Source organism: Schistocerca serialis, chromosome 7 (genome assembly GCF_023864345.2).
Source record: "Schistocerca serialis cubense isolate TAMUIC-IGC-003099 chromosome 7, iqSchSeri2.2, whole genome shotgun sequence".
NCBI classification, from domain to species: domain Eukaryota; kingdom Metazoa; phylum Arthropoda; class Insecta; order Orthoptera; family Acrididae; genus Schistocerca; species Schistocerca serialis.
In genome coordinates, this window is record NC_064644.1 from 19,581,765 (window position 1) to 19,653,853 (window position 72,089).

A 72,089-nucleotide genomic window follows, 5' to 3' on the forward strand; every position below is an offset into this window, starting at 1 on the left:
GCCGCGCTTGGCATCTTCTCGTCGGTCTTGTGACTCACTCTGAGGATGCCCGGACGATACGCGGCCGATTTATCAGTGGAGGAAATTTTATTTGCGCGGCTGCATGCCCGAAATTTAAAGGATTATTCATTACGCCGCGAGAAGTTGAAAATGCACATAATTGACTAGTATTTTTTACCGCCCTCCTGTATTGTGATTTGACAAAGAATTCTACATTTCTTTGCCGGCCGCGGTGGTCTCGCGGTTAAGGCACTCAGTCCGGAACCGTGCGACTGCTACGGTCGCAGGTTCGAATCCTGCCTCGGGCATGGATGTGTGTGATGTCCTTAGGTTAGTTAGGTTTAAGTCCCATAGTGCTCAGAGCCATTTGAACCATTTTCTACATTTCTTTAACTGCCTGGCACTATTTGACACTGGTGAACACTTGTCCAAGATGCGTAAGACAGAAGTGCTCTTCCTGAATAAATACAGCAGAGAAAAGACGCAGATTTTCTTTCTGCTATTCCAGGTAATCGGGTGGTCTTTCAGCAGGACGATCTTTCTGGAGTTTCTTGATACTCAGGATTTCAGTCCCCGTATTTGTCCTCCGTCTGCTAACTGTAGCATTTTAACGTTTACATATTGTGCCTGCTGTCTAATTTCTGCTTGATGTTTCTTCGACCTAGTACACGGAGGTCTCATATTTACTGTGTAACATGCGTCGCCTTCCTTGCAAGAGATTTTTAACAAACGACTGCTAATCATCAGGAGCTTCTGATATCTACAGTCCAGTACGTAGCCATTGCCTACTGTTTCAGTTCTGCAGTGACGATGTCTTGCGGCCAGTATGTAGCGTGTCCCCGTGGGCAGTCAGCCAACATCTGCCGTCAGGCGTCTTGCCTTGGTCGGCGTTGCGGATGCGATTTTAGCGTACTGGCTGACAAACCCGGCATTGCTCCGGTATCCATTTCGCATGTTTTCTATTATAAACGAAACTCCAGCAGTAAATGATGATGATGATGATGATGATGACTGGATTGTGCGGCGCTCAACTGCGCGGTTATCAACGGCCGTACAAATTGCCAACCTTTGCTCATCCAATCTCGCCACTTGCATGAATGATGATGAAATAATGAGTACAACACAAACTCCCAGTAATCTCGAGGCAGGTGAAAAATCCCTGAATCCGCCGGGAATCGAACCCGGGACCCCGTGCTCGTGAAGCGAGAACGCGACCACGAGCCGCGGACTCCAGCAGTGTAGGCTCGGTGTGAGGTGACCCCGGACAGATTTTTTTTTCTCTGGGCGCAGCTGCCTCGCGTGTCTACAACGCGGTTTTGTAAACGTCTTTATGGCAACGCCTCTTCGTAGCTCTACGGACTGCTATTGTTCCCGCTTACAGCTGATTCCGCTTCACTGCTGAAAGCTGCCAAAAGCACTGTCACTTGTCAGGGATTTTCTGAAGCTGACACGACTCAAGGAGTGTCTTACGTGGATAACACGGCAAGTGTCGTCACCTGATTTTTCAAAAATTACGCTCGGTTAAAGTGGGGTCTAAATAAACGCTTATTCCTAGACACTCGACCTTTTCTGAGTAAACGACGGTCAAAGTTTTCGCGTCAGTCTCCGTATCTAATTTGAACGAGTCACAGCATTTCACTGATAGCTGCTGATGTGCATCACAGTTTGCCATCTAATGTGGTATTCGTCTCGTAGCAAGATATATGAAACGTAAAAGTCGCGTTGCTTTTTGCTTTTCCGAGGATGATGGTCGACAATCGAAACCGGTCGGAATAAATGTGTAAAATTCAATACAGCAGTGTTACGATGCGTTTCCTACAACATATTTTATACTCTCAAACTCACTCTAAAACCTGTAGTGTACTTCCCATGGATGTAGAATCATGAAATTTGGCAGAAAGCAGACAGAACACTAGTTGCCTAATGAGCATCATCAGGTTCCAAAAAGGGTCACATGCAGTACGTTCAAACTGGATTACTGAGCACACTCGATGGCTAAAGTACGTTTTAGTAGTGTAGTAATACGGTGTTGTTTTTTTTTTTTTTTTTTTTTGCCGGAAAATTTACTTTCTGGGGCGTGATGCCTTTCCCAACTCAACGATTCAGTTGAAAATTACACTACTTCAGAGCTTCTTTTTAATACATTTTGCCCTCTTGGTTTTCATAATCGTTTTTGTGTTGTTGCAATTATTCTTATGGAAATTTTATGCGCTTATGCTACTCTTTCAACGCATCATTCTGTTTTATATAACAGATGAAATCTCTTGTGAATTTTCGCAATAATAGCAACTGAAAACAAACGGTTATCGCTACGCTTCGGAGATCTGAGAATTTTTATCGTTCTATTCTCAAGTACCGTCAGTACAAGCCGATGTGCAACGTGAAACGGGTATCCGAATGCTCGACGGCATTTCTTTAGAACACGATCGAATCGAGATTTGACATCAGTTTCTGAATTTGTCAGCACTAGTTGGTATTGCCATGGCATGTTTTCGTATCTTCTTCGAGAATACGATTATTAACTGTTATTCAGAGGTACTGCTTTAGCATTTTACAGTTTATAGACAAAATCAATTGTGAACACAGGGTGTGGTAGCAAACGTTCTATCACGAAGTAAAGCAACACGTGACGGCACTAATGCTTTTAATGGAAGCTGTCACACAGTTTGTTCTCTTGGTAGGCACTTTGCGCTGCTTTAGCTACACAGTGACCTGCTAGTTAGAAGAGACGTTGTGTACACTGTTTCGTCTTGGGCAGCGCAACGAGCGGCCAGCGGCCCGTAGCGGTGGCGGAATATGACATTCTGTGCGCGGCCCGCGGCGAAATTGATGCCATTTCCAGAGCCGAATGTACACATTATTACTCTCCCAGGGCGGCTCGGCTCGCCGCTGACCGCCGGCCGTAATAGCTGCGTTAATTTAAAGCTGGCTCCCTGTGTGCGTGCGTGCGTGCGTGCGTGTGTGTGTGGACGGAGGCGGTATCTGTGAATCAGAGCAGTCCCTCCCTCTGGCTTTCGCCCGTATCCCCTCTCTGTTCCCCTCCCGCTAATTTCGTTAGCTGGCGCTCGACGTCTATAGGGGAAACACAAAAAAATCTGCAACAGTTGATTCAGTTTTACAACCGATCTGGAAATGCGAGGTAATTTTTCTTCTTTATGATTTCGAATTTAATTTTTGTAAGTTGTCGTGTCGACGCACAGTTGTGTAGCACTTTTCGTGGTAGTGTCTAGTGATTTTCATTGTAGAGGTATGCAACTCATCCGCCGTGTGTCAGATTCTCTCCTTTATTCAAAAGATGCGATGCCCATGTTATTTTTATGACGCAGAGTGATGTACAAAAATGCGAATTAATTTACTGAATTAGCAAAATCGAAATGATGGGCAACAAGTCTATATCATGTGTAGCTAGCTGATTTGTAAACTGCTGCACCCATTCTCGCACTTAGTGACAAAAGCTCCAATTCATAACAGCTCCTCGTGGCAGAACATTTACAAATTCTTTGCACAGGATTAGGAATGTGTGTTCAGTTACTAGAAAATTTAATACTCATTCCAAGTCTCCAAAATGTGCAATAATATCCCACCAGACTTTTTTCGATAACACACGTGTTCTATATTAATGTAATACAGCAGTTGGGCGAGCAATAATTGGCTTGAATGAATTTTTAAATACAGACTAGGTGTGCTGCCTTACGAGAAACTCCGCGATCTTCATGTAATTTTTTTTAAAAATTACTTACTACAGTCCCTTGTCAGTCAGATGGTATAATTACCGGTTTTCACTTACAACCGAGTCACCGTCACGTGACCTGTTGAAAGAAAAGAATAGAGGGGTAGTGAAATAGTAGGAAAAAGAAACTACAAATGAAACTATCCACAACCGCACGTACTACGATACGTCACATACTAACTCATGAACTGAAGAGGGTTGGAGGAGTAACGTAATTCTTTTTGCCAATTTCAGTTTGAGAAGGCTTTCCTCTCAATCAATTCTACATTTTGAACATTTCCCGTGCAAGAGTTCCCAATTTTTTTGTATTACGTTGTTAAGTGTAGGCTCCAGTTTCAGCAGCCAGAGCAGTGGTGTATACCTTATTGGCATTGTGTGCACATCAGGCGTCTTCAATTGGTGAGTTGCATTGTAACCTATAGCATTTATAATTCGGTTTCCTATTATTTTGGTACCCTGTTTTTCTTTCTTTTTGTTTCTTTTTCAACAGATCACCTATTGATGAGTTGATAATAAGTCGAAATCGGTAATGACAGCACGTGTGCAGCATGAGACGGAAATACATAAAAAAATGAAATATACAATAAAAAAATCAAAAATATTATGTTGAGCAAATCTGCTCTTCCTCCCTTAAGAATTCATTGAGATGGATAAGTAAATTGTACTTGCCGTTTATTAAAAATATTATGAAGACTAATTTCAGATCGCAAGAGCTAATTTACACGCACCATTCGTGTGAAACAACCAACAGTCTGGAAACCGATGTTTGATCGGGCTAGCAAAATTGGTTGAGACCGGGCGTGAAACGAGACAAGAAAAAATCGGTTTCCGAAATTCGACACTCGTACTTTACGTGGTGAGTGTAAATTTGCATCATTATGAAGGCAAGACTGTTTGATATTAGTTTCATCCACAATGAGCAAAGTCGTGAGGACTGCGACTCCATTAAAGTGAATAAAATGAACAGTGTATAACGCTGCCTCAGTCACAAAGTTATTACGTCTTCCACTGCGTGTATCGACGGGCAAACGATCATCGTAAAGTGAAAGGTACGGTTTACATATTTGTCTTTAGTGGCAAGCATCGGCCATTTCTTGCGACACCTTGTGAGTATTATAAGAGGCGTTCAAAAATAAACGAGCCGGAGGCATAATTACAGAAAACAGTACCTGTATGTTAGAAGTATTAACCCTGGCTGTTGAGACACTCGTCCCACTGTGACACAACGCGGTTAATGGCTGTCCCATAAAATTCCCGGCGTTGCGATATGTTAACCAGTCCCGTTCGTACAGCTGGGCGTCGTCGTCCGAGGTCAATAGTTTGCCCCTCACAGCCTTTTTAAGGGAACCGAAAACGGCGTAATCACGGGGAGAGAGGTCCGAACTGTATGGAGGGTGGCCGAGAACCTCCCATTTGAGTTTCCGCAGGACTGCCGCGCGACTGTGTTGGGTCGTATGCGGCTTTGCATTGTCGTGGAGCAGAATAAACCCACGGGTGAGGTTGCCTGGTCGTTTTGATCTGATCGCTTGGTGAAGGGTGGTCAAGGTTTGCGAGTAACGCTGAGCATTCACTGTTGTCCGTGCTGCAGGAAGTGAATCGGAAGGGGGCCATCTTGGTCAAAGAAGAACGTCAGCATAACATTTCCTGCACTCGTGTGGACGGCGGCGTGCAGCTGTACGTGCGGAACTGGTTCAAATGGCTCTGAGCACTATGCGACTTACCTTCTGAGGTCATCAGTCCCCTAGAACTTAGAACTACTTAAACCTAACTAACCTAAGCACATCACACACATCCGTGCCCGAGGCAGGATTCGAACCTGCGACCGTAGCAGTCGCGCGGTTCCAGACTGTAGCGCCTAGAACCTCGGCCGGCGTGCGGAACAGGTTAACATCGCAGCCATTCACCGCCTTGTGTCAGAGTGGGACGTGTGTCTCAACAGCAATGGTCAGTACTTCTAACATACAGGTACTGGTTTCTGTGATTACGCCTCCGGCACGTTTCTTTTTGAACGCCCGTTATACATGAGGTTAGGTTGCGTCTTAGGCTGGTAAATATGTCCATTCTGTAGCGGGAATGTAATTCCTGTGCTATCCAGGCACAACATTTTGTGACTAATGTACGTAGAGAAGCATAAGCGATTTTCGACTTCAGTGTACAGTTCTTGCGCTGTAAATGCAACTATTTGTGTGCCGCATCCATAGATGCTATGGCTAAATGAGGGAATTTTTACAAACAAGTTGCAAGCTAGCGTCAGGTCCACCTGGCATGTTGCAGCAAGAAATCGCCGGTGTTCGCTACTAAAGACACGTGTGTAAAATTTGCCTTTTCTAGAGATTGATGTTGCTGATAAGGATAATGGTGGTGGTGATCGTTTAGCTGTTAAATGCGAAGTAGAGGAGGTATAAGTTTAGTCTGTCTCCGAGTTCGAAGGCATCCGCATCAAATTGAGATACCAGTGATTAGTAACTTTATTACAACAAGAAGCAGCACCATCCGAATCCTGTTTCTTCATTTGCATACAGAGAGATACTAAATTTAGGGCATCTTTAAATAGGCAATAATTTATTTGAATATTTGGAATGATTTGTGGAGGACATAAGTGGTTGCATGATTGGAGGCGTATGCAGTGGTGTACTGCAACTGTAGGCAAATGTAGCTGCTTGCTAACTGAATGCGAGTGATAGCTAAGACTGGTTGTCTTCCTTCGCATGACTTACATTTTGCTATTGCTCCTTTTCTGAACTTTGTCTTCTGCACAGTATTTTAATAAATTTGGGCAGTAAGTCAGGAAAGAACTGTGCGTTTCGTAGTTCACCTTCCTCTGAGAAATTCGAGTGTTTACAGGTGGTGGGAAACAAATCGCCTTTTATGACATTATTTTCTGGCAAATGAGAATAGTAGAGAAATAGCTGTCTCGTCAAAGAAATCTTTTTACTCGTTTTAAAAATTATGCTTCCATTTTAGGACGTCTGAAGAAACTCTGTAGCCAGATATGCACATTGCAACGAAATGGGTAGCCGCCGGTCGGTGTCCCTTGTAAGCTATCATGACCAGTGCAGTATTCCCGCATGCCACCAAAAGCAAAAGTCAGAGGATGCCCCAAGTCGCCGCCAGACGAAAGTAGCAGGACAAAGTTCGTACCAGAGTGTTTTGTTGGTGTGGGATACATACATCAGGGGCAGACCTATTGTTCTCCTTTGATTGACAGGTCCTTAGCCTATTGTTCTGCTAAAAGGATCCTTCCTTCTGATTAACAGGTCCTTAACCTGTTCTTTCCTCACTCCCTCCCACTCCCCTCCCCCTTCAGGAAACCTCCAAGTGACCCCCTCCCCCTCACTGCTACAGGGACACTTTCAGGTCTGTGTTATTGGAATAGCCCCTCTCACTCATATCAGTTTAATTGACTACTTAATTAAATTGATCAATTAATTAACCTCTCCCCCTCTGCCAAACTCCCTCCCCCCCCCACCCTCCCTCGCAGAAATTGGCGGGAAAAAGACTCAGTTGAGCAGATATTTGGAGGGAATTCGATAGCAGTGTATGGAATATTGTCTAAACAATTTAGGCTATGTATAGAATATTGTTTAATTATTTATGGCAATGTAGGGAATATAGATTTTTTTTATTTAGTTACAGAATTTGCCCACAAGTCGATTGCAATGTATGGAATTTGTTTAAACAATTTAGACAACATGTGGAACATTGTTTGTTTAAACAATTTAGGGACTAAAGGCAGTGTATGGAATATAGTTCATTTGTTTATGTAAAGAATTTTTCAGGATACTGTCCGCTGGACCGCACAGGACGCCACTGTGCACGCTTCCAGGAGTCGGGATGCAGTGGCGGCCCCCGCGAATGAGCACGACGCAACTGTCAGTTTGGGTCCCGCAAGGATGAGGCGGCGGCATCTCTTTCATACATGACACCTGAGAAATACCTGTTGGAATATGTGTCCACCTATATACCATTGCTGGTGCGATGACGCATAGCTGCAGGTCCAGTGCTGAGAGAGATGTTTCCATATCGGATCACCCTCAGTGAGATGTTTGCATAGTGGCTCACCCTCACAGGCGCAGATAAAAAAAATTGTGTGACACTGATGCCAGATGTCTGTGTAGATAAGAGCCAGGTTATCCTCTCGGAGATCTTCAAGTGTCACAAAAATAGTTAACGGTCGCTTTTGTTGTTGGTGTAGGAGCTTTCGTGATGTCTCAGATTGTCTGCATGGAAATTTTTGCCCTAACAGGACCTGTTTATGAAAATAGCTCAGAATAACACTGTTGGCATTCTTCCTCATGGTCCTAATGAGGCATCACGTGTTCCTTTGCTAGAAAAAGTGACATCCTGTGTTCAACATACGTCTCAGAAACGGTAAACGTTCTCACCAGTAAAAGCCTTCATCATGTCTGCGCACGCTTTTGAAATCACTGTTCATCATAAAAGCATTCTTGTTGTTTGGAAAGAGAGCGCTGTCTAAGCACAGACAGGGTGGGGGAATCAGAACAATTACACAAACAGAATTCGAAGCACTGTCCTACAGAAGAGAAAAATGGCAGGAATTTTCGGTGTCCTACAGCTACTGGTCTGGAGATGTCCTAATGCCACAGTGGCAGATGAGGGACGGCGTCACTGCCAGAGATGGATGGCCTGTTTCAGCTAGTCTTTGAAGACTTGCTTCCTCACAACTTTCCATAGATACCTTGCCCCATCTTGTTCAAACCAGTTTGTAGAGGCTCCTGTGCCCCAGCACGAAGGACGTCTTGTGAACGAATGAAGTATTGTGATTGGCTCTTACTGAATGTACCCACCAAATTATTGATGCTGCCGGTGTGGGAGCACTGTCCACCACTTCTGCAGACGAGACTTTCAGCAACAAGATCGCCATATTGCACTGACAGTTAAACCCTGCAAAAGTGGCCTACAGATCGTCAGATACAGATAGACTCTTAGTCAATTACAGTGCTCTGCCGCTGTGGAGAGAAGCTTGAATATTTTTGCGTGAAACTGATCTCCTGTACCAAATCGATAAAGTAAACATACAGTTGGTATCCTGCACCATACAAAATGATCGCTTTTGCACCATGCACATAATTATCGACTGCCAGACGCACGTACATATACCGCAAAGGTAGGCAGCATAAGCACATGTGCCGTATATACTCCTCGCAGCATTAGATATTTCCCGCAAGGTCGAGTGGTCATCCACTGCAGCTGACTCTCGCAAGTCATCCACTCCCAATGCGTGACTAGAGCGCCCTGAGTTGACCGAGGTCACTTTCCAGACCGTTGTACAAAGTCGGGTTCGTTTCCCCGCGGCACAAAGGCGTTACTGTTTCTGGCCTCGGCCTGCTTGCTTGTTTTCTACACACATCTCCAGGCTCTGTGATTACAAGAACATATGTAATTTCACATAGTTTGCCAGACTACTACACCAGTTTTGCGATACTTTTCGATATCAAGCAGATAGCAGTATTGCTTGAACAGTATAATTCCGAAGATATAGATTAGAAATTATTTCTCTAGAAACTCGAAACTTTAGCGAGGTGGAGCGTGTTGTAAACCAGTGAGTAACTAGAAACTGATCTCGTCTGTGAAGACATCTATGTGAAACCTCGAAAAAAAATAGAGGAAACTGATATTTCCACTCGCGAATACCGAGTTGGTGAGAGATTGCAAATCATCCCTATAATTTACAAAGTCAACTAAGGTCATTCTCATGTCTAGCGAACTTGGAAACGTGTCCTCCACCCGTCTTTTACCAGTTAGATGTACGCATCACTATATGTTAAGGACCTGTCAATCAAAAGTAAGGATCCTTTTAGCAGAACAGAAGGTTAAGAACCTGTCAATCAAAGGAAAGCAATAGGTTAATGACCTGTTAATCAAAGGAGAACAATAGGTTTGCCCTGAGTGCATACCTGCCTCTGATGTGGCCATCCCACACTAACAAAACGCGCCGGTATGAACTTTGTCCTACTACTGACGAATCAGAATCGCACACGGTCCTGCCAGTAGTTTGCGAATACAACATCCACTCTATGCTTTCCCTGTTATGGCATGTGTCTGGCGCACTGACTGACTACGCAGTACGACAAGCAGCGTGGTTGACGCTCAAGACGCTGAGTGGTAGTTAAATAGAATGACTTCTGCGAGACTGGGGAGCACACTACTGTTTCTAAGGTGTTAACTGTCGTATTGGGAAAAAAAGAGTACACTGCGGTAAAAAACCGAAGGATTAAGTGTATAGAGATGATTGTGTGTAATGGGGACAAGTTTGCAACGACCCAAGTCGCGTTAGCCGCGCGCTCGTTAACTAAGAGCCTATTATTACCGGCGAAGAGGACAGGGTGTCGGCTTACACCGCGACACAGCCATTAGCTGCCGCTCTATTACGCAGTCGGAGTATCATTAGCGGTCGCGTGCGGTGGCTCATAAATAAGCCCTGCCATCCGGTTCTCCAGCGAACGAGCGCCCTCTGCTGGAGCCGTCTTACTTGGTGCGCCGGCGGCGACGGCATTCACCGAAGACGTCATCAGCGTTTAGGAATAATGAGCAGAAAAATTCGTGGAAGTTAGAGTGCCGTTCACAGTGTATGTATTCTCTCTACAACGGGGGCGTCCTACCTTTTAGTTTACCTGGGCCACATTGGAGGAAGACGAGTATTTTTGGGCTGCACGTAACATGCTTACACTAACACAAAAAAAGGAAGTGGCGGTTTGGGGGAGCGGCGGTCGGTCGGAGGTATATTGTTAACCCGCGGAACATATGAGTGTCGCTCAGTAAGTAATGCCCCACTTTTTTTAAAAAAGCCATTAATATACATAGACAGGAGTCCTTGTTGTGATTCACATTTGGTGTTTGTTCTGTGTGCCTGTGAAGTTTCGGACCTTCTGGTTGGTCGCAGAGCTGTAGAACAGCGTCAGAATGGAGTCTACATAAGACCCACGTTACAAGCAGTGTACTATTACTGAATTCTTGTGTGCGAAAAAGACACCGTGCTGAACATCCGTAAACGTTTGTGTGGAGTGTATGGCGATGCTGTGGTTGATAGGAGTATAGAAAGAGATGGGTAAAGAAAGTTACTGCTATAGGAAGTGCAGAAACAGAGTCCATGATCAGCCATGCTAGGGACGTCCTGTCACAGCCACTGCTCCAGACATGCTGAATCGTACAGATGCTATTATTCTTGCCGACCGGCGCATCAGAACTCGACAATCGACTCTACCGTTGTCGGTCAGCATTGGAAGAGCGTCTGCAATGATCGAGACTCCCGGATATTCAAAGAGGTGCTCACGATGGGTTCCGCGAATGCTCACAGCGGTCCACAAGATTCAAAGAAAGGTCATTTCATCTGAATTGTTGCAGTGTTTGAGACCGACAGAGAGGCCTTTCTGTCACGGGTCGTTGTGGGGGACGAAAGCTGGGTACACCACTCTGCGCCGGAAACAAAAAGCCAGTCCATGAAATGGCATCATCCTCATTCACCTCAAAAGAAGAAATTCAAGACAACCCCCTCTGCCGGAAAAGTAATGATGACAGTCTTCTGGGATTGTGATCTACATCTACATCTACATCTATACTCCGCAAGCCACCCAACGGTGTGTGGCGGAGGGCACTTTACGTGCCACTGTCATTACCTCCCTTTCCTGTTCCAGTCGCGTATGGTTCGCGGTAAGAACGACTGTCTGAAAGCCTCCGTGCGCGCTCTAATCTCTCTCATTTTACCTTCGTGATCTCCTCGGGAGGTATAAGTAGGGGGAAGCAATATATTCGATACCTCATCCAGAAACGCACCCTCTCGAAACCTGGCGAGCAAGCTACTCCGCGATGCAGAGCGCCTCTCTTGCAGAGTCTGCCACTTGAGTTTGTTAAACATCTCCGTAACGCTATCACGGTTACCAAATAACCCTGTGACGAAACGCGCCGCTCTTCTTTGGATCTTCTCTATCTCCTCCGTCAAACCGATCTGGTACGGATCCCACACTGATGACCAATACTCAAGTATAGGTCGAACGAGTGTTTTGTAAGCCACCTCCTTTGTTGATGGACTACATTTTCTAAGCACTCTCCCAATGAATCTCAACCTGGTACCCGCCTTACCAACAACTAATTTTATATGATCATTCCACTTCAAATCGTTCCGCACGCATACTCCCAGATATTTTACAGAAGTAACTGCTACCAGCGTTTGTTCCGGTATCATATACTCATACAATAAAGGATCCTTCTTTCTATGTATTCTCAATACATTACATTTGTCTATGTTAAGGGACAGTTGCCACTCCCTGCACCAAGTGCCTATCCGCTGCAGATCTTCCTGCATTTCGCTACAATTTTCTAATGCTGCAACTTCTCTGTATACTACAGCATATTCCGCGAAAAGCCGCATGGAACTTCCGACTCTATCTACTAGGTCATTTATATATATTGTGAAAAGCAATTGTCCCATAACACTCCCCTGTGGCACGCCAGAGGTTACTTTAACGTCTGTAGACGTCTCTCCATTGAGAACAACATGCTGTGTTCTGTTTGCTAAAAACTCTTCAATCCAGCCACACAGCTGGTCTGATATTCCGTAGGCTCTTAATTTGTTTATCAGTCGACAGTGCGGAACTGTATCGAGCGCCTTCCGGAAGTCAAGAAAAATAGCATCTACCTGGGAGCCTGTATCTAATATTTTCTGGGTCTCATGAACAAATAAAGCGAGTTGGGTCTCACACGATCGCTGTTTCCGGAATCCATGTTGATTCCTACATAGTAGATTCTGGGTTTCCAAAAACGACATGATACTCGAGCAAAAAACATGTTCTAAAATTCTACAAGAGATCGACGTAAGAGATATAGGTCTATAGTTTTGCGCATCTGCTCGACGACCCTTCTTGAAGACTGGGACTACCTGTGCTCTTTTCCAATCATTTGGAAACCTCCGTTCCGCTAGAGACTTGCGGTACACGGCTGTTAGAAGGGGGGCAAGTTCTTTCGCGTACTCTGTGTAGAATCGAATTGGTATCCCGTCAGGTCCAGTGGACTTTCCTCTATTGAGTGATTCCAGTTGCTTTTCTATTCCTTGGACACTTATTTCGATGTCAGCCATTTTTCCGTTTGTGCGAGGATTTAGAGAAGGAACTGCAGTGCGGTCTTCCTCTGTGAAACAGCTTTGGAAAAAGGTGTTTAGTATTTCAGCTTTACGCGTGTCATCCTCTGTTTCTATGCCATCATCATCCCGGAGTGTCTGGATATGCTGTTTCGAGCCACTTACTGATTTAACGTAAGACCAGAACTTCCTAGGATTTTCTGTCAAGTCGGTACATAGAATTTTACTTTCGAATTCACTGAACGCTTCACGCATAGCCCTCCTTACGCTAACTTTGACATCGTTTAGCTTCTGTTTGTCTGAGAGGTTTTGGCTGCGTTTAAACTTGGAGTGAAGCTCTCTTTGCTTTCGCAGTAGTTTCCTAACTTTGTTGTTGTACCACGGTGGGTTTTTCCCGTCCCTCACAGTTTTACTCGGCACGTACCTGTCTAAAACGCATTTTACGATTGCCTTGAACTTTTTCCATAAACACTCAACATTGTCAGTGTCGGAACAGAAATTTTCGCTTTGATCTGTTAGGGAGTCTGAAATCTGCCTTCTATTACTCTTGCTATACAGATAAACCTTCCTCCCTTTTTTTTTATATTCCTATTAACTTCCATATTCAGGGATGCTGCAACGGCCTTATGATCACTGATTCCCTGTTCTGTACATACAGAATCGAAAAGTTCGGGTCTGTTTGTTATCAATAGGTCCAAGATGTTATCTCCACGAGTCGGTTCTCTGTTTAATTGCTCGAGGTAATTTTCGGATAGTGCACTCAGTATAATGTCACTCGATGCTCTGTCCCTACCACCCGTCCTAAACATCTGAGTGTCCCAGTCTATATCTGGTAAATTGAAATCTCCGCCTAAGACTATAACATGCTGAGAAAATTTATGAGAAATGTATTCCAAATTTTCTCTCAGTTGTTCTGCCACTAATGCTGCTGAGTCGGGAGGTCGGTAAAAGGAGCCAATTATTAACCTAGCTCGGTTGTTCAGTGTAACCTCCACCCATAATAATTCACAGGAACTATCCACTCCTACTTCATTACAGGATAAACTACTACCAACAGCGACGAACACTCCACCACCGGTTGCATGCAATCTATCCTTTCTAAACACCGTCTGTACCTTTGTAAAAATTTCGGCAGAATTTATCTCTGGCTTAAGCCAGCTTTCTGCACCTATAACGATTTCAGCTTCGGTGCTTTCTATTAGCGCTTGAAGTTCTGGTACTTTACCAACGCAGCTTCGACAGTTGACAATTACAATACCGATTGCTGCTTGGTCTCCGCATGTCCTGACTTTGCCCCGCACCCGTTGAGGCTGTTGCCCTTTCTGTACTTGCCCGAGGCCATCTAACCTAAAAAACCGCCCAGCCCACGCCACACAACCCCTGCTACCCGTGTAGCCGCTTGTTGCGTGTAGTGGACTCCTGACCTATCCAGCGGAACCCGAAACCCCACCACCCTATGGCGCAAGTCGAGGAATCTGCAGCCCACACGGTCGCAGAACCGTCTCAGCCTCTGATTCAGACCCTCCATTCGGCTCTGTACCAAAGGTCCGCAGTGAATCCTGTCGACGATGCTGCAGATGGTGAGCTCTGCTTTCATCCCGCTAGCGAGACTGGCAGTCTTCACCAAATCAGATAGCCGCCGGAAGCCAGAGAGGATTTCCTCCGATCCATAGCGACACACATCATTGGTGCCGACATGAGCGACCACCTGCAGATGGGTGCACGCTGTACCCTTCATGGCATCCGGAAGGACCCTTTCCACATCTGGAATGACTCCCCCTGGTATGCACACGTAGTGCACATTGGTTTTCTTCCCCTCTCTTGCTGCCATTTCCATAAGGGGCCCCAATACGCGCCTGACGTTGGAGCTCCCAACTACCAGTAAGCCCACCCTCTGCGACCGCCCGGATCTTGCAGACTGAGGGGCAACCTCTGGAACAGGACAAGCAGCCATGTCAGGCCGAAGATCAGTATCAACCTGGACAGAGCCTGAAACCGGTTCGTCAGACAAACTGTAGAGGCCTTCCGTTCAGCCCTCCGGAATGTCTTTCGCCCCCTGCCACACCTTGAGACGACCTCCCACTCTACCACAGGTGAGGGATCAGCCTCAATGCGGGCAGTATCCCGGGCAACCACAGTCGTAGTCCGATCGGGGGATGCGTGGGACGAGCTGGCCGTCCCCGACAAACCCCCATCCGGACCCCCACAGTGATGCCCATTGGCAACAGCCTCAAGCTGTGTGACCGAAGCCAACACTGCCTGAAGCTGGGAGCGAAGGGATGTCAACTCAGCCTGCATCCGAACACAGCAGTTGCAGTCCCTATCCATGCTAAAAACGGTTTTGCAAAGTACGTCTGAACTAATCTACAGAGAGCGCAAACAAATCGACACAAAATTTAAACGGTTATTAAAATACAAGATTGCCTAGTAAATGCAGTAATGTTGCTACTTGCGCACTGCTGACACTGCTCAGCGGCGGAAGGAGACTACGCGATTTTACACTATTCAGGTACTAAAACGCGATGCTACAACTCTCAAATACTATAATACGCCCGAAATTTATGAATTAGACAATGCCAGTACCAAAAACACGCAAAGAAATTAAGAATTAAACTATGTAACAAATGAGTGAGCTAGGAGTATACGACTTGCTGCTGCAGCTGCTTATCCAACGGCGGCAGGGAGCACACATCCGTCATTCTCGTGGATGTGATGCCAAGAGGGTCAACCATCAATTCAGTGGCATACATGGAGACTGAATAAACTCAAGAACCGTTTCCGACGTGTTCGATCGGACAAGAATCTAGCAGAAATCTTGCTCCATAACGATAGTGCACGCCCGGAAACACGTCGCCAAATTGGGTTGGACACCATCGCCTCATCCATCCTACAGTCCATACCAGGCACCCTCGGACTTGGGATGCTTAAAGATTCTCTACGGGGAGCACACTTTGCAGATGACCAGAGTGCCAGTGATGCACTGAAGACGCCTATAGGACAACAGCGTTTACCAGCAGGGAATATACGGTCTTCCCCAACGTCGGCGTACAACCATAGAACGTGATGGAGACTGCGTAGAAAAATAGGACAATGACAAGACATGTTGATGTATATTGTCACCAAATTCTGACATGTTAACAATAAATATGTTCTGAGAAAAAAATTTAGTGCATAAGTTATTGAACGAACCTCGCAGAATTAATGTGCCGTTTAACCTGGAATTTGGGAGACTGATTTATCAATATCGGGTTCGATCGAGTAGGTCGCAATTCTCAGACTATTGTCAAGCTGTTACTCCTCAGATTTTGCTTATGTCTTTACTCCTAGTGTGCGTTCTCCTGAAAATGACTGTTCACAGAGACACTGGCTTCCAAACGAAGATGATATATATATAACGCATGACCGTGCAGCGAGGGATATTTGTCGCCGGACAGGTATAATATGGAACAGTCCATACAAAAAAATGATCACATTTTTCTTTTACTCGCTTGTCAGACTGCAGCTCTATGGACTCCATCTGAAAATATTTTGGCAGTATGGTCTCCCATCTTCAGTTAGAGTATCAAACACGCTGTTAACAATGCAGTGCTCTCTACTGTTCGTTTGCATCGGTTGAAAGTAGTTGCGAGACGTCTACCGATACGTACGGACCAGAGGCGGGTACCCAGACACTGAAGTACTACCACGTTATAATGAACGGGTCTACTGTGGGTGGGTGTGACGGGAAACTGCATGCTGACCGCCTCGGGGGACGAAGGGCTTATTCCAACACGTTTTGATCTGTTCCGATCATCTGCTGCGGTAGAAAATACACGCGTAAATAAAAAGATGTCGTGAGAGCCATTATAGAGATGTTCATGTTCAGATGTGGTTATTATTTGGAGCAATGGGTATGATTTCAAATTTAACTTGCTATAACAGAATTACGGTACTCTTAAGTAGCAAGCACTGTCAGTAATTGCGATCCATATGAACATTTACCGACTTTTAATGATGAGAACTACGTTGAAAAAGGTTCTTTATCACAATTGTACAGAAATAACACAGAATTTCCGTGTATTTCCATAAATTCATTTCATTAATCTAAATCTCTAGCTTCGAGGTTGCAACTGAAGTAGCCGTAAGGTAACAGACAAGCGCGTCTGACGGATTAACCGGCTATAAGTACGAGATTCTGGTTGTTTGTGTATCGCACGGGAGGCAGTGTTAAGAACGGGGTGCACCAGTGAGAGAATGGCATCACGTGGCGGTAGTATCAAATTGAAAATATTCAGTTTATCATAACGTCACGTAAACGGATTTATTTATTTATTTTCCGATCGTGTGGTGGATGGTCACTTCTTGGGCTTCATTGATATTTGCTTTAGGCTGTGGACTGGACGCACTTCTTTGCAAGACAGTGGAAATGGAGTTGAAGAACTGGTATCAGATAACGGGGAATTTTCGAAAGATTATATTTAACACATAAAAAAAATCATCATCATCCAGCACATTAGTGTGCACAACAATAAATCCGTTACAGCACACAAACAGAAAATACACCTATTTCTGCAGTGTCCACTTGTTGATCTGCTCCTTTATTATAAAATTTACTCTCGTTGCAATACACATGGCACTGCATTCTTTTAGCTTAGCTATGTACAAACAAAGGTTCCTCGCACTTTTTTGATGCATGGTATACTGCGTAAAACATTTCTCTCTACGAAGCGGAACCGTACACAATTTTTTAACATACCTCGTTTCATTTTGTTCCGTGGGTACCACAAATTCTACAAGCTCTGGTAGCAAATTCCTTTTTTCCATTCTTTCAAATGGACATAGTTTGATGCTGCTTCATGTTACCCTACAGTCTTCCAGATGGATCTTTGTTGTCTTCTCCCTGTTCCACAAAGGGATGGGCCGGGCATATCTCACTGTGGGTCCGCAGGGCCTTCATTATTATCATCGCTGTTGCGTTATTTCGCCACCGAAAGGAGAAACTGCTTACACTTTACTTTTGCTCTGGATTCGAAAGTCCACAGATTCTTATATAAAGGATGACTTCTTTCGTCCATTTCATTGATTTCCTTAGAATAGTAAGAAAGGTACTGGTCCGCACAGTTACTTTCTCTCATCTGGACACTTTATTGATTTACACACACAGCTTCGATACATGCTCTCTGTTTTGTCTGTTTTTCATTCCTATTTTTTTGAGACAGAAGCGTCATGAATTGTTTATATCATTCAGACATCCCACCCTTATTTCCATGCGACCAGAAAATGTCATCTTTTCTACAGGAAACTGTCACGTTAATTCATTATTTATGCCTTGCCTTTTCTGCGGCAAACCTCTGTTTACCCTAATGCTACCACAGTTTTGTTTTTCGATAGTAACTCTGCAGGAGAGGTTCTGTTGCAATAATTATCTTGGTAGACAAGGTGTGATATACCAAGATAAGCGCCAACAACAGGAACAAAGGTTGCTCCAATTTCTTCACTTTAGCGGTGTAAATTTGCACATTGCAGACACAGTCTGTCTCATTCTCGCACACCATCTCAAGCAGTAACCCATACTTAGTAATCTCGGGAGGGTTGCACACCCAGAGCCTTAGGCGGCTTGGCTTCTCCGTACAACCATAACCTCGTCCAAAGACAACTGTTACTTTGGTTTGTAAAGTGCCCTTAATTTATTGAGGAAATTATCCAGACTATTGTTGAGTTTCGTGTTGTCATTAAAATGCCGGAATGTCCAAATCTCTTGAAATTTGTTGCGACTCATATAGTCCGTGAGAATATTGGGGGGGCTATAAAAGGGTCTGTTCATCAATTATCTTTCCATCCATCTTTCCTTGTTTGTTTCATTAGAAGAATTAGACCAAGAAATTTCTTCACGTGTCTTTGTGTAACAGGAGGCCACCTGAGTGCTTTAGACGATGTTTTACTTTTCACTGCGGTTTGATCATTGTATGTGTACAACTCCTTGAAAAACATTTCAAACAAGCCGTCACCGAACATCAGAGTAATCACAGAGGCTGCGGAGCCATATTGTTGGAAACGTGACGATCGCAGGATGTTCTTCAAACAGTTGCAATTGTGGCTGAATGTCTATTTCTGACCAGTCATTGTTATCATTATGACAACACGAATAATTTGCACGAACAGTAAGAGAAGCATTATTGTCGGAATCACGTAACATCAGTTGCATTACGGTGGCAGTCAGTCAACTTGAATCTGGACAAGGTGAACAGGGCTGTACTACCTGACCACGATATTGCTGCACTTGGCCTTGCGTACCCGTTCCTGGAAACTCGCGGCGACGTTGTAGAAAACAAGTACAGTGTTTACTGACGAAAACGCATCGCACTCCAAATGATTTCAGGATAGATGTGCATATACTAACAACTGTTTCTGCTTATCGTCGTGGAATATCGCGATGAAAACTCATGATAAGTCGACGAAGCGCCCTCCCTTCCAAATGCAATAATACTGTGGTCGACTGATATTCGTAAACTTCTTTTATCAAAACAAAAGCGATAGTGGTGCTGCTCTTCGCGGGGTGTCCACGCATTAAATAAGTACGGACAGATCCTCTTGCCACACCTCAGTTGAAGAACACGATTCGTAGGTGTAGATTAACTGGCAATGCGGGAATTGCTCCTGGGATAGGTCAACGGCCAATTGCTCCACAATTTGTCGAAGGAGTTTACTGTTGACACAGCTGAGTATGCTCGATGCCATGCGCAGTCTTGAAACAGTGCACGAGGTCGTTCAGGATAGCCGAACATTCGGTGAACCATAGTTCGAAAAGTGCTGCGAACAATTGTGAAGTGGCATCTGTACCGCGGTTCCAGGCTGGCGTGGATGCAGGTGGTCGTCCTATTGAACAACATTTGTAACCTGGAACGTAAAAGCGGTACGCAGTTAATAAATGTTACCGTCTATGTGGAAATAAAAATATTTCTTAGATTGGTTTTTCCATTTTTTTCTCTTCCGCACATGCTCAAAAATGTTTCCTCAAAGTTGCATTGTCCTACGATCACTCGCTTTTTCAGGGAGTTTTCCACGGGAGCCCTCTCAAATAGCGAGAGTACAATTATAACCACCCTCTACATCAGCGTAATTGAATCGTCTGGTCTGTTGAATGCAATTTAAGATGAAAAGAAAATACTGAAACAATTGCCCTCAAGCACAGGTAAAATGTATAATGACTCACGTAGAAGAACAATACTTTGTTTTCTTTGTGTGACTTGTTCCATTTGGGATGTGCCGCTACTTCTTAACAGAGATTCTCTCTCAACGCAATGTATTTTCTAAGTCGTCGCCCCACTGAATTCAAACTGTTAAAGATAACATTTTCTAATAACAGCCAGTTGAGTATCTGAAGGAGACGCGCGGCTTAAATTGTAATTTAGTCCTTCATAAATCACTTACAATTGTTGTTATTGTTCTCCTCTTCAGTGTGAAGACGGGAGTGATGCAGCTCTCCATGCTACTCTCTCCTGTGTGAGCCTGTTCATCTCGAAATAACCTACACTTCCTTCCGAATCTGCTTAGTGTATTCATCTCTTGGTCTCCCTCTACGATTTTAACCCCCTACGGTTCCCCAGGGGAATGGTAAAACTCCTAGAAGGCGACCTCGGGAAAGATGAGTTTGGGTACCGGAGAAATGTAGGAACACTCGAGGTAACACTGGCCGTAGGACTTCTCATAGAAGATAGGTTAAGGAAAGGCAAACTTACGTTTATAGCATTTGTAGACTTAGAGAAAGCTTTTGGCAATGTTTACTGGAGTACTCTGTTTCAAATTGTAAAGGTGGCAGGGGTAAAATATAGGGAGCGTAAGGCTATTTACAATTTTTACAGAAACAAGATGGCAGTTATATTAATCGAGGGTAACGAAAGGGAAGGAGTGATTGAGAAGGGAATGAGACAGGGTTGTAGCCTATACCCTATGTTATTCAATCTGTATATTGAGCAGGCATTAATGGAAAAAAATGAAAAAATTGGAGTAGGAATTAAAGATCACGTAACTACCGAGGAGATACTGAATAGAATTGGGAAGAACAGAAATTTGTGGTACAACCTGACCATAAGAAGTGATCGGTCGGTAGGACACATTCTGAGACATCAAGGGAACACCAATTCAGTACTGGAGGGAAGCGTGTGGGGTAAAAATCGCTGCGGGAGACCAAGAGAAGAACACAGGAAGCAGATTCAGAGGGATGTTGGTTGCAGTAGTTACTCGGAGATGAAACAGCTTGCACAGGATAGAGTAGCATGGAGAGTTATATCAAACCAGTCTTCGGACTGAATACGGCGATAACAACACCACTTGCTTCCAATGCTAAATTGGGGTTCTGTATACACGGTCTGCCCAAAAAGGTGCGAGACTAATTTTGTACGTAGCGTACAAAACGATGTCAGCGTGGTAACTAAGGTCGCAGCTTGAATTATAGACGTGTATTCGACCAGTCATTTGTGAGCAGGCGGTGTTAAGTAGGGGATCTGCTGCCGCAGTGTGTCGACGTTGTTGTGCCACAAACCATAATGGAGCTGCATCCCTAAAGCAAGTGTTAGAGAGATTCTCCACAACGATTTGAAGAAGAGAAGAGTGTGAGCCAAGTTTGTCCAGCACACCTTGACTCCCGAACAAACAGGACGTCATGCGGACGCCTGCCACGACGTGATTGAAGTGCAAAAAGCGCACAATTCTTTTCTGGAAACAAAATCATCCCGGGTGAAGACAGTTGGTATCTTGATAACACCAAAAGCTTAAATGCAGAAACTGAGATGAAGGGTCAACGCTTCGATGGCATAACAGACAAGCCATTGTGAAAGCCGAGTTGAACAACGTCCTAAAGAAGAACTTTTCTGGCATTTTCGCGTGCTTATATGAACTTTCCGCGCATTGTACTCACGTCGTGGGAGACTATGTAGAACATCTGAGGTGTTAAATACTGGAGTACTTATCTCTGCTTCTTATTAATGCAGTCTGGAAAGCTTTTTTCATGACGGGGGTCTACTTTGCCTGAAGGAACCGCGGTACGTCGTTAACATAGCGAGCGCGCATATTCGCGACAGATACACGCGTCTGCACTGTGCAGGGCTCCGACGACAGCGAGGAAGACGCGGCGCCGTTCCGTGGTTGTGGCGGCCGTGGCCCGCCTACGCCGCGATGCGAACCGACGCCAGCGAATTCTGGAGGGGGGGGGGGGGGGGGGGGTTCTCAGGTGGCCGGCACAACCGCGGACCGCCTGCCTGGCTACACCGGGGAGACTCAGTTTCAGCCGCGGCGGCGACGGCACAGCGAGTTGAGTCGAGGCCTCTGTTGTCATACTGCGATTCTGCTCCACGAGGTGCTGTAGGTGCAGCCCAAGCTGACGGAGCGTTTCGTCTCTGCTGCAGTGCCCTCCGTACCTCTAGCCGCTGTCACTTAGTAAAACAAAACGCGTGCCCCGTGGACATCACTCCAGGTTCGTCTTGTAGTCCCAACTTTTATCCACAAATCCAGGTACGACGGCATATCGTCAGGAGCGGAACTAGAATGGGACGCGCTTTGCGAAGCGTTGTTGGGCGTTTCTGTTCGCAATACAAAACTCGTGCGATTGCTCCTCCTAAAAGAGATGTGCAATTGGCTTACTTACCGGCGTTAAATGATAACTCCAGTAATGTACTAAAACTCCCTAAGTGTAGGTAACGTGGCAGTTTTGAGCACAAGATTCGATTAATTACCACACTTAGAGACGCATTTAAACAATCATTCTTCCCGCGCTTCGTACGCAAACGGAACAGGCAGAGCCCCTAGTAACTGGAACAATGCGAAGTGAGACACTCTTTCTGCCAGAGCACTTGACATCGGCTTGCAAAGCGTAAATGTGATGTTGGTGTGCTGATTTCACTGAACGCCGGAGCTCACAGAATTGAGTTATGTAGGAATTGCAATCGTGACAGCAAAAATTTAAATAAACTACATATTCAATATAGCTGTAACTGGTCACCGCGACATTTATACTAGATGTAATTTGAATCGCTATATAATTTCATTATAGAAATCGTTTTCCTGCATGAGGGTATTGTTTATTTCTGTTTCTGTTCGAAATAAACATTTCATTCAACTGGCGGTTACGATTTACACATGCCTCGTCACCACTTTGGCATTATAAAACAGTACCGCACACAAATTGTGTTACCTACTGTACTTCGATTTACCACTCTGCCTTATGCGACACAGCAATGTGGAAAAATTAACATGTTACGGCATCCCATATTCCCGTCAAATGGCTTGAATCGTACCATCACAAATGTAAGGTTTCATATCTATAACCAAAGAAAAAAAATTCAATTCGTATTCGGGTTCCATTACAAGACATTGTAAAACCTCGACACTCGATCGGTTAAATTACAGTGACCGCGTGACTGTAAGCCTAAAAGTTTGGAAATAGACTATCGGTTCCGAAGCATAACCGGAACGAGATGGTTAAATAATACGTCTACTGCCAAACGTGACAATGAATGCTGTAATCACTTTTGAAACATTATTATTCTTATTAGTAGTAGTAGTAGTAGTAGTAGTAGCAGTAGTATTACGTACGAATTCTACTCTATCGAATCATGGAAAACTAACAACACGTTTCACTCTTCGCAGTTCTCAACAGTTGTCAAGCACGCCTCGTACTTTCCTTTTTTTAAACGCACTTGGTCGCTGCTCTGGCTGTCATTTCATTTTGCGGCAGTGAGTTACACTGGTCATCCAGGTCGTAGTCCTACTATCGATATAAACGCGTCGAATCGATAACAGCGACTCCGGTTGAGTAGTGACTGCGACAGACACACACGCACACACACACGGTGCACGTAGTATCTGTCAGTGAGCGTGCTGTCCGTGTCTAGAATGCGGAAGGCGCGAGATCTAACCTGAGCTTGACCGAGGGCAGGTTGTGGTGGCCCGGAGGCTCGGCACGAGCATTTCGGGAACTGCACGACTTGTCGGGTGTTACGGAGTGCTGCGGTGTGAGTGTCGTCAACACGAGGCGAAACCGAGGTGACGGCGCGTTTCCAGACGTCGTGGGGTTGGGCGGCCACAGATGTCGGCTGGACGGGCTGGTAACACAGGACAGGCGGCGAACTGACGTCAGACTTCAATGCCGCGCAGAGTACAAGTGTGTCTCAACACACCGCATACGAAACACTCCTAACGATGGCCTGCGCAACCGACGAACCATGCATGCGCCAATGTTAAGACAACGACGTCGGCAACTACGCCTGAAATGGGCTGGTCAATGTCGGCACTGGCCGAGCGTTGCATCTTCTGATGAATCCCGATACCTTCTTCATCGTACCGATGGGAGGGCGCGAATCCTTCGTCTTCCACCGGAACATCTCCTTGTGATCATCTGTACTGCGGGTCGGAGACGAGCTGGGGTACATTCAGGTTGGCGCCCACGGGTCCGGTGGGTCTCGTGCAAGGCGCCGTGATGGCCAAGGACTATCGTATATTGGTTTCAGACCACGTACACCTCTTCATGTTTCCCGATGGAAGTTGCGCTTTTCAACAATATGGAGCGCCATGGCCCAAGGTCAGGAATGTGATGGAGTGGATGGAGGAACACAGTGGCGAGTTCCAGTCGATATGCTGTCCCGCCAGCTCAGCAGATATGAACACGCTCGAACACATCTGGGATGTGACATGTTGGCCGCTTTTTCGGAGTTTGACATGGAGTCTGCAGACGTGATGCCAGCTCCCTCCAGTGACTTACCAAGGCGTCATTGTTTCCATGCCACGACGCGGCGCCGCTGTTACCTGTGCGAAAGCTTATTAGCTATGTGGTCATAATGTTCTGGCTGACCAGTATATTTCCCATTTGCTAATTGTTTTCTCTGTACGAGAAAAGGTCTGATGGGCCTATACAAGGATATTCTAGATCGTTTATCAGCGGCTGGATGCAGGGTATTGTTTTGAGTTGTTCCATGTTCGTCGAATTTTTGTGGCTGTTCCTGTTGTTGGAAGTGTGGGGATGTGTCCGTAACGTTTCAGTCTTCTTTTTCTGATGTCTACTGTGAGGTTCGGTTCTTTTTAGGGGCTGTGATCCATGTCCATTTTCTGTTCTTTCTTAGATTTTTTGCGTGGTTCTTGTAGAATATCATCTTTTTTGTGGCGTGTAAGCGTTTCGCTGACGTATAAGACCTCAGGCGTCGTAACTGTGTGCTAGTGTCCGACTTTGGTGTGTACAGACATACATTATTTGCTGTAGATATTGTAGATTTTATTGTAGTGTCTCCTAAGTTATTGCATTGAATTTTCTGTGTCATTTTCTCTCCCTCTGTAGTGTCAAGTATTTCGCCTGAATTCTAAAAGTATGGAACCCCCTAGATTTATCTGTATGTTGTGATCAGTTTTTGAGATAATGTACTCGGTTATTTGCAAGCCAACTGTTTCATAATTATTATTTGATAACATAATTATTATATTATTATTAATGTACGAAAGAAATGCGCCCACGAAACACTCGTCCTGTCTATCCGAAACAATTACTAACCCAAGTATTAAGAGAGGAGACAGAGAGAGAGAGAGAGAGAGAGAGAGAGAGAGAGAGAGATTTCTTTTGTCGATGCCAGACTGCCTCTGAAATGGTCTGCAAACTCTAGTAAGAGACGCTGCGGAACAGACGTTGTACGTAACGTAATGGGGTTGGTTGCTGTTACGCTTCTGAAAGCCTGCACGAGGAGAAGAATCACATAGAATAGGAGAAAATCGGAGTTGGCAGCAGGCGTACCTACAGTCCCTGCAGATGGAGGGAGGGAGTGGGGGGGGGGGGATGTGACAGTGGCAGACTTTGTTGCCTCCACCCCACTTGGTACAGAGACCTGCGGAGTTGGGGGCGTAGACGGGACGTGGGGCACGGTCGCAGCTCCACAAATCAGAGCTGCCGCCTGCCTGCTCGGGTGACGTTTGCCGATCTCTGCTGTCACCCGCGGCGCGTCACTCACCTACTGCAGCGCGGGGATTCGTTCTGAGTGGCAGTTCTCAGAGAGAGCTGCGCCATTGTGTGATTGTGTGTTCAGCGGCTCCCGCACAGTGCCGCAGTAAACGGGTGGTTCGCGAACAGGGCGACCTACTTTCCTCTGCGATCCACCAGTCGCTGTTAATCTCAGTGGATCTGTCTAACAGTACTGCGTTACTGCCTCGTATTAGCGAAATCTTGTCGCATAGCGTTTGGTGAACCGAAGTAAAGAAATCTATTGCGAGAATATTATTATTATTTTAACGCATCAGCAACTCACAAAGTGTTTGTGATTCACTAAACTCTGCGTTCGACCTCGCCAACACCGTCGTAATAGTACAGAGATATTTACCAATTTCGACAATAAAATTTTTACTGAAGAGCGTCATTGTACTGGTATGAATGAAGACTGGCATCTGCAGTGTGCCGGAAGTACAGTGGAAATTAAGCACACATCGCAAAGTAGTCTCTTCCACTAGTGAAACTTGAGTGTTATTCCAGCTTCAGCAGTTGTATCAGCTGAGAAGAATGCCTCATATGAGTTCAGACTCATTTGTCAGCAGTACATACGAGATGGTAGGTACCATTGGGCCGGCTCCCTCAGTCAGCCTTCTCAGTTATTTTGTAGTTATTGACAGCAGGCGCTACAGGAAGCTTGAATATCGCCATCTTGACTGTGAGTTGCTCCACGCCCAAACACGATGGCCGTACGAAAAGTAGCGTTCATATAATCTAGCAGTGTCAACATAAGAGCGATATCTGTGAGGTGTTAATAATATGTTAGTTGTTACTGACAATACGAGTAGTTAGAACTGTTAAATCAGCTTTATTTAGCCATATTAATGGAGGTTGTTTACGGTGTTATAAGGGACGTATTACATGCCTTCAGTATGAGTTGCTATGAACGGGCTGGTAGCCCAACCGAGGAAACGATATCGAGGCAAGTATTTGTAACTTTTTCGAGTCGTACACCAAAATGTCGTTGTATCCTCGTCAGTAAACAACTATAAGAAGTAATTACATCTGTAATTCGACCATGATCTCATTTCCTTAATTATTAAAACAAGTATATGAATCTAATTTTAATCAACTTTGTCCGTAAAATGAATATTTTATTGAAAGTATGTAATGATTTTCATTATCTAATGTCTAATTCACACCTGCTTTTAGTTTTAGAAGTGGGCTGTATCGTTCCATGTTGAGTTCCACATACCGCTAGCAGTGAAAGACGGTAAATGGGAGGGAGGTAACACACTGAAGCGCGAAAGATACTGGTAAACCTGCCTAATATCGTGCATGGCCCCCGCGAGCACGCAGAAGTGCCGCAACACGACGTGGCATGGATTAGACTAATATCTGAACTAGTGCTGGAGGGAACTGACACCGGGACTGTCCATAAATCCACAAGAGCACGAGGGGGTGGAGATCTCTTCTGAACAGCACGATGCTCGATGCTCGATGTCTGGGAAGTTTGGTGGCCAGCGGAAGTGTTTAAACTCAAACGAGTGTTGCTAGAGCCACTCTGCAGCAATTGTGGACGTTTGAGGTGTCGCATTGTCCTGCTGAAATTGCCCAACTCCGTCGGAATGCACAATGGACGTGAATGGATGCAGGTGATCAGAGAGGATGCTTATGTACATCTTACATGTCAGAGTTCGTGTCTACATGTATCAGGGGCGCACTATCACGCCGCTCGCCCCCACACCATTACAGAGACTCCACCAGCTTGAACAGTCCCCTGCTGACATGCAGGGTTCATCGATTCGTGAGGTTGTCTCCATACCCTTACACGCCCAATCCGCTCGATATAATTTGAAACGAGAATCGTCCGACCAGGCAATATTTTGCAGTCATCAACAGTCGACTGTCGGTGTTGCGGACCCAAGCGAGGTGTGAAGCTTTCTGTGGTGCAGGTATCAGGGGTACACGAATGGGCCATCGGTTCCGAAAGCCAATATCGACGATGTTTCGTTGAATGGCGCAAGCTGACACACACTGATGGCCCACTGTTGAAATCTGCGGTAATTTCCGGAGGCGTTGCACGTGTATCACTTGAACGATTCTCTCCAGTCGTCGTTGGTCCCGTTCTTGCAGGACCTTTTTCCGGCCGCAGCGATGTCGGAGATTTGATATTTTACCGGATTCCTGATATTCACGGTACACTCGTGAAATGGTCGTGTGGGAAAATCTCCATATCATCGATGCCTCGGAGATGCTGTGTCCCATCGCTCGTGCGCTGATTACAACAGCACGTTCAAACTCACTTAAATTTTTATAACCTGCCATTATAGCAGCAGCAAACGATGTAACAGCAGTGCCAGACACTTGCTGTCTTGTATAGGCGTTGCCGACCGCAGCGCCGTATTCTGCCTGTTTACATATCTCCATAATTGAATACGCATTCCTACGCCAGTTTCTTTGGAGCTTCAGTGTATGCGTCGTGCAGTTGAATCAGTGCGAAATGGTGACGTGGGGGTGAATCTGTCTGCCAGAACATATAATGTTACTATTGCTAAATTGCAGAGGCGTTTGAAGGGAATAAACTGTCTTTCATTGGAGCAGAAAAAATAATAGGTAGCACGGATAACGTTCTCTAAGAAGTGGTAGAAGAGCTTGTGTCATATGTCCTTAAACTAGAGGAATATATGTTTGGCATAACACTTTCGGAGTTGCGTATCCTAGCTTTCGACATCGCAGAAAGGAATCGGAATCGTATTGTACACCGTTTCATTCAAGAGAAAAAATCTGCTGGTAAGACGTGGTATTATTCGTTCATGAGAAGACATGCAGAGCTCACTGTGCATCAGTCATAGTCAACAATATTTGCTCGGACTGTTCACGTATTAGAGAGGGTTGTTGATGACAATAAACTCGATGCAACTCGAGTTTTCAACGCGGAGGAGACAGTGCAAAAGAAACTTCGAAAAGCTCGTACTTTGAAGAGTAAGAAGGCTGTAGGATTGATTGTCGGTAAAGAAAGGGGCTCCACTAAGACAGCAGTTTACTGCGTGTCTGCCGCCAGACAGCTTGTCGCATTGCTTCTAGTTTACAAACATAGACTTCCTGCAGACGGATTACAAGATGCCGCGCCACCTGGAACCATTTTTGCATACAGTGCCGAATGAGGCTTCATAAATAAAGATATATTTGTCCAATATCTAAAACATTTAGTCGAAGTAGTCCACCCTTCGAAAGGAAAAAAAGTTACATTCCTTCCAGATGGACATTGTAGCCTACACACACGAGAAATCTTGTAGCATCAGAACTTGCTCGAGAAAATGGTGTAATTATCGTGTCACACATGGGTCACATGTCACATTGATAGCAACCTCCTGATGTTTCGTTCTTCATGCCATTGCGCAGTTATTACGTCAGTGAGATGGAGAAGTTCTTACGACAAAGGTGGGGCGAATGGAAACCAGAGGCTGTCAGGCTGTTACATACAGAATGTTAGTTTGGGAAAACATACGGACAAGCAGCAACAATAGAGACGACAGTGAAAGGCTTTACTAAAACATGTGTTTGACTAGTGAGCAGAGATGGGTTTCAAGACTGTCATTTTGTAGCAGCAACGCAGTCTGAAACAGCTGATGGTCCTGTTGTCCAGATTTGTGACACAAACCTAATTACTTCTGCTAGTGGACAGTCACACGATACGCAGGCGCAAGGGAGATCATCATCTGCAACCATTGGTGGTACAGAATCAGAACCGCTTCGATCGAATGCATCAGCATTAGTACCAAAAGTTCAAGTTTCCTTGGGTGAAATATCTCCGAATTCATCTAAAAAAACGCAAATGCAAACAAAGCTCAAAACACAAATTCTAGTAACAAGTGTTCAACAGAAGCAGATCCTGGAAGATTCTGTCTTCCTCTACAGTTTTTGCTTTCTACAGCTCCCTCTAGTACCATGGAAGTCATTCCCTCATGTCTCAACGTATGTCCTATAATCCTGTCCTACTCATCAATGTTTTCCACATATTCCTTTCCTCTCCGATTCTGCGCAGAACCTTCTCATTCCTTACCTATCAGTCCACCCAATTTTCAACATTCGTCTGTAGCACCACACCTCAAATCCTTCGATTCTCTTCTATCCCGGTTTTCCCACAGTCCATGTTTCACTACCATACATTCTCAGAAATTTTTTCCTCAAATTACGGCCGATATTTGATATTAGTAGATTTCTCTTGGCCAGGAATGCCCTTTTTGCCACTGCTAGTCAGGTTTTTATGTCCTCCTTGCCCCGTCCGTCACTGGTTATTCTGCAGCCTATTCCTTAACTTCATCAACTTCGTGACCATCAATCCTGATGTTAAGTTTCTGGTTGCTCTCATTTCTTCGATTTACTTACAATCCAAACTCTGTACTCGTTAGACTGTTCATTCCATTCAGCAGGTCCTGTGATTATTCTTCACTTCCCTCAGGATAGCAATGTCATGAGCGAATCGCACCATTGATGTCCTTTCACCTTGAATTTTAATTCCACTCCTGAACCTTTATTATATTGCTTCCTCGATGTATATGTTGAACAATAGGGGCGAAAGACTACATCCTTGTCTTACACCCTTTTTAATTCGAGCACTTCGTTCTTGGTCGTCCACTCTTATTTTTCCCTCTAGGCTATGGTACATATTGTATATGGCCCATCTCTCCCTATAGCTTACTCCTATATTTCTCAAAATTTCGAACATCTTGCACCATTTTACTTTTGTTTACCTGCAGCGATCAGTGCAGCTATTTCACAGTTTTTTTTCCCCACAATGAGTTTCCAAATGCACGCTTCGAAGCTCTCGGTTGTCATTTTGTATATTGGCACCGATGCGTCTTTTAAAATACGTTCGTTGGGCAGAAATTTGTGTATTGGTCGAATATTTTCTTGAATTAATTACCCCCTACATCTGCCTATATTTCGGTCGGCGCACGGTTCCGCTCAGTATTCTTTAACTCCTAAAATACTTTCACAATCAAAATATCCTTTTGAAGGCATAATCTATATGCTTCATCGAAAAAAAAAAAATCGATTTTTCGTTGGTCTTGACCAGAACCTCCCCTTAAGTGCGACAAAAGATTTTTTTCGTTAAGTAATTTTTTAACAGGTAAGGTCTGCACATTGTAATTCTATCAGAGATAGCAAAGGACTTGGAAGAGCAGTTGAATGGAATGGACAGTGTCTAGAAAGGAGGATATAAGATGAACATCAACAAAAGCAAAACGAGGATAATGAAATGTAGTCGAATTAAGTCGGATGATGCTGAAGGAATTAGATTAGGAAATGAGGCACTTAAAGTAGTAAAGGAGTTTTGCTATTTGGGGAGCAAAATAACTGATGATGGTCGAAGTAGAGAAGATATAAAATGTAGACTGGCAATGGCAAGGAAAGCATTTCCGAAGAAGAGAAATTTGTTAACATCGAGTATAGATTTAAGTGTCAGGAAGTCGTTTCTGAAAGTATTTGTATGGAGTGTAGCCATGTATGGAAGTGAAACGTGGACGATAAATAGTTTGGACAAGAAGAGAATAGAAGCTTTCGAAATGTGGTGCTACAGAAGAATGCTGAAGATTAGATGGGTAGATCACGTAACTAATGAGGAAGTATTGAATAGAATAGGGGAGGAGTATGTGGCACCACTTGACAAAAGGAAGGGACCGATTAGTAGGACATGTTTTGAGGCATAAAGGGATCACAAATTTAGCATTGGAGGGCAGCGTGGTGGGTAAAAATCGTAGAGGGAGACCAAGAGATGAATAAACCAAGCAGATTCAGAAGCATATGGTTTGCAGTAAGTACTGGGAGATGAAGAAGCTTGCACAGGATAGGGTACCATGGAGAGCTGCATCAAACCAATCTCAGAACTGAAGACCACAACAACAACAACAACAACAAGGCCTGCAACCCACTATGGCGATAATCGCTTCATCTACATCTACATGTATACTCCGCCCGCAAGCCCCCATACGGTGCATGGCGGAGGGTACCTTGTACCACTACTAGTCATTTTTTTTTTTCCTTTTCCGTTCGCAAATAAGGCGAGGGAAAAACCACTGTGCAAAAGCCTCCGGACGAACCCTAATTTCTCTCGTCTTATCTTCGTGTCGTTGCGCGAAAGGTACGTCGACGGCAGTGGAATCGTTCTGCAGTCGGCGTCAAATGCCGTTTCTCTAAATATCCGCACTAGTGCCTGGAGAAAGTGAGTCCTCTTCCCTCCAGGAATTCCTCGTTTAGTTCAAGAAGCATCTCCGCGTTATTTGCGTGGTGATCCCTATTACTAATTCTCGTTGTGTAAATTCTCTTCAGAACTCGTACTGAACGATGCTCCGCTGGGACACCGTATTCCAGTATCACAAACGTGCGTTTCATTATCGTTTCATTACACGAGAGAACTTTTCGCCAAATTCAACAATTTTCTCTAGTCAATCTGACTGCGAGTTGTTACTCTCCAGTCGATACCATAGTAAGTTAGTCGGTTCACAGTTGCGATCACCAAAAAGGCCCTATCTGGGGGTTTCTTCCACGCTACTTTTCACGAGTTATCTCTGTAGGGCGGACCTGGGACATAGAAACCACATATAGAGCGAATTCAGAATTAAATCCAATAGTACACAAACAAATCAGTTGCAGCGGAAGTACATGTAAATGATTGGCAGCGACATTCCGCTTTAACCCTTCCGTGACGTTGGAAGTATACTCTTTACCGACTTCATAATTTTGCTGTGTTCTTAGTGAACCATGTAGCCGTTTCTCATCTCACTTGACCTCGAGCGGAAGGTTTGACAACTTGTTGCAGAAAATGTATTGATCGATGCTCCGTATGCAGTCTTCCTCTAGCTGAGAGATCTTATTAGTCCTATCCAAAATTTGCAGCCCTCCGGCAGTGCAGTAGCATTTAATATTTTTTCACGTAGCTGAATTGAATGAGAATGCTGTTGAAAAATGAAATACCTTCTGTTGACACAGTGAGATTCAATCATACGGGGTTTTCTAAAATGATGAAACCGAGTGTAAGCTGAAGAGAGCGGTCGCAAGGGACGGGGGAATTTCTATTTCCCTGAGGCAAAGATAGGAGTACTTTTGGGGAGGGAGAAGCAGCATATGACCATATTCACAGCACCGGACAACGCTGAAGACACGACTACAGTCTGTATAAAAACAAAGGGTGGAAAGTAATACGATACTGAGTTTTTCGTGGCCAGGTGCAATATCACGAGGGTGTGTAGAGTAGCAATTGATTAAATTTTGCAGGGTTAGGAAAAAGGAACATTTTGAAATAAATGGCGCTTGCTCTGATAAAATTGTTCGTTTATGCAGACCAGAAAAACATACTAAATGTGTGCCGTACAGTTCACACTTTGTAAGGTAGGGTTAACTGTTACTGGGTTCTAATCACATTATGTATCCACAATTTCTCCTTAGCAAGATGTTCAGCTTGTACGTACAACTTTGTAACATACGTGTAGGAGGTGTGATGAAAAAGTAACGGGAATTTTTGTTTTTCTTAAAGAATCTCTGTTTATTCATCAGCAGATATAATACACTTGTGCCGGCGCTTTTGCCAATCTTGGAAGCACCGTAGGAACTCACTTTTCTTCACGGTCCTTCAGCTATTTTGTTTTCCATCTCATTAATCATGGCGAAACGACGTCCTTTCATGGTTCTCTTCCGCCTCGGAAATAGAAAGAAGTCACAGTGGGCCATTCCGGTGAATACAGTGGCAGAGGCAACCTAACGGTCAAACCATTCACGAACGGCCAAAAAGTCACAAACGAACATAGAGGTGTGAGCGGCAGCATCACGGCGGTGCAATTTCAACGAGTGGTATCGCCACAATAATGGTCATTTTCTTCGGACTTTTCCACGCAAACGGCGCATAATTCCAGGTAGTATTCCTTATTAATAGTAGGGCCATGAGGCACGAATTCACTACGCACTATCTCATTGTAATGAAAGATAACAGTCAGAAGAGCAGCCTTCATGTGTGACCGAAGTTCTTTCGGTCTTGGCTCTTCAGGCAGTTTCCATTGGGACGATTGCGCCTTGTTTCAACGTCATACCCGTATACCCATGTTTCATGTTTCGTCACATGTTACAATATTCTTTACAAGTTATGAATGATTCTCGATTTTATTCAGCAATTCCTGAACGATTTCTACGTGATGTCGTTTTTGACTTTGCTGCTATGCATTTCATGCTCAAAACATCTGGAAAAAAAAGGCTAGGTATAAGCTAAAGGATATGTCGGTATTACCAGCTGCCTCTCTGACGGTGATTCGGTGGTTTTCCAGAACCATTTTCGTTATTTCTCCCACAATGTCGTCAGGCATCGATGCGCTAGAGCGTCCAGGGCGGTTGTAATCTTCAGCGTCTTCTCGACTCGCTTAGAAACGTTTATACTACTCGTAAACTCATGTCGTACTCGTAGCAGATATGCCAAAAGCCACAGACAACGTTTCCAATGCGGGGCTATACTTCATTCCATTTTTCAAGCAAAATTTAATGCAAATCCTGTGATCCATCTTTTGTGAAAATTAAAATTCGTCGAATACTGGAAAACACGGTTAAAGATTTGGATTGTCAACACTAAGCTAAATATTCGAAACAACTGAGAATGGAAACATACATCAGGAACACGTGTATCAACAAGATAAAAAACATTGAAAATCGGATACATAAAGCCCGTGAAATTAAACTCGCGTTACTTTTTGATCGCACCTCGTGTATTTCGTCCTGGTATCACAGTGGACAATAACTGCGTGTCGCAGAGTTCTTGTTCGTGGTGGTTCACAGAACCATTTCGACATAGATGAATGTAGTCTTCACTACACGATAACGAAACGAATGTTAACCACTCCTGAAAAATCGTCTTTTAGCGTACCCTTCCTCTTACATTGATATTTCAAACGACGGTATCAAGACTGCACTTGCTCACGTCTCCCGAAAACAGCCTAGTTGCAGTTCGGTGTTGATCTTCACCACACAGGACACGTGCTTCAAAGATGCTATTATTTTCCTAATTGTTCATCGACGTATCCTAGACGCAGGTCACATACTCAATATCCCGATGTAACTTCATTCAGAGTAATTCCGACCATTTCGAAGCGACTTTACACTCATCTTCATCAACGAGCGCGTCCCAACACTGACTCCTTCCACCATTAACTGCTGCCAGCAACACTTACACTTACAGCACTTTTGGAGGGAGCTCTGTATCGATATGAGCAGCATGTAGCGATACGACTGTACGACTACAAGTTGCTGCTCTGTACCACTTGGCGTTGAACCATATTTCCGTAAATTCCGTGGAACAAAGTTTTTTCATGGTGTCACTTTTGATTAGCAACAGAAATAGAAATTAAGAAGGCAGATTGATTTATGAATATACCGGATTAGCCCGCGAGAAGGTTAGAGAAGATCGGGATTCCGTTCCTTTACAAGATGACATGTCTTATTGACGTCAACACCGAAAACACACGTTTGACAGTGTGTGAGCTGTTGCCTCCCGTTTTGCAGTTTACCGTAGCCAGCGGCGAGGCAGGGAACCCAGCGAGGCGACCTTCCGGATTACTGTGCGGGCGGCGCGATATTTATTACCGCCGGATGCTAGAGAGATTCCCGCTGCTGCGCGGCCGAGCCGGCATTTCTCAGGCGGAGACGAGCCGCCATAAATCACGGCCGCTGCTGCAGCGGCGCCGTCTGTTTCTGCTCTGGCCGCCCGCCCTGCTCGTGACGTCATTGTCGGAGGTGCCGGCTGCTGCGCTGCCGCGACGTCCGGCTCGTAAAAAGTGCCCCAGCGTCAGCCACTGTGCGAACCATATGGACGTCGCATGCAGTCACGGAACAACATGTAAAGACGAATACCAGGACAGTTTTACGTAGGCAGTTACAGGAAAGCAGTGATCACGCACAAACCCTTTACCAGGCTCCGACTAGAGTACACTGCAGTACAGCTCACAAGGGGAAACTCCCCATCGCAACCCCATCGGATGTAGTGGTAAGGTGGCCTAGTGTATAGCCCGTCAAAGACTGAACGCCGATGAAGCATGAAAACAGGAAGAAGTTATACTGAGTTGTCAAAAAAGCAAACTAGAAACAGTGAACGATCGACGGTCAACAAGTGCGACATCGAGCACATTGTTGAAGCTAGGGCGTCTTGGTGTACTGGTTACGGTGTTCGACAGCTACGCAGACGAACCGAGTTCGAGACCCTATAGGTGCCAATTCACAAAATGATGAACTGTCTGTCAGGTCATTGAAATGTTTGTTCTCTTTCAGTAGTCTTATCAGTTGTCATACTGTACATTGGTTATAGATTACGACTCATGTGCTAAGAAAACACTACCGTTGCAAGTAAATGTGATAACAGTGACAGGAGACGGAATTCCACATAGGCGCCGCAGAAAAATGAAAGCAACAAACAAACGGCTGTGAACTATGTTAAAACAAAGGAATTTAAGAGTCAAAACATGATCCAGCGAAAAGCAGCGCGATTCGTCATGGGGACATTTAGTCAGCGCGAGAGCGTTACGGAGATGCTGAACAAGCTCCAGTGGCGGACACTTCAAGAAAGGCGTTACGCAATACGGAGAGGTTTATTATCGAAATTACGAGAGAGCACATTCCGGGAAGAGATGGGCAACATATTACTACCGCCCACATATATCTCGCGTAATGATCACAACGAAAAGATCCGAGAAATTAGAGCAAATACGGAGACTTACAAGCAGTCGTTCTTCCCACGCACAATTCGTGAATGGAACAGGGAAGGGGGGATCAGATAGTGGTACAATAAGTACCCTCCGCCACACACCGTAAGGTGGCTCGCGGAGTATAGATGTAGATGTAGATGTAGAAACACGAACGAAACTGCAACGATGTTAGAAACATAACGTTACATACGTTTTGACAGAGCACAGAGAAAAGTCTGTGTGCCGGCCGCTGTGGCCGAGCGGTTCCAGGCGCTTCAGTCCGGAACCGCGCTGCTGCTACGGTCGCAGGTTCGAATTCTGCCTCGGGCATGGATGTGTGTGATGTCGTTAGGTTAGTTAGGCTTACGTAGTTCTAAGTCTAGGGGACTGATGACATCACATGTTAAGTCCCATAGTGCTTAGAGCGATTTGAAACATTTTTGAAACTGTGTCATTGTGAAAATGTTGCGTTCCTTTGTTGCAGCTTACGTGACAAACTATTACGTTTTCATCATTTCCTTGAGATTGATCACATTCACACTCATAAGAACACCTAAATCGGGCTAGGAGGCATATTTCACTCACTCACCAGGCGTACAAATTAGGTGCGTTGGTAAGAGATTCCTATCACACGCCACACGTTCTGTCACTAATGCCGTGTATGACACACCAGACGTGTTTTCCAGTGGAGGACTCGGTTCACTTGTCCGCTTGTTATCGAACGTTTGCGATTCCCATTCGTAAGCTACTTTCTGTCGGCTGCTACTAGAGTAGTTGTGGAGAACAAACTTTCATTATAGGTTCATTCCTTATACCTCGCTGATGCAAATAGACGTTGCACCACGACACACACGCAAATTTGAATATAACGAAAAAAAAAAAAAAACTTGGGACGAGGGAACTTTGAATACGGTTCACCTGCCTTACAATCCCAATAGCGTTACCATATAACCACGACGCCGTTGCTTTTTCTTACTGCCCCATGTTGCACTTGTGCTTGGACCGATCACAGTTTCTATTTTCCTTTTTTTGACAGTTCAGCACACCTTCTTCCAGTATTCATGCTTGATCAGTGTTCAGTTTTTGACGGGCTCTCAAGTGGCCCTCTTACCATTAAATCTGATGGGGGTGTGACGGGTAGTTTTCTTTCTAAGAAATATAACCACCAATAAAACTGGGCGAAACGATAAAATACCTGACGGCTTACCAGAGAGGACATTATCATCGTTGATAAAGAACGTCCGTCCTCAGAGACCAAAAACAGGAAAAGTCAACGTAATATTGGTAAACTGCAGGAGTATCCAGGGCAAGGTTCCTGAATTAGTATCTCTTATTGAAGGAAATAGTGCGCATATAGTATTAGGAACGGAAAGTTGGTTAAAACCGGAAGTGAACAGTAACGAAATCCTAGACACAGAATGGAATATATACTGCAAGGATAGGATAAACGCCAATGGTGGAGGAGTATTTATAGCAGTAAAGAATTCAATAATATCCAGTGAAGTTATTAGCGAATGCGAATGTGAAATAATCTGGGTTAAGTTAAGTATCAAAGGTGGGTCAGATATGATAGTCGGATGCTTCTATAGACCACCTGCATCAGCAACCGTAGTAGTTGAGCGCCTCAGAGAGAACCTGCAGAACGTCGTGAAGAAGTTTCGTGATCATACTATTGTAATAGGGGGAGACTTCAATCTACCAGGTATAGAATGGGATAGTCACACAATCAGAACTGGAGCCAGGGACAGAGACTCTTGTGACATTATCCTGACTGCCTTGTCCGAGAATTACTTCGAGCAGATAGTTAGAGAACCAACTCGTGAAGCTAACGTTTTAGACCTCATAGCAACAAATAGACCGGAACTTTTCGACTCCGTGAATGTAGAAGAGGGTATCAGTGATCATAAGTCAGTGGTTGCATCAATGACTACAAGTGTAATAAGAAATGCCAAGAAAGGAAGGAAAATATATTTGCTTAACAAGAGTGATAGGGCACAAATCGCAGAATATCTGAGTGACCACCATCAAACGTTCATTTCTGAGGAAGAGGATGTGGAACAAAAATGGAAAAAATTCAGAAACATCATCCAGTACGCCTTAGATAAGTTCGTACCGACTAAGGTCCAAAGCGAGGGGAAAGATCCACCGTGGTATAACAATCATGTACGAAAGGTACTACGGAAACAAAGAAAGCTTCATCATAGGTTTAAGAGTAGTCGAATCATAGCTGATAAGGAAAAGCTGAACGAAGCGAAAAAGAGCGTAAAGAGAGCAATGAGAGAAGCATTCAACGAATTCGAACATAAAACATTGGCAAACAATCTAAACAAGAACCCTAAAAAGTTTTGGTCATATGTAAAATCGGTAAGCGGATCTAAATCCCCTATTCAGTCACTCGTTGACCACGATGGCACCGAAACAGAGGACGACCGAAGAAAGGCAGAAATACTGAATTCAGTGTTCCGAAACTGTTTCACTGCGGAAAATCGTAACACGGTCCCTGACTTCAGCCGTCGCACGGACGCCAAAATGGAAAATATTGAAATAAACGATATCGGAATTGAAAAACAACTGCTATCACTTAGTAGCGGAAAAGCATCCGGACCAGACGAGATACCCTTAAGATTCTACAGTGATTATGCTAAAGAACTTGCCCCCTTTCTATCAGCAATTTATCGTAGATCGCTGGAAGAACGTAAAGTACCTAGCGACTGGAAGAAAGCGCAGGTCGTTCCCATTTTCAAGAAGGGTCATAAATCAGATGCGAATAATTATAGGCCTATTTCGCTTACGTCAATCTGTTGTAGAATAATGGAACATGTTTTGTGTTCTCGTATTATGACGTTCTTAGATAATACAAATCTCCTTCATCATAACCAACCAACATGGATTCCGCAAACAGAGATCATGTGAAACTCAGCTCGCCCTATTTGCCCAAGAAATTCACAGTGCCGTAGACACTGGCGAGCAGATTGATGCCGTATTCCTGGACTTCAGGAAGGCATTTGATACGGTTCCGCACTTACGTTTAGTGAAAAAAATACGAGCTTACGGAATATCGGACCAGGTTTGTGATTGGATTCAGGATTTCCTAGAAGAAAGAACACAACATGTCATTCTTAACGGTTCAAAATCTGCAGATGTAGAGGTAATTTCGGGAGTACCGCAGGGAAGCGTGATAGGACCTTTATTGTTTACAATATACATAAATGACTTAGTTGACAACATCGGTAGCTCCGTGAGGCTATTTGCAGATGACACGGTTGTCTACAAGAAAGTAGCAACATCAGAAGACTCGTACGTACTCCAGGAGGACCTGCAGAGGATTAATGCATGGTGCGACAGCTGGCAGCTTTCCCTAAACGTAGATAAATGTAATATAATGCGCATACATAGGGGCAGAAATCCATTCCAGTACGATTATGCCATAGGTGGTAAATCATTGGAAGCGGTAACGACCGTAAAATACTTAGGAGTTACTATCCGGAGCGATCTGAAGTGGAATGATCACATAAAACAAATAGTGGGAAAAGCAGGCGCCAGGTTGAGATTCATAGGAAGAATTCTAAGAAAATGTGACTCATCGACGAAAGAAGTAGCTTACAAAACGCTTGTTCGTCCGATTCTTGAGTATTGCTCATCAGTATGGGACCCTTACCAGGTTGGATTGATAGAAGAGATAGACATGATCCAGCGGAAAGCAGCGCGATTCGTCATGGGGACATTTAGTCAGCGCGAGAGCGTTACGGAGATGCTGAACAAGCTCCAGTGGCGGACACTTCAAGAAAGGCGTTACGCAATACGGATAGGTTTATTATCGAAATTACGAGAGAGCACATTCCGGGAAGAGATGGGCAACATATTACTACCGCCCACATATATCTCGCGTAATGATCACAACGAAAAGATCCGAGAAATTAGAGCAAATACGGAGACTTACAAGCAGTCGTTCTTCCCACGCACAATTCGTGAATGGAACAGGGAAGGGGGGATCAGATAGTGGTACAATAAGTACCCTCCGCCACACACCGTAAGGTGGCTCGCGGAGTATAGATATAGATATAGATATAGAACTAAAAACTTCGTGAATCAAAATCATTCGAGAGTCTGTATTTTGGCGTTTCAGGCTTCTGTAAGTACTTACCGGAACCAAAAACCGGCAACAAACAAGCAACTGGCGTACAAACAGTTCAGTGATTTTTGTTCAGATAATACGAAGAGAACTGTGTGAAACTTTCTCGCTTCTATAGTTTTAAATAATGACATTATTTTGAACGAGTTCAATCATTCGGGATGATGGTGCTCTTGCGAATTAAGAAAAAACATCTTTAAAAACGAAGCGAACGACGTGAAATAATCATCATGAATCCACGATACATCCTTGTATATACGTATCTGTGCATAATCGTTTTTAGTTTCTAATTTTCGACCGTAATATTTACATTTACCTGTTGTTGAGGAGAACTTTAATGACAAGTACGAATATAAAATATAAAGATGTAAACAAATGCAATATTTATACGTTAGAACGTAGTGTGTGCTCCTTACCTTGATAGACGGTAGACAATCAAACACCACGTCGCCGGCCGAAGTGGCCGTGCGGTTAAAGGCGCTGCAGTCTGGAACCGCAAGACCGCTACGGTCGCAGGTTCGAATCCTGCCTCGGGCATGGATGTGTGTGATGTCCTTAGGTTAGTTAGGTTTAAGTAGTTCTAAGTTCTAGGGGACTAATGACCTCAGCAGTTGAGTCCCATAGTGCTCAGAGCCATTTGAACCATTGAAACACCACGTCGCACAACCGAACGTCTCTGTTGACAGTGTTGACGCACTTGTCCTGCTTGCGCGTTATGAGGCTGAGGTGGCTATTTTTTGTCGAACATTGTCACAGGCGATGAAACATTGGTTCATCGCTTCGAACTGTCCGCCCCGGTATCTGAGTGGTCAGCGTGACAGACTGTCAATCCTAAGGGCCCGGGTTCGATTCCCGGCTGGGTCGGAGATTTTCTCCGCTCAGGGACTGGGTGTTGTGTTGTCCTAATCATCATCATTTCATCCCCATTGACGCGCAGGTCGCCGAAGTGGCGTCAAATCGAAAGACCTGCACCAGGCGAACGGTCTACCCGACGGGAGGCCCTAGCCACACGACATTTCCATATTTATCGCTTCGAACTGGAAACAAAATGACAATCCATGGACTGACGTCACACCACCTCTCCTTCGAAAAAAAGTTCAAAGTCCCACCCTCAGTTGGTGAAGCCAAGTTCATCTGGGTCTCTGAAAGGGTTGCTGCGTTTGATGTCCTCCCTCGTGGTGCAACGATCTACTCTGAAGTGTATTGTGCTATCCTCAGGATATCGAAGAAGGGATTTCAGCGCGTTCGTCGCCACAAAAATGCAAACGAACTTCCCCTTTGTGATAACCCCAACCCACAGGAAAAATAATCATCAAAATCTGAACTGTGAAGTCATCTAAAATTTTAGTTGGAAAACCGCACTCTTTGTTATACTTCTCAAGTGGTCACGATCCCACTTTGTTTATGAACTGAAAACTCAAATATTCACGAGAAACCGCTCTGAAATTAACCTGAACCGACAAAATTGTGTATATATTCTCTGGAACTTCAAAGATATGTAAGATAATATCTGAAAGGAATTAGAAAAAGTGACAAAATTTCGTGAATCACACACAATACTATAAATAATCGCATGAACACTGGGGGGTTTCACCATACATCTACCCACTTTTGAGTATAACCAGTGTCTCGTAATACTACGACTCGTAGCAATACAACATCAAAAACTTTTATTACTGGGTAAACACTCCCTACGTAATTTGACAGCTGACATTTATAATTCCCACTCACGTCAGGAAATGCACCAATACGGGAATAGCAGCTTTTACGTTATTGGTCAGAACGCAAGCAATTATGGCGGTCGCCGTAATTTTCGCGCGAAGCCATATTTCGCGACAAAATACTCTTATTAGTCACTGTCATATATCTAGTCTCATAACAATACATAAAACTCCATGAAATAAATACAATAATTTTGACATGCAAGGTGAATCAGTTCTAATGAGAGGAAGTAGTTTACATTTACTGGTGTTTCAACAATGACTACCAGGCAACTTTTAATTCACTGATTGTAATTTTATTTTCGTTAGCAGAAAGCAAACATAAACTAAACAAAGAATTTATTTGAATAGAGTCTGTAATTCTTATACTTTTAATAGAGAAAGAAAGTTTCTAGGTCAGGGGATAGCGTTCGGCGAAATCAAACTTTTTGTTGCATACGAAGCGTTGCGTTGGGCAGCACGATGTCGGCAGGTTACGATGACGAGAGCAGGATACAGGCAGTTCCGCTGGTTAATCTTCTCCGGCGAAACGCAAATAGAGTTCCGGCACAGCTGTATCATTAACCCCGTGGTGATTAACAAACCACAAGACGCCAGTATACGAACGTTGTTGACATGTCCTCTCTTTCAAAGTACATGGCGTAGATATCGCTCGTTTTTACACTTTATGCACAGTCCGTGACGCTATCGTCCATAATTACACAGTTCGTCACATTCATATAGTCTTAGCCACAAATACACAGTTCAAAGAATTGTTGTTGTGTGTGAAGCACACCGTAAACAATGTCCACTCTGTTCTCGCATTTCAAACTTCGACAACCTCACTGAAAGTAAATTATACTGCACAGTTAATTAAAGTCTTCCCTTTCACAGATTGATAGAAAGTGATAGACAACAGTTCCACCACCCAAAACCAATACCAGCAAAGTTCATTGGCATAAAAGCACTGTTTGTGTCGGCCACAACAAAGTATTGTTGGCGGCACTTTCACAGTCCGGTTTATTTGCTCTTAAAGTTCGCTAGCGATGACATTACATACCGCTGTGGTAAAGAGAACTAACAATCTGATAGTTCGGTATCACTGTCCATACAATTACGTATGCTTTTCATAAAAGACAGTACTATTTTTCCGCGCACGCTTCACAGACATACCATCCACCATCCCCGCTATTACACAACAAACTTTCGACTATCGATATCACTATCGCTGTCCCCTGTCTATAGATGTTATATCGCTATCGTAAATTACATAAATCTTTATAAATGTTATTCACAGCATTTTTCACAATTAATTATATTCCAAAAGATAACTTTACAAACTTTACCACAGGTAGAAAGCAAGAAACATATTTATCCATTGTCAAACGAAATAATAATTACATCTTTACATTTAAAAACCACAGTAGAATGTTACATAATCACAATTAGAAATACTCATATGAACAAAAGAAAAAGAATAGAAATCTAAAGAAACTCACGAAAAACAAATTTATATGCTTAATTAGCAATTCCTTCACGCCTTCTCCATGAAAACGCAAAGCGTGACAAGTCCGTGGACACGAGAGGAGCTCTCAAATCTTCATTGGGCTGTTCTTTTTCGTCCATCTTGCAGCCCGGATCTCGCGCCTTCCGACTTCCATCTGTTTTGCTCAGTGAAAGATGCGATCCGCGTGAAGCAGTACGTGGCTGGTGGGAGGTTATTGATGCAGCAGTACGCTGGCTCCAGCGCCGACCAGTAGAGTGGCACCATGCCGGCATACAGAAGAGTAAGGTGGCGTAAGGCCATCGCATCGAACGGAGATTGTGTTGAAAAGCAGGGTACTGTACCCAAAAGAGTGACGAATAATATGATGTATTGAAATCCTGAATGAAACCAACGTGCTTCCAGAAAAAAAATATTTCATTACATCTTCAATGCCCCTCGTAATTTCATGTCATAAATGAATGACCGTCAGCATCGCTGTTGTCAGCCGCGCTGGAATACTTGGTAGATGGAGTTCAGGTTAGTGCCCGAAGATACCTGCTCACATTGCATTGTTTCAGTCCGTCAGAAGCGCTGACAGTAAGAAAAGTGAGTGGTTTTTATCCGTGTTGTGGACACGTGGCCGCGTGTCGAGTTACTCGGACGGGCGAGGCGCGACTTGGTTCCCCAGCCTTCCCTTCCCCCCGTTCCGCCCACGCCTGGCCGCTTTGTCAGAGTCAGGCCGGCTCTACGTAACGAAGTTCGGGCGAGACCAACTTTTTCCCGGGGTGTCTGGGAAGGCGCCGAGCGGTCGGGCACGGAGCTCAGCTCCCTGTCCGTGGAAACTGCTGGCTCACTAGTCTGCCGCCCGTGGAGCCAAGCTCAGTGAGCTCCTCCCCCCTCCACCCGCCGTCCTACGTGTTGTCTCTGCAGTGTGTGGACACGGACTTACTGGTTCCGATCACTGTGCACCGGCTATTGTAGAAGAAATTCCACGTTTAGCAACAAAGTAACTTGACCAGTCGACCAGGGGGTACAAAAAAAAGGGAGAGGGAGGGAGGGAGAGAGAGAGAGAGAGAGAGAGACGGGAATAACGTTGCCGCGGCCGACGCTTGTGCCGCTGTGCATGTATTGCATAACCCATTACCAGTTCAGTGCCGCCTGTGTTCTCGACCTGGCTTGTCTTGTTCGTCTGCAGTGATTGATTTTGCTAGCGCTGTTTTGTTCTTGTTTCGTTTTTTGTGGTGGCAAGTTTAAGTGAACAACGTGACGGAAAAACCTCGTTCGGGACACCCATCATCTGCCCGAATCGACGAAAATAGTGAAAAATTTGAGAGCTTGTGCTCAGAGACCGTAGACAGAGATTTGATAAGCTGTCAGATATTGATGGGTTATCTTGGAGTTCGGTTCATGGAATTTTAACGGAAGATTTGGGAATTAAAAGGGTTGCTGCAAGGTTTGTTCAGTGACAAACAAAAGGTACGGCGAGTTGAAATATGTCGACCTTCCAAAGAACAGCTTGAAAGTGGTCCAGACTTTCTGTACAACGGCGTTATTGGGGATGAGTCGTGTTGCTATGGTTACGCCCAGTGGAAGACGTCAACAAAAAAAAAATGTCAAGTCAAATGAAAAACAGTGCTCATTTGCTTTTTTAATGCCGAGGGCGCTGTTAATTCAGAGTTTGTTCCCGGACATCGGACCGTCAGTCAGACTTTTCATTTCGAAGTTTTAGGAAGATTGCGTAACAGTGCTCGTAAAAAAAAAGTGATTCGTGGAAGAAACGAGGCTGGTCCTTCCACCACGACAACACACCTGCACACACAGGTTTTTGGCTAAAAATGTCGTAATTCCGCTGCGCCACGCACCTTACTCGCGTGACCTGGCTCTCCGGGACTTTTTTCTTATTTCCACGCATGAAAAGGAGCAAGAAAGGACACCGATTTGACAACGTTGAACAAGTCAAGAGAAAACAAAAAAAAGGAGAAACATGTCTAAAGATGGCTACAGAAAATGTTTCGAACTGTAGAGGCACCGCTGGGTCAGGTGTATTAGTTGTAATGGAGAGTTTTTTGAAGGGGATAACGTTGTTTTGTAAACAATTTGAAAACGTCTAGCTTGTAAAAGAATAATTCCGTTTTTTTGTATCCCCTAGTATATTTAGTATTTTGCAGTTGAAGGATGGGGACAACTGTTGTATGATTGCTGTTTTTCCGAAATTTTCAAGTACGTACTGTGTGTGCTCTCCTCGTCATTTTTCACTATCACTGTTCAGTTTACGCAGGGTATTCAGAAATTCCCGGTACAAACTTCTAGGAATCGTAGAGATGAATGAGTAGATAATATTTTGAATTGGAATCCGAGTCTGAAACGCACCGGTTCCGAGCTATAACCATTTGAATACATGCCGGTAAGGCGACCCCTTTTACAAGTAATTGATTGGGCGTGACACAGTACATCACTTATTTTACAGTGTCACTCATTAACTGCCATAGAAATTGCTCGTGTACTCGTTGACGGGTCGTCTTCAACGTGATGCAGTACGGCCTCCTCCACTTCGGCTGTGCGGCGTCTCCTTGGAGCTCCACAGCCACACCTGTTTACGGCGAAGGAACCCTTTCTCGGAGCCGTTCAGTAATCGTGGCGAAAAGGGTATCCGATGGAGTCAGACGTTGTGGATGAAAGCGACGAGCAGCTCTTTCACTACCGTGTGCTTTGCTGTTCCCAAGGATCATGTCGGTGTATTCTGCAGACGTGTACTCAGTCATGTTGCTCTAATACTCACAGACTCGTGAATGAGGCTCGACCCAGGTCAGCAAGATAGGCCAGACGTCAATTGACGTCAGCCGATCCGACGTAACCACCCCCTACCATGACTACCCTGTTGCGTACCTACCTAGCAAACATGTTTCCAAACGGCACCGTTTCCGGACGTGGGTTCCTGTTCAAAATCTTGTGTACTCACCTCTAGAAGTTCGTAAAGGGAATTCCCGAACACCCTGTAGGTCTGAAGTCTGAGCAGTACTGGGGAGAGCTTCCGTCACACACCACTGTTCAGCCGCACGGGTACGGTTTTACTGGCCCTTCAGACAGTTGACAGACCGCCACACACAATTCCAGTACTACGAGCGCAGTGCCATCTGTTGACGACGCATCTCTCTGCACGACTAGAGACCCCCCAGCCACGCTATAATTATTTGCAAGGAGAGAGCGATAGAAAATCGGACTTCAGTGTCACAACACAACATGAGGCAGGTTACGCAAGTACTTTGTTTCTTCTCAAGGGAGCCATCTCAACTCACCACCTCCAGTGCCTCCACGCCTCGTGACGCTCTGTTTACGTACACGATGAATTTCTTTTAGTCTCAGTAAGCTGAAGCGGCCCATCTCAATTTCCTGATTAAAGAGAATTTCAAAATATCCGATTTGCTCGCGGTCCTCCTGTCACTTCATTGAAATGAATTCACCTAATATCCGTATTGCAACAGGTTTCAGGTAAACCCATGTAGAGCAGTTTCCGAAGGTGCTATTTCTAGTAGCATTATTTTGCAGTGGGTCGGAATCTGATTGCTTTATTTTTCCTTGTACTTCCTTCAAAACTCATAGGATACTGTCTTTGTTGGATTTCTAAACGGAAACAATATTGAATCGCTATATTGTTGGTGTTGTCATTTTCCGAATCAACTATAGAAATACTCGTTTGTAAACGAGACGCCTTTTTCTTGTAGCACTAGTAGAATTTAATTTTTCGAGACGCCTTTTACCTTCTGTATGAAACATATCCTCTGTGGATTTTTAGCCTAATTTTTGCCTGTGCCCGTTATCTCCGTGTCTGCTTCCTTGTACTTTCTGCATCTGCTCTGTTGCAGCCCTTTATCACCTGAGACGAAACATTTCAATAATGAATACTTCCAGTTACGATAAAATAATAATTCCTTCCTATTTGCTTGCCTATTTTACGATTCTCAGTCGAATGATTCACAAATAATATACAACTTGTACCTACATACGATTTTTATATGCTCACGAGGGCTGCAAACTTCCGACTGTTCTCACGTCTGTGCGTAACGTGCGTACTTCTCACAAAGGGCTGCAGAAGATTCCTTCCTCTCTTCCCGTTTCTCGCAAGCAGACTCAACAGAGATAAAAATATGCATTTAACCCAAAGAGTTTAGTGACTGACAAAGATATTCAACATGAAGACTTTACACCGTTCTTACATAAATTAACACTGAAGTAATACAAAAGCTGACGTAAATATTTATCCAAACGACTTCACAACATCTGCATATGCAGGGTGATGAGAATAAGTGTGAAAAGCTTGTAAGGGAGTTGCACGGTAGGTTGTGCTCAGAAATAACTGTTCAGAAAAAAAATTCAGTACGTTGCGCCGTTTCCGAGTTAATTAGCATTGAAGTTCGCGAATCAGGCCGTTGGACACGCATATCCAAGCGGCCCGCCACAGACGGTGTTGCCAAATGTGACCCAAGTTTGGTTTCGTGACGTCGAACAAGATAGCGATACAGAGATCGGCCATGGGGCGGTAGTAAGGATCGAACCCGAGGCTAAGACTGAGAAGTCTCGTGCGCTGCCATCTGCGCTATCAGAACAACTGACACTAATTGTATCTGGTGTTTATTTATTAATTCGATTTGCCCAATATTAGATACTTACGTTGTCGTGAATTTGCGCGCACAACAGCGTGCAGATTAACTCAGAATTGGGGCAATGAATCGAATTTTTTGTGACCAATTATTTCTCAGCACAACCTATCCTGCTTTACTCCTACAAGTTTCATTGGTGTTTCTGACGTTCCTGTATACATCTTTGTTAATTTAACTACACACATGTCAGATTTGTATCCAATGAAACCGTACTTCCTAAGTTTTTTTTTTTACAGAGTATTTTTTTTTTTTTTACAGAGTTCCTATTTTATTTACACCTAAAGTGATCGATAGTATCCGGTAACAGAGATATCATATTACGTATTGGGGTGTATTACATCACAAGAGACAAAAATAACTGAAAATCAACTGAAAATACGTCTCAAACAAAATGTGAAGGGTGACTGGAAAAATGAAAATGTGATATTGCTACCGTAAGGAGGAGTTTAATTAAAAATATGAAAATTTCCTGGCACTTATTCACATCCGTTGGTATTTATTCTGGGACACGAACGCTACTTCAAATATAAAGAGTAGTACATTAGTGTTGCAAACTTATAGAGCAAAATATCCGCCAGGAAAGCACTCAGTGTGTCGTAAAATGGGCGCGTTGGTTGTTAACAGCTGCAAATCACCAAACTGGGGCAAAACAAGTTTAATTTCTTAGATTTTGATTTGCTGTACTATCTTGTAGGCTTCCGTGTGGAAGTAAATGCGGGGCTCCTTCTCAGGTGTCCAAAGAACCTGCGTTTACTCGTGGTAATGAGACGGAACGTCATATTCGTGTGACAGAGTATTACATGCATTGAAAGCACCTGGGATTTGATTTCGTGGTTCCATCACGTTTCGGTCCTTTTTCGTTCTTTTTCGGAGGGGTGCATTTATCGCTCAGGTGAAACGTCCCTTTTCGCCCAGAGTGCGCGTGATGTGCGGCGAGGCGCGCCAGAGACCGCGCGTGGGCCAATTTGCGGCGCCGTCGCGCCCGCGACCGAATTGAAACGCGCTCTGCCGCCGCGTGAATGTCCGGGGGGGGGGGGGAGGGGGAAGGCGCGCCGGGCGCCCGCCAACAAGGTTAGCGGATTCTGCCGGCACGGCGCGGCGGGCGGCCGCTTTCTATGAGCAGCGTCTGCTTTTTTATCTGACAGCAGCAGAAAGCTGTGATGGATGGCTCCGGGGCTCCGGATGGCGAAATAACGCGCCGCGCAGACTTCGGCAGTGAGTTGGCTGTTGTCGCTCCGCTGTCCCAGCACTCGCGCTAAGTGGCGGTCGTGACCTGCTTCCGACGACCTGTCGAGTTAGCCCAAGTCCAGTGATGGGGTTCATGTTGTGTGTAGATGTGCGCTCTGTTTCTTGCTCTGTGGTCGTACACTCACACACACACACACACACACACACACACACACACACACACACACACACACCAAACGAATACTTCACTATAGGATATGGATTCCGCCTTTTCGCAAACACTTTTTTCTTTTTTACCCAAAAAATGTTTCAGCACCTCTGTGACATCATCTGGCTGTTTTTGTTTATCCAAAACTGTAAAAGTGAAATTATTTAGTTTATAACTGATTTAACAAAGGGACGCCTAAAGAAAGATACTGTTCGTTTTGCTTCTTACCGTGACTTTCCATTATACACACACCAAAAAAGTTTTACATCACCTCAGTTCCGAGAGTTCCGGAACCTGTACAGAAAATTCGAATAGAGATCAACATAAACATCATTTCCGCCCTTTTTATTGCTCATGAAAACCACACATTGCATGTTGTACCACCACACAGCGTGACCTTCAGAGGTGGTGGTCCAGATTGCTGTACACACCGGTACCTCTGATACCCAGTAGCACGTCCGCTTGCATTGATGCGTGCCTGTATTCTTCGTGGCATACTATCCACTAGTTCATCAAGCCCTGTTGATGGAGATTGTCCCACTCCTCAACGACTATTCGGCGTAGATCCCTCGGAGTGGTTGGTGATCACGTCGTCCATAAACAGTGCTTTACAATCTATCCCGGGCATGTTCGATAGCGTTCAGGTCTGGAAAACATGCTGGCCTCTCTAGTCGAGCGATGTCGTTATCCTGAAGGAAATTATTCCCAACATGTTCACGATGGGGGCGCGAGTCGTCGTTCATGAAGACGAATGTCTCGCCAATATGCTGTCGATATGGTTGCACTATCGGTCGGAAGTTGGCATTCACGTATCGTACATCCGTTACGACGCCTTCCATGACAACCAGCGGCGTTTGTCAGCCCCATAAAATGCCACCCCAAAACAACGGGAAACCTCCACCTTGCTGTACTCGCTGGACAGTGTGTCTAAGGCGTTCAGCGTGACCGGGTTGCCTCCAATCACGTCTCCGACGATTGTCTGGTTGAAAGCATATGCGACACTCACTGGTGAACAAAACGTGATGCCATTTCTGAGCGGTCTATTCGGCATGTTGTTGGGCCTATCTGCACCAACCTGCATGGTGTCGTGGTTGCAAAGATGGATCTCGTCATGAACATCGGGAGTGAAGTTGCGCATCATGCAACCTATTGCGCACAGTTTGAGTCGTAACACGACGTCCTGTGACTGCACGAAAAGCATTATTTAACATGGTGGCGTTGCTGTAAGGATTCCTGTGAGCCATAATCCGTAGGTGACGGTCATCCACTGCAGTAGTAGCCCTTGGGCGGCCTGAACAAGGCATGTCATCGACAGTTCTTGTCTCTCTGTATCTCCTCCATGTCCGAACAACATCGCTTTGATTCACTCCTATACACCTGGACATTTCCCTTGTTGAGAGCCCTTCCTGGCACAAAGTAACAATGGGGACGCGATCGAACCGCGGTATTGACCGTCTAGGCATGTTTGAACTCCAGACAACACGAGCCGTGTACCCTCTTCCTGGTGGAATGACTGGAACTGGTCGGTTATCGGACCCCCTCCGTCCAATACGCGCTGCTCATGCATGGTTGTTTACATCTTTGGGCGGGTTTAGTGACATCTCTGAACAGTCAGAGGGACTGTGTCTGTGATACAATATCCACAGTCAACGTCTATCTTCAGGAATTCTGGAAACTGGAGTCATGAAAAAATTTTTTTGATGTGTGTATGGTTTTGCAGGACCAACTGCATGGCGCACACCACTGATAGTTTCTCACCTGCACACCAAACAAACTGTCAGTGCAGGACACCATACAGTTGGTCCTGCAAAACCATATAATGGAAAGTCACGGTAAGAATCAAAACGAACAATAACTTTCTTTAGACCTGACTTTGTTAAATGTTACGAACTAAAATTCTTTCGCTTTTACAGTTTTCAATAGACAAAAACCCACTGACGATGGCTCAGAGGTGCTGAAACATGTTTGGGTAAAAAGAAAAAAACACTGTGTTAGAAAAAGACCGAACCCATATCCTATAATTTAACCGCAAATCCTGAAAGAAAGGGCAAGTGCTGCAGATTCAAAAGACGAATACTTCATAGTAGTTACTAGCACTGGTGTATACGCGTGATTGCCATACTGCTTTCCGTTCATCATAAGAGTAAACCTCATGTAAACATTACCGTATGCATTCTTCCACGTTTTCTGGGACGTCATTGGATTTCGTTTCACGTGGGGCAGAAGCCAAGCCGTATCAAATGTTCAAATGTGTGTGAATTCCTAAGGATCCAAACTGTTGAGGTCATCGGTCCCTAGACTTACACTCTACTTAAACTAAAACACACACACACACACACACACACACACACACACACACACACACACGCCCGAGGGAGGACTCGGGGAGGGGCCGCGCAATCCGTGACATGGCGCCTCAAACCGCGCGGCCAATCTGTCTCGAGTGCGATAACGAGGATATGTTTTATGCTGTGCGTTGCACTCACATCGACTCAGCGGTAACATGGGGCAACAGCTGTACCGGCAAACTTACGTTGGACAACAATGACCAGGCAAGTGATCCAGCTAACTTGCAGTGATGTTGCGAGGTGCCGGGGCTAGCAGTGTATTTAACACTAAATTCTTCTACAATCTACATATGTAAATGATGCTCTAAGCCCCCCCCCCTATTCTAACTCCGACTTTTGCTGTTGCACAAGGATTAAAAAAATACGCGAACTGACTCTGATCAACCCTGTCAGTGGAGTAGAAGAGAGTTTGGCACCTGCAATAATTTAATTTGATAAATAAGTTAAATAAACGAAGGTTTCATTAACATAGTGAGGATTGATAGGGTTTCTCTACCGATTAACAGAATGAAAGTTCTGTCCAAAATAACAATATGATTTATTAAGACTAAACACAAAATAATAAACAAAAACACATGAAACATTTACAATACATCAAATTGGCTCAAATTGGATACTCAAACAAACGCTGTGAATGTGAAGTTGTCCCTAAACTAGATTGTGAGGATTATGACGAAGTGGTATGTGGAGCCAATTCCTTGCAACTCAAATCGTAAGAGAAAACACATAGCCAACCCAACATTAATTGCTGCTACCCAAGACAGAACAAAGTTAGAAAAAGACACACAGGCGCACTCTGCTGAGCTCTGATTATCACCTAGGAAAATCCCTATCTGCCGGTGCTGCGGACATACATTACCAATCTGTCTTCTTAACTGCAAGAACACGATTTGGCGTACCGGAGGCGATGTCTGGTTGCTTCGACGTCCTCGACCGAAAGGCGAGAGCCGACTACCTAGAGCACCCGTACAGGCCGAACACACCACATTCCCGCCCCCACGACAGTGGCCATGGTTAAACGTTCCAATCAGCAACTCGAAAACTGGCGGAAAATTCCACTCTATTGCCGGAGCACTACCATTCCACCAATTTCTGCGCTGATTTTGCTACGTCACGGAGCTATGCCCTGAGCAAGCCAATCACAGTTACTATTTTGCAGAAAGCGCGGGAATTTTCCCGCCACAACTGCCTGGGTACACAAGTCATTCCCACGCCTCGCTGGTAGCCCGCCAGAAAGTGTTTTCGCTAAGTTTCTGCGAGGTAACGGAACCTCTAGCCCAGCCGCTACTTCAGGCCCCTCCGGGCGTGTCTTTTGACAATGTCGGCGTCTGGAAAGAATTCACTCGACTCCCTCACACCCTTTCAAAATCAGCAGAGCCCGCCTGTCACCGGACCACCCGGGTGACGAGAGACGCTGCGTGGGAAGTCCGCGTGTGAAGGAATAGCAACTTTCCACCGCATGCAATTAGAGAGGAGAATCGTAAGATAGAAATATGAGCGGGGGCTCATGCCACCTCTCAATGTAGACATTTGCGGTAAAGACGTAAAAAGAGCCGAGGAGGGAACAATATAGCATTGAACGTCATTTAATTTTTGAACAGAACGAAATATTGGTAAAACTCAGGCAATACGCTTCTAGGTGATCTGAAGGAAAACATGCCCTCTATCTTAGGTAACATAGTACTGTAATTTGTCTTATGTAAGATAGTACTGTAATTAAAAACGAGAGTGATGAAAATTTCTGACTTTAACGAGGGTAATTTTTCTGCAGGATCTATGTGCGGCGTAAAAGCGCACTGCTGGGTTTGACCATGTAGTGAAAACTTGAAGCCACTGAAGGTATTACAGTCAGTCGGCTGGTAATATGTGAACTCGTTTCACATCGGACTCAGACGTATACATTGCAGTACTGCTACGTTGATAACAAGGCGATCAGCATTAGAATGCCAAGGCACAAAAAAAAATCCAGGTTCAGCCTTTCGCCGTCGCTTGGCAGTGACGTGTCACAAACCTTCGTGCATTAATTCCAGCACGGTTGACAGCTTAAATGTCGTCGTATTTCTCGCGATAATCCCTTAACTTGGCTCCGTACCAACTCCATGGGGTTCAGATTGCAGTGTTTTTAAGGTGACAATTGTAAAAATTGAGCAGACGTACACTGTGCTCGACGCCGTGAAAATTGTCTCCTATGTTTCTATGACGCTTATCAGTCTGGCTCGTGTGGGGTCGCATCTGTCCTACAAAACAATGGGCGTACACAAACAGAGAGTATTTGATTATTCATTTTTCTCCAAAAACTTTTTGTAATGTTTTCTGATTGTCGACTATCTTTAACAATCCTTCATAAAAATATGGATAGTTAAGAATGTGTAATTGCAATGAAAACCAAAATTTTGCTTGCGATGTAATTAGAAACAGAAGACATCCGTATTTATGATATTGTTTCTCGAAAAAACGTCATTTTTCTCTGTAATCTTGTGGAAACTATCAAGAAGAGCTTTTTTCTAGACATTACTGATGTTCCACGCGCGGTTTCACTACGAAACAGGAAGCTGTGCCATCCATTTTCACGGTACGTATGAACAGCGAGACAGAGCACAAGTAGCGCTTACAGAGAATGGGACTGTACACGATTTTTGAAATAAAAACTACGTAGCTGAAGTTCGATTTAGAAAAACGTTGATGGCTGTTAATACATCAGAATGTTTTAATATTTAATTTACAGTGACGTAGTACAAAGGTATAATAATAATAATAATAATAATAATCCCGTGGAGGCCCGGGAAAAGAATAGGCCTCCGGTATGTTCTGCCAGTCGTAAAAGGCGACGAAAAGAACAAACCACTAATAGGGCTAACCCCCCTTTTAGTGTGATTAGTTGGTTCAGGACAGAACTAATGAAGCCTCGGACAAGCGCCGTCATGGTCGGGGACGACGCTTGAACCCTATGCCCGCCCACAATGGTAACGACACTGCTAGCCAACTGGAAAATGATTTAAATCCAAATAGAGGTGTTTTGCAGGATATGCTTCCTGCAACCACCCTAGAAGGAAAACAAAGACAGAGGATGAGATGGTCAGATGAAGTTAATCGACACCTCATGTTCTGTTATTACCAAGCAACAAACCTAGGAACCAACACAACTGAATACAGATCACAAGTATACACAACATTTATTACCAGATACCCAGAATTAAAATTTTTAACAGAGCAACGACTAGCTGATCAGATCCGTGTAATAGTAAAAAATAACAGGATACCCCAGTCAGAATTAGATAACATCAAACAACAAGTACAACAAATACTGGAACAAAATAATGTGCAATCAGAAGAAGAAGAAAATACAGTAATGGACTCAAACATCCCAGAGCAAACAAACAAAGAACAACACGCACCAATTAAACAATCAGAGGAAAACGAAATCTTAAGGCAGCCGCCAGAACAAGCACAAATAGAACACAAAGTGACACAGATATTAGATATAGAAGAAAAATTTCAGCTAACATATATAGAATACAAAGACACAAATACAGACATTAGACCATTCTTACATAGACCACCAAATAACCCACAAGTCGAAACAACAATAAAAACTATCAACACAATCATACACAACAAAATAAATGAAAACACAACTATGGAAGAGTTACAACTACTGGTATATATAGGAGCACTCACTACACTAAATATACACACTAGGCAGAGATCAGAACCAACCAACACACAGAAGAAACCCACAAAACCAACATGGCAACACAGGCTACAGATCAAAATAGAAAAACTGAGAAAAGACATCGGACAGCTAACACAATTTATAAGAAATGAAATCTCGGAAAAAAAACGAAAAAGGTTAGGTAAAATCTCACAACAAGAAGCGACAGAGCAATTAGACGAAAAGAAGCAGAAATTACAAGCATTCGCCAAACGACTCAGAAGGTACAAAAAAAGTGAAAATAGAAGGAAACAAAACCAAACATTCAACACAAACCAAAAGAAATTTTACCAGACAATAGATAACACACACATTAAAATAAACAATCCACCAAACATAACAGACATGGAACACTTCTGGAGCAACATATGGTCAAACCCGGTACAACATAACAGGCATGCACGGTGGATACAAGCAGAAACAGACACATACAAGATGATACCACAAATGCCTGAAGTGACAATTTTGCAACATGAAGTCACCCAAGCAATTAATTCTACTCACAATTGGAAAGCCCCTGGAAATGATAAAATAGCAAATTTATGGTTAAAGAAGTTCACCGCAACACATTCACATCTAACTAAATTATTTAACAGTTACATTGCAGACCCATACACATTCCCTGATACACTTACACGTGGAATAACTTATCTGAAACCTAAAGATCAAGCAGACACAGCGAACCCAGCTAAATATCGCCCCATAACATGCCTACCAACAATATACAAAATATTAACTTCAGTCATTAAACAGAAACTAGTGACACATACAACACAGAACAAAATTATAAATGAAGAACAAAAAGGCTGTTGCAAAGGAGCACGAGGATGTAAAGAGCAACTGATAATAGATGCAGAGGTGACATATCAAGCTAAAACTAAACAAAGGTCGCTACACTACGCATACATCGATTACCAAAAAGCTTTTGATAGTGTACCCCACTCATGGTTACTACAAATATTGGAAATATATAAAGTAGATCCTAAATTGATACAGTTCCTAAACATAGTAATGAAAAACTGGAAAACTACACTTAATATCCAAACAAATTCAAATAATATCACATCACAGCCAATACAGATTAAGCGTGGAATATACCAAGGAGATTCATTAAGTCCTTTCTGGTCCTGCCTTGCTCTGAACCCACTATCCAACATGCTAAATAATACAAATTATGGTTACAATATTACTGGAACATACCCACACAAAATCACACATTTGCTATACATGGATGATCTAAAACTACTGGCAGCAACAAATCAACAACTCAACCAATTACTAAAGATAACAGAAGTATTTAGCAATGATATAAATATGGCTTTTGGAACAGACAAATGTAAGAAAAATAGCATAGTCAAGGGAAACCACACTAAACAAGAAGATTACATATTGGATAACCACAGCGACTGCATAGAAGCGATGGAAAAAACAGATGCCTATAAATATCTAGGATACAGACAAAAAATAGGAATAGATGATAGAAATATTAAGGAAGAGCTAAAAGAAAAATATAGACAAAGACTAACAAAAATACTGAAAACAGAATTGACAGCAAGAAACAAGACAAAAGCTATAAATACCTATGCTATACCAATATTGACCTACTCATTTGGAGTAGTGAAATGGAGTAACACAGACCTAGAAGCACTCAATACACTTACACGATCACAATGCCACAAATATAGAATACATCACATACATTCAGCAACAGAAAGATTCACATTAAGCAGAAAGGAAGGAGGAAGGGTATTTATCGACATAAAAAACCTACATTATGGACAGGTAGACAATTTAAGAAAATTCTTTCTAGAACGAGCAGAAACTAGCAAAATACACAAAGCAATCACCCACATAAATACATCGGCTACACCACCACAATTTCATAACCACCTCTACAACCCTTTAGATCACATAACATCAACAGATACAAAGAAAGTAAATTGGAAAAAGAAAACACTACATGGCAAGCACCCGTATCATCTAACACAGCCACACATCGATCAAGACGCATCCAACACATGGCTAAAAAGAGGCAATATATACAGTGAGACAGAAGGATTCATGATTGCAATACAGGATCAAACAATAAACACCAGATATTACAGCAAGCATATTATTAAAGATCCCAATACCACAACAGATAAATGCAGACTTTGCAAACAACAAATAGAAACAGTAGATCACATCACAAGCGGATGTACAATACTAGCAAATACAGAATACCCCAGAAGACATGACAACGTCGCAAAAATAATACATCAACAGCTTGCCTTACAACATAAACTTTTAAAACAACACGTTCCTACATACAAGTATACACCACAAAATGTACTAAAGAATGATGAATACAAATTATACTGGAACAGAACCATTATAACAGATAAAACAACGCCACATAACAAACCTGACATCATACTCACCAATAAAAAGAAGAAATTAACACAACTAATTGAAATATCCATACCCAATACAGCAAATATACAGAAGAAAACAGGAGAAAAAATTGAAAAATACATCCAACTGGCTGAGGAAGTCAAGAACATGTGGCATCAGGATAAAGTTGACATTATACCAATTATACTTTCAACTACAGGAGTCATACCACGCAATATCCACCAGTACATCAATGCAATACAGCTACATCCAAACTTATATATACAACTTCAGAAATCCGTAATTATTGATGCATGTTCAATTACCCGAAAGTTCCTAAACGCAATGTAGCATATACAGTACAGTTAAAACGAAGTGACGCTTGATCATGGTCCGCGTCACTTTCATTCCGAACCAGACCTAAGGTCTGAGAAAGGAAAGATAATAATAATAATTACACAGTTAGACTCACTTCCAAGAGCGGAAGAACATCAGTGTACCAGAGCTACGGCTGCTGGCCAGTCAAGGTGTTTGTGTTTGTGTTTGTCTACATCAGGTTTATTCGTATGATGAGCGAAGTATAGGAGTCGTCCACACGTTGTCGCCGTAGATCGCAATCTCTTCCCCGTATCGACAGCAAAACTTTCAAGATAAATAATTAGAGACCGTATTATATGCATTTGCGTGCTGCGTAAGTATTTGAATATTTGGCTCCTTTTCACCGTTTATTGCATATTTTCCCTGTGTTTACAACATTTAAAAAATCCAGACCAGCGAGCTGTAGCTCGATCTCTTTTTGATGTCTCACAGAGCGACCGCAATGACCTGTAGATTAAAACTGAAAAAACTGCAAAAAGGTGGGGATTTGAGGAGATGGGACCTGGATAAACTGAAAGAACCAGAGGTTGTACAGAGTTTCAGGGAGAGCATAAGGGAACAATTGACAGGAATGGGGGAAAGAAGTACAGTAGAAGAAGAATGGGTAGCTCTGAGGGATGAAGTAGTGAAGGCAGCAGAGGATCAAGTAGGTAAAAAGACGAGGGCTAGTAGATATCCTTGGGTAACAGAAGAAATATTGAATTTAATTGATGAAAGGAGAAAATATTAAAATGCAGTAAATGAAGCAGGCAAAAAGGAATACAAACGTGTCAAAAATGAGATCGACAGGAGGTGCAAAATGGCTAAGCAGGGATGGCTAGAGGACAAATGTATGGATGTAGAGGCTTATCTCACTAGGGGTAAGATAGATACTGCCTATAGGAAAATTAGAGAGACCTTTCGATAAAAGAGAACCACTTGCATGAACATCAAGAGCTCAGATGGAAACCCAGTTCTAAGCAAAGAAGGGAAAGCAGAAAGGTGGAAGAAGTATATAGAGGGTCTATACCAGGGCGATGTGCTTGAGGACAATATTATGGAAATGGAAGAGGATGTAGATGAAGATGAAATGGGAGATACGGTACTGCGTGAAGAGTTTGACAGAGCACTGAAAGACCTGAGTCGAAACAAGGCCCCCGGAGTAGACAACATTCCATTGGAACTACTGACGGCCTTGGGAGAGCCAGTCCTGACAAAACTCTACCATCTGGTGAGCAAGATCTATGAAACAGGCGAAATACCCTCTGACTTCAAGAAGAATATAATAATTCCAATCCCAAAGAAAGTAGGTGTTGACAGATGTGAAAATTACCGAACTATCAGTTTAATAAGTCACAGCTGCAAAATACTAACACGAATTCTTTACAGACGAATGGAAAAACTAGTAGAAGCCAACCTCGGGGAAGATCAGTTTGGATTCCGTAGAAACACTGGAACACGTGAGGCAATACTGACCTTACGACTTATCTTAGAAGAAAGATTAAGGAAACGCAATCCTACGTTTCTAGCATTTGTAGGCTTAGAGAAAGCTTTTGACAATGTTGACTGGAATACTCTTTTTCAAATTCTAAAGGTGGCAGGGGTAAAATACAGGGAGCGAAAGGCTATTTACAATTTGTACAGAAACCAGATGGCAGTTATAAGAGTTGAGGGACATGGAAGGGAAGCAGTGGTTGGGAAGGGAGTAAGACAGGGTTGTAGCCTCTCCCCTATGTTATTCAATCTGTATATTGATCAAGCAGTAAAGGAAACAAAAGAAAAATTCGGAGTAGGTATTAAAAACCATGGAGAAGAAATAAAAACTTTGAGGTTCGCCGATGACATTGTAATTCTGTCAGAGACAGCAGAGGACTTGGAAGAGCAGTTGAATGGAATGGACAGTGTCTTGAAAGGAGGATATAAGATGAACATCAACAAAAGCAAAACGAGGATAATGAAATGTAGTCGAATTAAGTCGGGTGATGCTGAGGGAATTAGATTAGGAAATGAGACACTTAAAGTAGTAAAGGAGTTTTGCTATTTGGGGAGCAAAATAACTGATGATGGTCGAAGTAGAGAGGATATAAAATGTAGACTGGCAATGGCAAGGAAAGCGTTTCTGAAGAAGAGAAATTTGTTTACATCGAGTATACATTTAAGTGTCAGGAAGTCATTTCTGAAAGTATTTGTATGGAGTGTAGCCATGTATGGAAGTGAAACATGGACGATAAATAGTTTGGACAAGAAGAGAATAGAAGCTTTTGAAATGTGGTGCTACAGAGGAATGCTGAAGATTAGATGGGTAGAGCACATAACTAATGAGGAAATATTGAATAGGATTGGGGAGAAGAGAAATATGTGGCACAACTTGACCAGAAGAAGGGACCGGTTGGTAGGACATGTTCTGAGGCATCAAGGGATCACCAATTTAGTATTGGAGGGCAGCGTAGAGGCTAAAAATCGTAGAGGGAGACCAAGAGATGAATACACTAAGCAGATTCAGAAGGATGTAGGTTGCAGTAGGTACTGGGAGATGAAGAAGCTTGCACAGGATAGAGTAGCATGGAGAGCTGCATCAAACCAGTCTCAGGACTGAAGACCACAACAACAACAAGAGCGACCGCGGCCCACAGCTGCGTGCGTTCACCAACCAAGGGGCCATTGGTTAGCGAACTGATCACTCAACAGGAACAGGCGGGCAGGGTCAGTGCTTAATCCCCTCGTCTGTCATACCGCACGCGTCGGTAACAGTTGAATTAAATTACGCGAGTTGTTAGACGCTCCTGCATTGCTTCATTTTAGTCCATTTTATTTTTACAAAGTTCAACATGTTAACGTCAGCGTTTAACGTGCTGTGCACCGAGCCACTGGAAAACAGACATGTCATTTTGTGGATGGCTGACCATCCTGAAATATTCACATATGACAGAAATGTTTTATATTATCCAGTTCGCGAGAAAAACGTTTCGTGCAAAAAAGTTTCAAATAGACCAGTATATCAAGACATGTGTGCATATTGCAAGATTGCAAAAGAAAGGCTCAGAACAACAATAACTTTTTGCGGCAAGTAGCAGTAATAGGGATTCAACATCCAAAGGTAACAAAAAAAATCTCTTTACCTTGGATCTTTGCGAATCATTCATTACAACTAATATTCCTCTTCACAGACAATCCTGAGCCCTATCCTCAAAGGTCTCCTGCGCAAATATTGCTTAAATCAGAGTATACCAGATGAATCAACACTGCGTAAAAATTATATACCGACAGTTTACGGAGATGTATTAAAACAAACATAAAGAACAGCTTGAAAACATTTTGAACAATAACCCAATCTTTGAGCCCTTGTCCAGAGATGATAGTTTTATTAATGGCATGATTACACTTCTGCTAGAAACAATAAGTACCAACATATCACCCCAATTCATATAATGTCCCGTTACCTTAGTTGGTATATAACGGTCCTTTCCTGCTTACAAAATGTTTTGAGTGATCGAAGACACAATCTTACTACCGAACATGAGGAACAGTAATTGAATGCTTATATTTACGATGGTAGCAAACTGCAAAATAATTTGTAAACGGTACTTTCGACCGACAATATTAATTAAACGTTAATAGTGTTCAAAAACTTCCTGATTGTGTGTTGTTTCTGAAGTAAAATATTATAGAGTTGCTTTTTGTGCCCCTCTGCGTGCGATGTATCTCGAAGTGCATACCGATTGTTACGTGGTAACTCGCACCGCACTCACTTGCTATCGACAACAATGGCGAAAACGGAACAGTGGTTGAAACACTGTTGCATCTATTTTTCGCAGTTTCTAAAAAATCTAATCACAGAGAGGACCCGTCCTAACCTCCACCACAAAGTATGTAGATCATGAGATCAGCATTCTCGATGTCCCGATTTTTCGCGCGACCAGCGGTCTACCTTGCAATTGACATATTATAGGTCCAGCTTCTAGATACATCGTACGCAGTAACTTTTGTGTTGTTTATTATTTTATCTCGCATGTTTCGACACTTTTTATGCAAATATTTTAAGCATTTTTCATGCATATTTGGATGCATATTTTGAGTTGTGTTGCATGTAATCCGGTTTCTGTAAATAACTTACGACATTAATTTTCGACTCCGCCAAAGCACTCCATCTACCGTTGTCCTCTACCCTTTACCGCAACCCGCCCTCTCACGCGCCACTTCGTCTGCTTTTTACATTCCACGTCGTACATGTTTCCTCTGTAGTATATACGGTACAGGGTGATTCAAAAAAGAAAGGACAGACTTCAGTTATTGTTCAGAGACGAACTGTGATAGATAGAAACGCATTACACATTGAAGAATAGCTGCCATAGATGGAACAAAGACTCTTGTCCTTATTGTATCCCCCCCCCCACAGAAATAAATCGCAAGGTGTGTGAGGGCTGGTGACCTGGGAGGTCAAAAGCACTGAACAAGATCTTACTGTCCATCTCTTCCAGCCGGCCGTTGTGGCCGAGCGGTTCTAGGCGCTTCAGTCCGGAACCGCGCTGCTGCTACGGCCGCAGGTTCGAATCCTGCCTCGGGCATGGATGTGTGTGATGTCCTTAGGGTAGTTAGGTTTAAGTAGATCTAACTCTAGGGGACTGATGACCTGAGATGTTACATCCCATAGTGCTCAGAGCCATTTTTGAACCATCTCTTCCAATCCAACGTTGTGGAATGTTGTTGTTAAGATAACGCTGCACCTCAAGGTGAAAGTGAAGCAGGGCCACATCATACATAAAAATGAAATCATTGGAATCTTCGTGAAGTTCAGGAAACAACCAATTTTACAGCACGTCCAAGTATAGCATTCCTGTCACAGTTTCCTTCGCAGAGTAGAAAGGTCCGTAAACTTTGGGAGGAGAAATGACAATAAACACATTTACTTTCCGTCGATCTCTTGGTGATAGACGACATCGCCAGGATTTTGTTAGCCCCTAATTCTTACATAATGGCGGTTTACTTTACCCGGTAGATGAAACATCGAGTCGTCAGAAAACATGAGTCATTGGGAAAAAGTGTTCAAATGGTTCAAATGGCTCTGAGCACTATGGGACTCAACTGCTGAGGTCATTAGTCCCCTAGAACTTAGAACTAGTTAAACCTAACTAACCTAAGGACATCAAAAACATCCATGCCCGAGGCAGGATTCGAACCTGCGACCGTAGCGGTCTTGCGGCTCCAGACTGCAGCGCCTTTAACCGCACGGCCACTTCGGCCGGCTGGGAAAAAAGTGTCCTCTGCCATATCCTGGAGAGGTGAAATGCAAAATTTGTACCTTATGGTCGCCGGGACGCAATTTCTATATTAACTGCAAGTTGCAAGGCTTCTTATGTAGGCGTCATTTCAGAGAACGCCACACCGTTGTTTGAGGAAGTTCTTGGGCTGCCCGACTTGCGGATTTCCGAGGTCTTCGTGTGAACACATCTCGGATCCACTCGATTTTTTCCTCAGACGTGCTTTTGTAGAGGCGGCTTCTTGGCGAATCGACGGCGGAATGCACGTTGCACTTGAACAGTGGACTGTTTTTTCGCTAATTCCAACACACAAAGTGATTCCTGCTGTGGTGCAGTCGCCATGCTACTCCAAACAACCAACAGTGCAACTGTGTCAGAATTCTGAACCTTCGTCTATCCAGTAACATGAACAGTGTGTTTCTGTCTTCTTTTGTTCGTCTGTAATAAACAGCTCAAATCTGTTCTTTTTTTCCTGAATCTCGCAGTATTTTGTTTCGCTGGTATGTAGTAATAGTAGTATTAGTAGTAGAGGGGTTTTTGGGCGCACGACAGCAAGGTCTTCAGCGCCCTTTCAGTATCATAGGGAGACGGGTGTCAAGAAAAATCCCAGAACAGGAACATAAAACGGAACATAAAACACGGGTAACAATCGTTGAAAAATATGTGCTCACCCACACCGAAGCGTGGGATGAAGCAGGGTGTCAGCAGGAAACATGGACAACACAGGAAGAAAATGATAGAGGGAGCTAAAACACTGTAGCAGATGGAAGTGGCTGGCTGACCACAAGGTAAAAAGGGGAGGAGTCAGCCACTCTGCAATACACTAAAACCTCCAACCTAAAAGTTTAGGCCAGAGTCCAGACACATCACAAAACTTAAAAACACTAGACACACTCGTCTCATCATTTCTCATCATTAGCTAAAACAGAAGGCCCTTGCATCACGGTATAAAATGCAGTCTGTTAAAATGTGCCGGACAGAGATGTGCACACCACAAGCATCACAAAACGGAGGATCCTCCCGCCGTAATAAAAAGCTATGTGTGAGAGGACAGTGCTAAATTAAGTACGTAATAAAGAAATTGTTGGTATGTACTGCATAAATACTTGAAATTAGTAACAACGAACATTGAGCTTTCGTTTGAGCAGTCAGCTTCAGTGACTTGTCAGTACAACTGTGGGATTTTCATATCGATTAAGACAGCAAACAGTCAGTGACATAAAGGAGGTAAAAAACAGTAAATTCAAATTTATAGTGCGTTTTCGTTAATTTTATCGCAGATGTCACTTTCGCAAAATTAGCAACTACTTTGTTTTGTTTCTTGCTAGATTGAGAATGTGGGGGGAAGTGACTTGTTGCCCGAATCTTTTAGGACGTTATCCACCGCACTATTTCCGTGTTGAGTTGCGTCTGCTGAGAAGTCCAGAATTCATTCACTCTGGAAGCTCTGGAACCGTGTTCGGCAAACGACAGCGCAGCGAGTGTATTGTGTGCTGCCCACTCGTCCGATATAGGGTGCCTAAAAAACCTGCTTCTCGGATCGCTAGGCAACAATTCGAGCAAGTCGTATTAGTGAATTACAGTAAGGTAAATGACAGTACTTTGAGACTTTACAGTGCTGTGTCGCAAGCAATGGGCGATATGAAACATACGCAATCTCTTCAGTAAAAGAAGTAAAGCTGTGAGTACCGGGCGTGAGTCGTGCTACGGTAGCTCAGTTGGTAGAGCACTTGCCCGCGAAAGGCAAAGGTCCCGAGTTCGAGTCTCGGTCGGGCACACAGTTTTAATCTGCCAGGAAGTTTCGTATCAGCGCACACTCCGCTGCAGAGTGAAAATCTCATTCTGGAAACATCCCCCAGGCTGTGGCTGAGCCATGTCTCCGCAATATCCTTTCTTTCAGGAGTGCTAGTTCTGCAAGGTTCGCAGGAAAGCTTCTGTAAAGTTTGGAAGGTTGGAGACGAGGTACTGGCAGAAGTAAAGCTGTGAGTACCGGGCGTGAGTCGTGCTACGGTAGCTCAGTTGGTAGAGCACTTGCCCGCGAAAGGCAAAGGTCCCGAGTTCGAGTCTCGGTCGGGCACACAGTTTTAATCTGCCAGGAAGTTTCGTATCAGCGCACACTCCGCTGCAGAGTGAAAATCTCATTCTGGAAACATCCCCCAGGCTGTGGCTGAGCCATGTCTCCGCAATATCCTTTCTTTCAGGAGTGCTAGTTCTGCAAGGTTCGCAGGAAAGCTTCTGTAAAGTTTGGAAGGTTGGAGACGAGGTACTGGCAGAAGTAAAGCTGTGAGTACCGGGCGTGAGTCGTGCTACGGTAGCTCAGTTGGTAGAGCACTTGCCCGCGAAAGGCAAAGGTCCCGAGTTCGAGTCTCGGTCGGGCACACAGTTTTAATCTGCCAGGAAGTTTCGTATCAGCGCACACTCCGCTGCAGAGTGAAAATCTCATTCTGGAAACATCCCCCAGGCTGTGGCTGAGCCATGTCTCCGCAATATCCTTTCTTTCAGGAGTGCTAGTTCTGCAAGGTTCGCAGGAAAGCTTCTGTAAAGTTTGGAAGGTTGGAGACGAGGTACTGGCAGAAGTAAAGCTGTGAGTACCGGGCGTGAGTCGTGCTACGGTAGCTCAGTTGGTAGAGCACTTGCCCGCGAAAGGCAAAGGTCCCGAGTTCGAGTCTCGGTCGGGCACACAGTTTTAATCTGCCAGGAAGTTTCGTATCAGCGCACACTCCGCTGCAGAGTGAAAATCTCATTCTGGAAACATCCCCCAGGCTGTGGCTGAGCCATGTCTCCGCAATATCCTTTCTTTCAGGAGTGCTAGTTCTGCAAGGTTCGCAGGAAAGCTTCTGTAAAGTTTGGAAGGTTGGAGACGAGGTACTGGCAGAAGTAAAGCTGTGAGTACCGGGCGTGAGTCGTGCTACGGTAGCTCAGTTGGTAGAGCACTTGCCCGCGAAAGGCAAAGGTCCCGAGTTCGAGTCTCGGTCGGGCACACAGTTTTAATCTGCCAGGAAGTTTCGTATCAGCGCACACTCCGCTGCAGAGTGAAAATCTCATTCTGGAATCTCTTCAGTGTTTATCGATTCCGTATTTCTGGATTTCAGGAAGGCTTTTGACACTGTACCACACAAGCGTCTCGTATTGAAATTGCGTGCTTATGGAATATCGTCTCAGTTATGTGACTGTGTTTGTGATTTCCTGTCAGAGAGGTCACAGTTCGTAGTAATTGACGGAAAGTCATCGAGTAAAACAGAAATGATTTCTGGCGTTCCCCAAGGTAGTGTTACAGGCACTTTGCTGTTCCTTATCTACATCAACGATTTGCAAGACAACCTGAGCAGCCGTATTTGGTTATGAAGAAATCAAAAGATAAAAACAAACTGCAAAGCGATTTAGAAAAAAATATCTGAATGGTGCGAAAAGTGGCAGTTGATCGTGAACAACGAAAATTGTGAGGTCATCCACGTGAGTGCTAAAAGGAACTCGTTAAACTTCTGTTACACGATAAATCAGTCTAATCTGAAAGCCGTAAATTCAACTAAATATCTAGGTATTACAATTACGAAGAACTTAAATTGGAAGGAACACATAGAAAATGTCGTGTGGAAGGCTGACCAAAGACTGCGTCTTATTGGCAGATCTACTAAGGAGACTGTCTACACTAAGCTTGTCCGTCCTCTTTTAGAATACTGCTGCGCAGTGTGGGATCCTTACCAGATAGGACTGGCGTGGTACATTGAAAAAGTTCAAAGAAAGACAGCACGTTTTGTATTATCGCGAAATATGGTAGAGAGTGTCACAGAAATGATACAGGATTTGGGCTGGACATCATTAAAATAAGGGCGTTTTTCGTTGCGACGGAATCTTCTCACGAAATTCCAATCACCAACTTTCTCCTCCGAATGCGAAAATATTTTGTTGACACCGACCTGCATAGGGAGGAACGATCACCACGATAAAGTAGGGGAAATCAGAGCCCGTACGGAAAGATACAGGTGTTCATTCTTTTCGCGCGCTGTACGAGATTGGAATAATAGAGAATTGTGAAGGTGGTTCGATGAACCCTCTGCCAGGCACTTAAATGTGATTTGCAGAGTATCCATGTAGATGTAGTGTATGCAATTCGTAACACAGTGAAATAATACATTATCAGAGTCGCTGCTGTAGACCTCATAGATCGGCTAGAGAGGGGTTGGTCGGCGTACTATTGACTGACACCTCACAGCCCCCTCCGCTCTTCGGTTCTTGCCCGTCGCGCTGTCGCTTGACTTTACGCCGGAACAAAGTACATCGAGAGCTTCCCGGAAGTCGAGGGACACTGCCCGACCGACTGTTCTTCTCTCTCAGCAGGCAGAAATGAAGGCCTTTGTGTAGTCCCGTAGCTGCAGAGTGGAGGACTATAGCAGGAAAGCGGCCTTGCGCCGGAGGGTACACATCCTCCCCAGGTGACTGTCGCCGGCCTTCATTCAGCTCTCCCGCTTCATTCCAAATTCCATTTCACGTTCTAAGGAGGCCAGCTTTGTGATGAGCATGAAATGCTAATGAGTGCCCCACACTTGCCTGAATAATTCAGCGCAATTCTGCAATGAGTCCCTCCGTCCCTCGGTACCGGCACGCACGACGACGGCCCGTGAGCGCGGCGGGGTGGCTGCGTACCGGCGGTATTTCTCAAGTAAGGCCCGCTTTTTAATAGGAAGGGAAGTACTGTGAATGTCTGTTCGTGAATGACGCAAACAGCCACAGGTACTTTTCAAGTGTTTTATTTCAGTGCCCAGCCTGTTTCGTACTACCACGTCCATCTTCAGATGACTAATTGGTGTGGCGATTGCACACTCTGACCTTATATACCAGTAACACAACCGGTTTGTAGTTGCAACACTTCTTTATTGATTACACATACACATGAATTCATCAGCAGTAATAATCAGTGTACAGCATTTGCATATCAAGGCCCTATCCACAATTAGTATTTACAATATTAACCGTCACACTTGTGACAACGGGCCCCTTACGTGCCGGTAACAACAACCAAAAAGACAGATGAGGTAGATAACCAAATGTTTACAATGTCGGCTATAGCCTTTCTCACTTATTTTTACACTTACTAAAAAGTTAAAATTAATTTGATGCTCTCTGACCTGAAGGGTCATTAATTGTTCTGTTTACACTTAGTATTCTACTACACTCGACGTCCGGAAGATTCTAGACTTTATGCAAGCTTAAGGCAAAACGTCAATTTGATGAACATGTGCTGGACGCGAACAAACGTTAATCTATTACGATTTCACAAACACACGATCCAAAGGGTGAACTTATACTCAACTTTGGGCAGTAGGAAATCTTCTGCCTAAAACAAGCCTCTCGTTGAATGGAGTAGAGAACTCGCACGTTAACGGGGTTCGGACGGTCCTGAGTTCAAATCCTGAGATTTCCGTCACACCGCAAGCTGGCAGGGCGAGGTTTGCTCGCGTCGACCACTATACACGTTTATGAAAACGGAAACATAAGTGGCAGACACACCGTAGTGTATACAAATTACACTATATATATATATATATATATATATATATATATATATATATAAGCAATACCTTAATATAAACATATTACAAGTTAACCAATGAACAGAATTAAGGAGCTTAGTTTCCTTTGATAAAAAAAAAGAAAAAAATCTGGATGCTACGCGAAAAGATGTCAGTCCACACCAAATGACTTAAGGGCCGCCTTACAAGAAAATCTGTCTTTGCTGAATGGCTGACACAACAAACGTGACAATCAACCTTCAGATAAGTATTTGCAATAGAAAACTAATGTCACTTCAGTAGGTCGCTAATGCAATAAGCACGGCCCCTATGGCCACTGACCAAAATACACACGGCCTCTGTCCGACCATAAAACACACTGTGACCTATATTTATCATGGCCACTTGCCTTCCATACACACAAGAAATTACTAAGAAACAACAACTACCACTAATTTGTAAAACCAGAAAATTCTAAATCTATAACTAAATTAAGAAATGACGTTTTAGTGAACCAACTACCTTCAGCGTGCCACTAAGCACCAAATCCAAACTTACAAATGCGAGGCGTTATTTCTAGCTACTTTAGTAACATAATTTCATGGCCGTTCCAGAACGTAACTCGCCTCACCACCACTGAAGTGAATGTTTTGCTGGCCACTAGCACGAGCAACTGAAACAGTCAAGAGTCCTTAAGTACACAATAGTATTAACTATATATAGAATGAGGAACCCACCACGAAAGCTTGGCGATTAATTTTTTCTTCTTCATATGAAATTCACACGCCATCCATCCACGTAGCTCTCGAGGTATTAGCAAATCCTGGTAGCCTCTGGCCAGCCGTGTCATTCAACTTTAATACTTTCGGGCAGCGGCCCATGCTTCTTCGTGGCGCCAACTCAACTGGTCCTCACGGCATACGGCCGTGCCACGTGACGTGGTGTCGCCAACTCCCCACAACGACAACATCGAAAGCACATCACGTCACAGACTGACTCGGCTCACGCGCGGACCCACGACTTCCGCACGCGCGGCCACCATAGATAGATAGATAGATAGCCTGCCTCAAAGACGCAAAGAGAACAAGGCACAGGGACAACGATCAAAGGTGCAAGTAGGAATCGATATCGCCTGGCGCCAGAAACCCACCGGCTCACTAATATGTTCAGTAACATAGATGTTTTGATCAACAGCAGGTCGTCTGCTCCACGCTGCACAAGAATATTTCACTATTTATAAGTTGTTTCATTACTGAAAACACGCCAAAGCGCTTGCATTTATTTAGACATAATGCAAAATACCGCGTGGTTATGATTAAACTTTCCCTATTTAACATGTTACAACACGGAAACTAATTACCGTGCCAGCACCAAACGTGGTAGCATTAATGTCCAGGGTATGGGGAGCACGATTTCTATGCGCCACAGCACCACCGTCCAGTTCCAAATATGGCCACCAGGCGCCGTGATAAGTCATCTTTATTCATAGACTCACACACCTGACCAGCCGCAGTGCACTCGTTGACGTGTCAATATGAGTTCGGAGGAAAGGAGCAGGGCATTATTCCGCTAGGGTGCAGGTTCGAATCCTGCCCCGGGCATGGGGGTGTGTGTGATGTCCTTAGGTTAGTTAGGTTTAAGTAATTCTAAGTTCTAGGCGACTGATGACCTCAGAAGTTAAGTCCCATAGTGCTCACAGCCAGGGCATTATTGGCGAAGCTGTATTATCAAAACAACAGTAATGCTGCAGCTACACTTGGAGTATATCGCATCTGAAAGGATTACCGAAGGGTCCTCTTTCTCCACCTGCTGTGCGGAGAACTGGGCGTCGCTCCGGGAAGAGGCCGACGCCGGGGTTGCATCACAGGTGGTTGATGAAATCGCTGTTACTATAGCAACGCTGCGCACAGTTCCCTATAGTCATGCAGAGCGCGTGCTGTGCTGTGCCACAACAGTTGAACATCGCGTGGTCCACTGTGCGGAACGTGCTTCGAACCATACTCAGATAGTGTCCGTACAAGATGTGTATTATACAGCAGATAGCGCCACAGAACGCACAACGACGTGTTGACTACGTTTTATACGTTCTCGTAAGGATTGAAGTTGACGAAGGCTCGCCCTGGACCACCCTAAGGACAGTCGAAGCCCATTCTTCTCTGACGGGTGAGGTGAACATAGAGAACTGCTGAGTGTGGGGATCTTCACCTCCAGTCTCTGTGCACGAAGTTCCTCTGTATGGTGAAAGTGTCACCGTATGGTGTGGCCGCACGGCTACGTCCATCATTGTCCCATTCTTATTTGAACAGGTTGAGACTCAAGGACCCAAGACGTGCAGCCTGACTGGCCAGCGTTGCTGCGATATGGTCCGCCAGCATGTCCTACCCGCCTTACAGTAGAGAGCCGCATTGAACTCCAAGGTTTTCACGCAAGGAGGAGCCCCACCGCACGTGGCTCGTCAAATTCACCTGCTTCTCCGAAACGATCGAATTGTCAGCCGATCGTTTCCAAATGCTTGGCCGGTAGGATCAGCTGACCTCACTCCCTGTGATTTCTGGTTGTGGTGCGACCTGAAAAAGAGGGTTTACCGGGCGAACGTTCACACGTGTGCTGATCTGAAGCGCAACATATCAAGAGAGGTAGCCAGCATAACTACAGACATGCTTCGTTCTGCTGTGCA